Below are 50,848 nucleotides of genomic sequence, written 5' to 3' on the forward strand. Positions count from 1 at the left end.
TGTACCCAGTTCTTACCCACTGGCCTCTGGCTTAGAGGACCATCAAGGATACACTTGACCTCTCCAGGGGAGCTCTGTCAAATATTCTGCAGCCGTCTTTAATCTCCCATGAAGACATGCTGCCCAAAGCAAACTAACGTGCTTGCTTCCCTGGAAAGCCTAAAACCAGGACTTCGGGGTGTCTGGCTGGGCTCAGGATTTCAAACAAGGTCCTCGACTGTCCCTCTCCACCTCTAGACTCTGCAGGCCTCTGCTTGGCTTCAGCTTCAGACACCTTCTCTCCATGAGGCAGCAAGAAGAGGTGTGTGCAGAAGCCCCCACCCACACAGCCCTCACTGTGCACATAGACAGCGGGAGCACTCCTCCGCCAGCATCCTTCCTCACTTCCTGGCACGCGGATGCCGGCTGGCCCTGTGGCACGCGGATGCCGGCTGGCCCTGTGCATCATGTGCCGGCGCCTGAGCTAATGAGCACATCTAATGCCATGAGACGTTCTTATTGGCCATCGTGTGTCATCTGACCCCTGTGGTGGAGGGGGGTCCTTCTAATATGACCCCCACAGAATCACAGAACATTGTGAGAAGGAGCCTTTTTCCTAAAACAGGGCACCATGAAGTTAAAACTGTGCAATGCCATATAAGGGGCAACACAGCCAGCATTTGGGTGACAAAGAGAAACGTGCCTCTGGAATTCCTAGCACCCCACTTTCAGCCCGTGCCCACAGGTGCCCAGATTTCACTCCACCCCTCTGTTGGCTCTCCGTCCTCCCAGACCTCCCAGGCCATCTGCCTTCCCGGGCCTCTCTTGCCTCCTCCTCCAGAAGACCAGACACTTCCTCTGGCACCTGGAACCTGTCTCTGCGCGCCCTCTGAAGCCTGTGTGCCCTGCTCTGCCTGCAGACGGACTCATCACCCAGCCCTCCCCCAACTCTCACCCCTCCCTTGAGTTCTGAGAGGACGAGCAAACATCAGGAGGGCTGGGTCCTCCCCCGCCTTCTAGGGAAAGACAAGGGGACACAGCTGGCTCAGGTCAGGAGCCGCACGGATTCCCTGACACCCCGTGGGCCTATTATAGGAGCATGGGAAGCTTCGGGTGAGAGGCACAACAGGGACCAGAGCTCTTTTCTTCCCTGCCTCGCAGGGGTGTGGAGAGGCAACGACCGAGATGCCACCTCTGTAAGAGGATTCCTCAGGTTCGGAAGGCCACGCGGACCAGACCCTGGCCTAGCACCAGGAAGCACGGCAGGGCGCAGTGAGAGGGAGGCAGCCTCCGCCCTGTGCTGTGGCAGAAAGGAACCACCCCTTCATGTAAGGTGAAGTCCAGCCTCTTCAGTCTGGGTGACACATGCCCTACTTTGCTGAGGACAGTCCTGCATTATGTCTTTTTTCTTGGTATAACTATTAGTAAAATCCTGTAGTGGGTTGAATTAAACTCCCCCAAAAGGTGTATTCACATCCTCACCCCTGTAACCTGTAACAGAATAAAGTTGGAATCTACCTCACACCATATACCAAAGTCAACTCAAAATGGATCCCAGATCTAAATGTAAGTGCTAAAACTATAAAACTTTTAGAAGAAAACTTAAAGGTAAATCTTTATGACCTCAGATTCAGTGGTGGATTCTTAGATATGACACCAAAAGTGTGAGCAACAGAAGAACAAAATGAGTAAATGGACTTCATCAAAATTAAAAAACTTTGAGGAATCAAAGGATATTATCAAGAAAGTAAAAAGACAACCTATAGAATGGAAGAAAATATTTTCAAATCATGTATATGGCAGAGGTTTAACACCAGAACATATAAAGGATCCTAAAGCGCAACAATAAAAAAGAGAAACAATCAGTCTTTTAAATGAGCAAGGAACTTGAATAAATATGTCTTCAAAGAGATGATATACAAATGATGCTAATAAGGTGTGAAAAGATGCTCAATGTCTTTGATCATTGGGGAAATGCAAATCAAAACCACAGTGAGATATCACTTCAAACTTATTAGGATGGTATAATTGTTTTTAAATGGATAATAACAAGTGTTGACAAAAATGTGAAGAAATTGGAACCCTTGTACACTGCTAGTGGGCATGTTAAATGATACAGCTGTGGCAGAAAACACTTTAGCAGTTCTTCAAGAATTTAAACATAGAATGTTCACCCCTAGATATATACCCAAAAGAATTGAAAACAGATGCTTGCATGCCAGTGTTCACTGAAGAATAGCCAAATGTGGCAACAACCTGTGTCCATGAACAGATGGATGAGTAAATAAAATGTGTTCTATATATACAATGGAATATTATGCAGCCATAAAAAAGAATGAAGCTTTAATACATGCTACAACACGAATGAACCTTGAAAACATTATGTTAAGTGAAGTAAGCCACATACAAAAGGATAAGTGTTGTATGGTTGCACCTATATGAAATATCTAAAAATCAGCAAATTCATAGAGATAAAAAGAAGATTAAAGGTTAACAGAGGCTGGTTGAGGGGAGAGAGAAATAAGGGACTAGTGTTTAATGATTACAGAGTTTCTGCTTGGGATGATGAAAAAATGGGGAACAGATGGTGATGGTTTTACAACAACATGAGTGTACTTAATGCGACTGAATTATACACTTAAGAAATGGTTAAAATGGTGAACTTTATGTTATATGGTCATCCCTCAGTATCTGCAGGGATTGGTTCCAGGAATCCTCCACGGATACCAATGTTCAAGTCCCTTATATAAAATGGTGTGGTATTTTCATACAACTTACACACATCCTCCCATATACTTTAAATCATGTCTAGTTCAATTACAATACATAAAACAATGTAAATGCTATGTAAGTAGTTGCCCGGTGTGGCAAAGTTTTGCTTTTTGGAACTTTCTGGAATTTTTTCAAATATTTATAATCTGAGGATGGTTGAATCCACAGATGAGGAATTTGTGGAAACAGAGGATCAACTTTTTTTTAATGTGTGTGAGGGGAGAAGTCATGTGGTCCTCAGGCACCTACCAGTATTTGATGGTAAGTTGGGGTCTTGGGGCCTAACCATCTCTTATCCTCAGAGACCCAACTGACAGGCACGTTGACCCAACCTTGGCTGACAGCCCTGAAATTCCTGTCCTCTGGAAAAGGAAAAGAAGTTTGTATTGCAATTAGAGCACAAAGAGACTCATGAATATTCATAAGCTGATGTTGATGGCCCACTCACTGAAAGCAGCTCCTCTGAGCACCAGCAGACCATAAAACATATAAAATCCATGAATCTGCAGTGAAGGCACATCCACAGCCTGGGGCACCGGGTTCCACATCCACAGCATGTCCCCCTGCTGAGACCCAGGAGGAATGGAGTTCAGTTTAGAAAGTTGGAAAAGTAAAAATATTTCCCACATCCTTTCTTTTGGGGAGACCATACCTGTATCTAGGCTGTGCAGATGAGTTAAAGTATAGGACATACATACATGGTGCCCGGGCTTGTAATGCCCGAGCAGGTGTGGGTACCAGCTGCAGGAGGCAGCATCAGGTGGGAACACAGAAAGCCAGGGAAGGATACAGGGCAGTGTTTAATTAAGCCCTACCTTACAGGTAAAACAAAACTGATGCTCAAGTTGGTTCTGGAAGAACCACAAAGGACTTAGCAAGCAGAGGGACGATGGACGCAGTGGGGTAGGAGAGGATTCTCTCACCTGAAGTAAATCACAGTTGAGGATAAGGTGTTTCCCATTCCCTCTGTATAAGTCAGGGTTCTCCAGAGAAACAGAAACAAGAGGAGGGAGAGAGAAAGAGAGAGAATTATTTTAAGGAAATGGCTCATGTCATTCTAGAGGCTAGGGCGTCCAAAGTCTACAGGGTGAACCAGCAGGCTGGAGGCCCTGGAGAGCTGATGGAGTGGTGCAAGTCTGAAGGCTGTCTGCTGGCAGAATTCTTTCTTGCTCAGGCGAGGTCAGCCTTTGTTCTATTCAGGCCTCCAACTGTTTAGATGTGATCCACTTACATTATGCCTTACTCACTGATTTAAATGTTAACCCATCCAAAAACACCCTCACAGAAACATCCAGAATAATGTTTGACCAAATATCTGGGCACCGTGGCCCAGCCAAGCTGACACATAAAATTAACCATCACATCCCCCCTTCATCAATCAACTTTACTGAGATATAACTTACATATTTGAAAATATGTAAAATAAAAATCCAGACTTAGGAAGGATGGCCTTTATTCAGAAAGGATCATGGCCAGGTTGGGGAGGGGAGGGGGCTGTCGCACTAGGGAGGACACTATTGACTGTGAGATTTACAAGCATCTCAAGAGTTGGGCAAAAGGGGATTTTTCTTTACAGAGGGGGGTGCACAAAGTTAGCAAGAGCCAGGTGGAGAAAGTGGGATGGATGAAAGGGTGGCATTACGGGACAGCCAGAGAATGTTTCACCCTGAGTCCAGTCTATTCTCAGGACAATTGTTTGCTGGCTGAGGGTGGGCTCAAGTTCAGGGTCCTGGTGGATGGAGAGGCGCCTAACCACAGTTCTACTCGCGAGCGTTTTCTCCTGCTCACTCAGTGTGGACAAGCAGTTCAGATAATTTTTTTTACGAGATGAAGAAAAAGAATTTTGAGGTTCTCTGTCTGGCCTTGTCACTAAATGAGGAGGGCGTCGTGGAGTCAGTCGTGTGGGGAAGGCGGGGTTCTTTGCAGTGGCCAGCTCCTGGAACACAGAAGGTGAGGGGATTTCTTAGCTTTCACTGCCTTCCAGAATCAGAGGGCTTAGGTCACACTTGACATTGATGCTATCCGTAGGCTACTCAGTAGTAGTAGCAGAAGTGATAGTAAGAGTAGTAGAAATAGAAGAAGCAATAGTAACAGTAGAATACACATATAAAATAAAGCTTCACACAGAAATAGAGCCCTCAAAACCACATAGGGAGGAAGAGGAAAATAAAGCCTAAATAGTTGAGAACGAGGCTTCCTGGCAACTATACAAAAATGAAAACACCATGATTCTCATTGATAAAAAGCCAACAACAATAAAAAAACCTCCTTCTGGTGCTAAATTCAAAGCCATTTGTCCTATCCAGGCAAAGTGTCACAAGGACACAGAATGAACAATGTAATGAACAATATCTTCAACCAGAGTTTTTCAAAAGATGCAGAATTCTTCTGATAACTTCTTGTGATAGTCCTTGACAAAAATTTATATCAAAACATTAAAGCATTGGGGTTTTTTCTTTTTTTCACATTTTCCCATGTAGAGCACAGTTTTTCAGTTATACATGAACATACATATATTCATTGTCACATTTTTTGTTCACTGTGAGCTACCACAGGATCTTGTATATATTTCCCTATACAGTATAATCTTGTTTATCTATTCTACATTTTGAAATCCCAGTCTGTCCCTTCCCACCCCCTACCCCCTTGTCAACCACAAGTTTGTATTCTATGTCTATGAATTTGTTTCTGTTTTATATTTATGTTCTTTTTCTTTTTTTTTCTTTCTAGATTCTACATATGAGCGATCCCATATGGTATTTTCCTTTCTCTTTCTGGCTTACTTCACTTAGAACAACATTCTCCAGGAGCATCCATGTTGCTGCAAATGGCATTATATTGTCAGTTTTTATGGCTGAGTAGTATTCCATTGTATAAATATACCACATCTTCTTTATCCAGTCATCTGTTGATGGACATTTAGGCTGTTTCCATGTCTTGGCTATTGTAAATAGTGCTGCTATGAACACTGGGGTGCAGGTGTCTTTTTGAAGTAGGGTTCCTTCTGGATATATGCCCAGGAGCAGGATTACTGGGTCATATTAAAGCATTGTTTAATGAAAGCATTTCTCTGAAATCTAGACATATAGTCTTCTCGTGATAAAAATCATAATTTCTTTTATCATACTTTTATCAGAATACTAGGCTGACTGGTTTCTAATCCTCACAACAGCCCTTAAGTTTAGATGTTATTACCCTCTTTTTACAAATGAGAAAACAGAAAGGGTGAGTGATTTGACCAAGGCAACACAGCCCGAAGTGGTAGAATCACCATAAGGCTCAGTTCCTTTCCGTGAAACCAGACCACCTGAAGCTTGATACCTGGATTAGCTTAATGATGTGATTGACCAGTATGCCCTTTGGCTGATCCTCTTCAAACACCTATGATCTCAGGCAGGCTTGGGGAAAGGAACGAGACAGTAGTTCAATGTTCAGTTCCCATGTGAGTATCCAAGCCTTAGACACTTTCCTCTAATTGAAGGGAGACCCTACAGATTCTTTGCAGCTTTATCTCATTCAACTTTTTCCCCCCAGCATTTGATAATATGGAACATCCTTTCTGTTACAGCAATAAAGCAAAATAAATTGTATTCGATAAAATTATGCACTTAGCAAATCCTAGTTTTGTGTTTCCTGAGCAATATTTTTCATGGGGAGCAATTGGGATTTTCAAGCACAGCCACTCTATACTGATCGCTGATTTTCAATCTGAGGCTGTGAAGAAATCTGTCAAAAGCCAAAATCAGGTTGTCTGAGGTTTCCGGAAGCTTCTAATCCGCCTTGACTCGGTGGACAGAAAACAGAACATAAGAACAGGAGAGATCCCTGGTTGTCAATGTTCGTACAAATCCCGTATTGGATGCCCCCATGAGAATCAAAGCCCTTGGGAATCAGAGCAAATAACAATTTAGAACATTCTAAACCACAACACCATCCTGATTTCTTTCTTTCTTTTTTTTTTTTTTTACTCTTTTGTCCTACCTCATCTTTTAATCTTCAAATATAAAAAAATGTATACTCTGATAGTCTGCTCTAGGATTGTCTATGGATGGATATCCTTGCTTTAAGAGTAGAAGGGGAAGGAGTCCTCTAAATGGAGGTGTGCTAGGCCTTTCTGTTTGCAGTGACCTAGGAAGAGGCAAACAGAGAGGACCAGGGTCCTGGGAGCTCACCATGCTGAGTGCCTTCCCTTGTTCTAAACAGAATTCCTACCTGGGGCAGGTATCATCCTCCAAAACTGAATTGGCTCTCCTAGGATAATCCTACAGGTCAGATGAATCAACCTGGCAAATTTTCAACAGTACATTTACAATTCATTTTCTTTGTAGAGGGAAGAGGGCATTGCTCCAAGCTAGATCTTCCAAGGGAGCATTTTTGAGATTTTTCTATGACTGAGCATGGTAGTTGATGGCAACATTGCCCTCTGGACATTGTCAAGATCCAAGTAATGTTCATCATCATTTATGGCCAGGCGTTTCAAATGGAATTCATGTATCCAGAGGGAAATATGCGACATGCCACCAGGGTATAAAAAAAACACAGGACTCATTTTCCGAGAGCATCCTTTTCCTTAAAGACTTTTGGTGAGAAGTGTGAATAATTTAACAGATAAGTAACTTATCGGAAGTATACTACAGAGCATAAAGTATGAAATTTTATGAAATTTTAAGATAAAATGTGAAACTTTAAAGGGATTTCATGCTATGGACAGGCTGCCTGTCTCAGGCTCCTCGGGCTACATAGAAATTTCTCATTATTGGAGGGAAATTGATTCTGGAAAATGGTCATTTAAAGTGAATTCATTTAGAATGAGGACCAAATATTTCATAGTAAAGAGTAGGGGGGAAAGGGGAAGATCAAAATTTTAACAATAAGTTTATACTGTATAGCACAGAGAACTATATTCAATATCTTATAGTAACTTGCGGTGAAAAAGAATATGAAAACAAATATATGTATGTTCCTATATGACTGAAGTATTATGTTATACACCAGAAATTGACACAACATTGTAAACTGACTTACTTAATAAAAGAAAATAGAATTTTGTATTTAAATTTATACAAACAATATGAAAAATAAGTTCATATCCAATGTTTAACAAAATGTAAGTTATCATGGCAACCACACATTATTTCTTTAAAAACAAATGGTGATTTAAGCTTTCGGAAGATTATTGGCAGGATACAATATGGCGTGAGATATCGCCTCCCTTCCCCTTTTGACTTTCACAGCACAATCATAAAGAAGGTTATGTTTGCAAAATGTTCTAAAGGCCCATCAATGTTCTCAAGGAAGTTAAATCCTTGTTACTCAAACATTCTCTTTCAGAGCACCTATCAAGTTAACAATTTTGTCAATTTTCTCTGTAATTGTCAGTGATCTGTCATTTTTTAATGGCTTTGCATGAGTTTCAGCAGTTATCTGACACCATTTTCATTGACTTCATGAAATCCTGCATTTTGTGCAGGACTTGCCAGCTTCTTTGAATTTCCCGGTCAGATACTCACCGCATCTACCACTCAGACCACCAGGCAGACTTAGGAACAATGACGCTGATGCAATGGGGGAAGGGAGGCATATAGAGATGAATGCTGGGTTGGGGGGAGGCTAATTATATTAGTGGTCCATTCATTAGAGAACATTTTCATATTATAACAACATTTTATTTTCCCTACACAGCTTCGGAAATTGCAGGCACTCACACAGAAACACTTACATAATGAGGAACCCAGTGCATATGTCTTTGCCATGAAGGATGCTTTGGTGAGAAAGGTAAGATGTTTTCTATGGCATAGAACTTTGGGAAATTAATTGACCACCTGTTCATGGACTATAACAAAATAAGATGGGTTTTGGAGGAAAAATCGTGTCTTTACTCGTGGGTGTTCCTCCAGCCTTCCTCTGCACTGAGGTAGAATAAGCCTCCACACAGGCGAGGGTCCTGGTGAGACACCTTAAAAACAGTATCAATGTTGTTATCTGCTCAACTGGTTTCCATGCATGGATCTGATCTCATTCATCCACAAAGACTGCCAGCATTTCAGGGTCTCTTTTTGGGACGTAATATTGAACGACCTGCCATCCAGTACCTTTCAAAGGTGACATTTATGGAAGATTATCTGAGGAATACTGAATTTACCCATTTCTTCAAAGTTTAAAATTTCTATCTTTTTCAAGCAGGGATCCCAGTTCTGGTCTAAGCGGTATCTACCATTGCAATTTGAGGCAAGTCTAAGCAAATTTAGCATATGGTGAGCCAAGCCCTCTAGAAGTCTATTCTCATGAAGGACTAAGGCACCTCCCAGGAAATAAATCCCAAGGAAAAAGCTAGGGAGGCAGGTTTGATCTCATCACAAACCTTGGTGTCTAGTGGGGGAAGAGAGAGAATTTCTGAATACAACTTGTTGGGGGGTGGGGTGGGGTATAATCTTGTGTACAGTGTTCTTTAGGTTTGTCCCCTGCCTTGTCTGGGCTTCAGGGGGAAAAAAAGGGGTAGCTTCACGGAAAAATCAAAATTGCTTTCATTAAAATCTGAGTTGATATCATAACACAAGACTGCATTACTTTGGTGACTCTTTAACAGAATATAATGTAAGGGAGAGGAAGGCATTCTTTTCCTTTCCAGCTGAGAACACTACGTGGTGTTCTGAGGGCCTTCTGGGAGCTCCATCTCACCCTGGAAGAGCATCAAAGTCCAGCACGGTCCATGATGCTGGGCGGGCCTGGTGCTCCCTGCGTGTTGCTGGGCCTCGAAAGAAAAGGCAGCTGACCTGAGACTTAATATAAGCCATTCTCTGCAGAGGTGGCAGTGCCCAGTGGATGCCCAGCTGACTGGACTGGTTTGTGTGTACATGAGAGACACCCCCTGGGTTCTCCGAGGATTAATTATGGGGAGACTGTGCAGAGAACCAGAAGCCCTGCGTCAGCAGGTCTGAGCAAGAGCCAGGAGAATGTAGACTGTTTTCCTGGGGTGTCACCATGTGCCCCCCAGGCTGATGTGACCAGAGCAGGATGGTGTGGCAGATGCTGTCGGCAGTCTCCCACCCCTCCTTGGCCTGTACCATTTCAGGGCACGCTGGACCACACTCCCCTGCCAGCACCTGCATCTCTGCCTGAGGGCTTTCTCTGCCTGCCAGGCCTGCTCTGTCCACACTGGCTGTAAGTGCCTGGGAATTAATGCTCCTGGGAGCATCCTTCAACCAATGACTGATGGGAATTGGTACATAAATGCCCCACTCCCTCCCCACCCAGGTAGGATGACTTTGAGGCTGTTCAACACTCCCAGAATTTCCAGTGGGGTAGGATCTAATTCCCCTTTGCAGCAACCAGCTTGACAACACACCTTTTTTGGCGGGGGCAGGGGGGCTTCTTTTCCTTCCTTATCTCCTTTGCCCGTCCCCTACCATTGTTTACTGGGATCATATCTCAAATAAATGACTTGCATTTGAATCCTTTTCTTAAGGTACGCTCTGCCAAACTAAGACAGATGGGTTACACTTGGAGCAAAATTAAGCAACACAAGACCATCCTTCTGGGTTATTTCATCTTGAATATTCATCAGCCTGTCTTTACAGAGTTGCATTTTAATGTCGATGCCTTTAGTTTTTATTGACTAAGCCCAGTATCAGCCATAGGAGGCCGATGCCTTCAGTATCAGCTAAAGACATTGTCAGTTGTTACACAGCACTTCCTACATGATGTTCATTGTGAGAAGGTTCTTCTAATATTTTAAGATGGAAAAAATGTTTGGTTAACCTAATATAGTTCCTCGATTCTAATAAAGAGAATTAAATACCAGACCCACCACACTCCCTCATCTCTCTCTTTCTCTTTCTCTCTCTCTCCCTCTTCCTCTCTTTCTCTCTCTCTCCCTCTCTGCCTTATAGGAAACTCCGAATCACTTTGCAGCCCATGAAAAGTACATACATAGAACTTTATCACCTGCATACGTGTACTTGTCCTCTCCAGTCTGAATTTCAGTTCATGTATGTTTTCTCTGGTCCTGGTAGGTAATTCCCATTTATATCCACCTCCATTTTTTTAAATATGCATCTCTTTGTAAGCTGCTTGGATCTTCTGTGGAACTAGTGGGCATATAAACAAGGTGTTTAATAAGCATTTATTTAATGAATTACATTTGGGTGCCAACTCTGCAGATATATTGTCCTGAAAATAGAGATGCAAGAATCTCCCTTCCAGAGCATCTTACTACTTGGAGCAGTGCTTTTCAGGCTTTCTAGGTGTGATGATTTCTTCAGCTGAAATCTTACAGGGAAGATATAGCAAGTGAATGGAAGCAGACATCCGGTTGAGAGGTGAGGGCCAGAGGAGAGGACCCCTCACTGGGCTTGGACCATCCCCTTCCTCATCTCCCACTGCCCCTGTGAATCACCTCCTAAGCCTTAGGTCCTGGCGGGGACCAGGTTGACAAACACCTTTGGAGAACACCTAGCAGGGTGAGGGGTCTCAGACCCCAGAACTGGGGCCGAGCCACCCAGGAGAGAGGGACCCCTCCCCACCGTGGGCCTGTCTGCAGGCAGTGTCTGAGGGCTGCCCTCCCCCAGTTTACCTTACCTCAGGCATTGACCCACACGTCAAGGACTCGCCTGAGGGCAGGCCCCTCCCCCAGCCACCTGTCTGTCACTTCATATCTGTCTGGACCAACTTCTGGCCCACTTGACACTGATTTGAGTTCCCCTCAAGCTGTGGTGAAGGTGGCAGGAGTGGGACTGAGACTGGAAGCGAAGGGCTCGGGGCTCAGCGGCACTGGGTGTGGAAGGATCCTGCCCCCCAAGCCCCTGGCTCTGCCTCTCTCCTGGAAGCTCCCGGCTCCCAGCTGAGACTCACCCCCGCACCCCGCACCCCGCACCCCGCACCCCGCACCCCGCACCCCGCACCCCGCACCCCGCACCGTTTGTCTCATGAGGAAACCTTTTTGACCCAGCCAGTTAAAAGTCCTGGCCCTTCGCCTCATTACTACCAAGCCCAGAACTAAAGAGGTGAAAGCTGGCATCCTTGGGCTGCCTTCAACTTGACAACTGCCCCTCCGGGTCTGTGTCTTGGAGTCCCAGCCTCTCAGTAGGGCTGTGTTTTCAGTCCTGGTTAAACTACGGTGGGAAGCCCCATTAAAAAAGACCAGCAGGACCCCCAGGCAGGGCCACTACTCTCCTGCCAGCACCATCCGGTTCCCTGGCCCAGCGGCTCTATTTCACTTTTTGCCTCTGAAATGGCTTACTTCTAGGAAAGTGGAACTTACCCCTAAAATTCTATTGGTTCCCTAAACTAACTCCTGATTGGTCCATTTGTAGTACTTCATTTGCATATAGCTCACTCCTGATTGGTTATTTCTTTAACTCCTGATTGGTCCATTTCTACAAAGCCTGTTCCTAATTAGTGAACTTTTGTTATACCTTATTTGTATATGATGTTGCAAAGTATAAACTGGCAGCCTATAAAAGCCTGTGTAAAGCTACAGATGCGTTCCAGACCTTGGAGTATTAACTGTTCTGGTCCTGCTGGCATAATAAACCTGAGTTATCCAACTCTGAATGCTGGTTGGTCCCTCGCCCGGATCCAGGTTGCTGTCACAACTGCACTGTAACACATTTTTCTGCAACAAAACAAGCAGTTGCCAGCAGTTGCCTTCCAGGGCCTGAGGTCCCCATTATTATCTTTCTGGGGAACTAAGGGCATGCTTTCTTGTTTGGGTGTCACTCTCCCTTTGAACCTCTGTAGGTTCATCTCGTTTCAGGCTCAGCTTCCTCCCAGGAAGTGGATTTACCTCTGATTTGTTGTTACTCTCTCCACAGGATGATGCCAAGGGGGAGCGAGTCCCTTTTCTCCCCCGGGACCCCCACTTCATGCGTTCCCTCCCGTCCTCCATTTCTCTCCAACCTGAGCCCCCAAAGGAGTTCCCAGCTACCTCCTCCTCCCCCTGAACTCTCCTGCCACACAGGCAAAGGGGGAACTCTGCAGGTAGGGGGCCCAGGACTGCTTACTCTGGGGACACAAAGGTGAGCAAGATGGAGATGGTTAAGGCTGGATGTGTGCTCGCCAGGCTACGGTGGGAGAGAGTCAGTTGAGTGGGAGGCAGGGTTGGGTCCCCCTCTGGAGCTGGAGCCTGGGAGCTGGTTTCACGCTCCTCTTGAGAGCCCCAGAATATGGGTGAAATGGGTGTTTCTGCCCTAGATGCTCTGGAAGCTAGGTCTCTTGAGTGCAAAACTAGGGCTATTTCTGTCTTCCACTTTTTAAACTATGTACTTTTACCTTTATTTGCAACAGACAGAATCTTACAGCTTCTTGCCTTGAGGGGGAGGAGTGTGGTGTGTATGTGGGTGTGCGCACACACGCACGCATGCAGGTATGTGAAGTAGGAAGAGGGCTGAAGGTCAATTGATTTTAGTAATCAACATCCAGACAAAAGAAAGAAGATATTTTTTCTGGAGGGAAGGCTATTGTCTTTATTCTAGAAAAGATCCTCTAAAAAACATCGAGAGAAATATCAAAGTAGAGTTAAGCTGACATTACTTACAGCATATAGGAAGTGGCTGTCCATCTGTTTTGACATAGAAAATAAACTTATGGTTACCAGCGGGGGAACGGGAGGGTAGAGGAATAAATTGGGAGTTCAGGATTTGCAGATATTAACTACTATATAGAAAACAGATAGACAGCAAGGTCCTACTGTACAGCACAGGGAACTATATTCAATACCTTGTAATAGCCTATAATGAAAAAGAATAGGAAAAGGAATATATATATATTTATATTTATATTTATATTTATATTTATATTTATATTTATAATGGAATCACTATGTTGTACACCAGAAACTAACACAATATTGTAAACCAACTATCCTTCAACTGAAAAAAAAAAAAAATCTTTTGCTTTATTAATAATCAGGGAAGGGCGAGCTTTGGCAGAAAGAATCCATATTGGCCCGTATTTCTGGAAGTCCTACTCAGCGGCCTGGGTAGCTCCCTAGATCTCATGGAAGAAAAGCTAAAGAAAGGTATTGACTGATCTACTCTGGGGCGGAGCCAGGTGGATCAGGACAGGTGTTTTGCCTGTCCCCCAGCCCCACACAACCTGTTAGAGGCGAAAACGGCCCCCCAAAGCGGGGAGTGAGGGATCTGCTGTGCCCTGAGATGAAAATAGATTCAGGTGTGGGGTCGGGGCTAGGAGAGGAGAGCTGGGTTGGGGTGATTGATAGAAAGTAGCTTAGGTGAGGAGGAGGAGGAGGAGGATGTCCGGCAGCTAAAGGTTAAGGGTGAAAGAGCTGGAAAAGGAAGCAGCGCTCGAGTGGATAAGCAAGGCCAAGAGGAAGGCAGGGTCCAGCCCTCCCTTGCGTGCAGGTCGTGGTTGCAGAGGGTGCTGGCCCCGGCCCCATCTGCCACTCTCCTCACAAAGCTTGGGTTGTGATCTTGGCAGGGCTGGGCCTCCCGTCCCCAAGGCCGTGGCTGGGGCCGCCTGCTCTGGGAGCATCCCTCTGAGGCCAGAGGCCCCAGACTTGTCCCAGTGCCTGGACCTAATGAGACACTCTTTGGAGTCCATGGAGGTACCGGGCAGCAAGGAGACATGCAAATTAAAGTGACTGCTGCTCTTTAATTAAGCAATCATCCCCCCAAAGAGGGCATTAGCATGCAAATAAAGCCCTCTGGGTGAGGTAAGGGCTTTGGGCAACAGCTGAGTTCTGTTAATAAGGCCCACGAGAGATGGAGGTCAGGGATCCCGGGTGCCCCATGGACGGGGTGGCCGAGCCCGGGAAGTGATCATGCCTCACCACGCGCCTTTGTCTCTCCCGGTCGCGGTCGCGGAGCTGTGGGAGGCAGGGACCCCGCACCCCTGTAGCTCCTTCCCCTCCTCTCCTCCCCTCGCCTTCTCTCCGGGAGTGGCTTTCAGAGCTGTGTGGGGCACACAGGTTTGTAGGACAGTGTCCAGTTTGGTCCTTTGTACAGTGGATGCCCCAGTTATCAGAGCATTGGGACAGGGGGTTGGAATGAGATGGGAGCGGGGGCACCTCTGTGTTCATAAACATGAAAGATACAAGAGGGTGAGCTGTGACCCAGCCGCTGTGATCCAACAGAAGAGACCGAATTTCACCATCACCCAGCTGACTGGGGCCAGCTGCTTTCCCTCTCCAAGACCCAGTTTCTCAGATTTTGAATAGGGGGCTCCTAACTGCTTGGCATGGTTATCACGTGGGTGTAAATGGTGAACACACTGGGCACAGGGCCCAGCATCTAACCTGGTGACCTGCCCCTAGAATAAAGATGCCAGATAAAATATATCTTCATATTTTTATTTGCTAAATCGGACAACTGGACTGCTGGGGTTATTGGCAAATCTTAGAGATATTTTGGTGGTCACAACTGGACGACGGGTGCTGCTGGCATCCAGTGGGTGGAGATCAGGGATGTGGCTCAGCCTCCCACAGGACGGCCCCACATCCCAGGGTTATCTGCTCCAGAATCTCCCCAGTGCTCAGGCAGAGAAACTCTGATGCCAACAGTGCCCAAGAAACCCGAGTTGGATTAAAAAGTCACAAGGAGATGGCACATTTTCTGGAGCCGGACCACAGGGGTGTGGTTGTCAATCATCTTCAAGACAAGCTCTTCAGGTGTTTCTCCCTTCTTGAAAGAAAGAGTATGGACAATAATTGTGTTTGATCAGTAACTGCGTAGCTAATGGCGTAGTAATGGCATAGCTAACACTTAAAGAAAGTGAGGATTGAACCCGGACCTCGTGCATGCTGAGCATGCGCTCTACCGCTGAGCTCTACCTTCCCCCAGTAGCTAACAGTTATATGGCATTTGCTGTTCTCATTCTCACTGCAGCCTGGGGAGAGGCCGTATTATTACCTCCATTTTGCAGATACGGAAATTAGGTAATTTGCCCAGGGCCCCATCCTAGTAAGAGCCTGGATCTCAGCAGAGGCGGTGTCTGAAGCTGGTCCAACCAAGGAACTAGTCTGCTCTCACAGATCTCGAGGCATCCCCGACGCACGGGAGTTAGGCCCTGGGCTAAATGCCCCTGTCTCTGCTGTGTAGGTCCCGAGGTATGTTTGCATCTAGGGCTTTGGGTCCCCAGACAGACAGAGGGCCCAGCTGGGAGGGGCAAGGAGTCACCAAGCCAGGTTTTGCCCATCAGAGCCCATCTCTTTCACCAAACATAGGCTCAATTTCCCCAGCTTCCCCAGGCCGAGGTTGGGGGTGGTGCGCTGCTGCCGGGGAGACAAAAGGCAGAAAGTCAACAAACCAGGCAGGCCAGCTAGGGGAAGATCAAGCCCGGTGCTCCCAGAAATCTTGGACCCCTTTCAATTTGGTGTCCACTCGCTGCAAATAAATGTTTGTGTTACAAGGAGATGCAGATACTATCTCATCAGCCTTACTAGTTTAGCACTGCCTCTGCCAACCTCTCACTCCATGTTTGGCAGGAGAAGGAGCGTGGAGAAGAACAGAACCAGGTTCTGTTTGCAAAGCATTTTCATCAGTCAAAAAACTGCCAGGGCTGTGAATATTAAATCAAGCCTGCCTCACGGAGACATACACCGTGCCGTGCTCTGCTGATCGGCTGGGTTGCAGAGCTACGTTACTCTGGAAGTGACAGCTCTAACACTCTGCAGACTTCTCAGAACTACTCTGGCTTTTTCTGAACAAAGAACAATCCACAAAAATGCCCATGGTTTTGCCATGCATAGGAGTCTTGTTTACAGAACCACAGACTCGGGCCCTCTCCTGGGTCCAAAGGGACCCAGTGAGATCACCCATTCAGTCACCTGCAGGGTGGCCTGCAGGTCTTCTGCCAGTGGATTGAGTGAGAATGTGGCCCAAGTGTCAGGCCCTGACAGCGACTTCCCTACGGGCAGGCCCAGATTTTCCCCATTGTAGAATTTATAAGTGGGTTTGAAATGAGAGCAGAGTGTTGCTTTGCCAGGAAAAAAGGTTTTCACTGTGTTTCAGTCACTAATCTAAGACACCATAACACAAGCCAGGCGCCCCAGTCCCCAGCTCTAGCCAGTCCTGAAGCAAAAGTTCATCCAAGAGCAATAGCAGTAATAGTAGGGCCGAAACTCACACTTTCTACCTGCAAGGTGCTGTTCGAATCCTCACAAAACCAGGAGGGAGGTACTGTTAGTCCTGCCACCTTGCAGAGAGGAGCCTTCCTGTTTTCCTTTTTCTTAAGTCGGGAGAGGCTCCCATCCGGTTCCTGAGCTCTTCGGCAGCTTGTCAGCCTCGTTCTGCATGTAAACGATGTCTCCTGTTAGTCTTGAAACAGGCCAACCTGGCTCTTTCTGTGGTTCTCTCCTCAAGACCCATTTTTCTCTTGCTTTTTAAACCCATAACCCCAGCCTACACCGAAACCACGGAGTGTTTGTTCATGTAGTGCTTTGCCTGGCTTTCTCATTACTGTGGAGACACATTTAAAAGGCTTCATAGCATCGGGGTTAAGTGTGTGGATTCTGACATCTAGCTGCTTGGTTTGAATCCAGCCCTGTCCTCCCTAGCTGCGTCAACTTGGGCAAGTTACTCAACCTCTCTGATCCCTGGTTTCCTCATCTACAAAGCAGGAATAATAGGCCTTCCTGACCCCTTCCTTCCCTCCTTCCTTCCAAGAGAGACCCCACAGTCCTCCTCCAGCATTTGGGAAGAGCGTCAAGCACAGATCTCCTTAGGTACAGTCCTTTATTCAAGGTGGAAGCCCTTTGTGAAGGGCCCAGAGAAGCTGGGCTGAGGCGAGGCTAACTGGCTCCATGTTGAGCTTCTGACAAATCATGAAATGAGTAGAAGAGGAGTGGGGAAAGGGGCGTCCCGAATGCAAGTGAGGCTGAGAAGGCCTGTGAATGGGTTTTTCCAAAGGCTTTTCTGTGCCCCCTCCCAGTCTGGGACCAGGTCAGGGTGCTAATTTCAGTCCCCAAGGCCCTGCTTGTCACCAGGGAGATTATTGGCCGTGGGGCAAGCAGAGAATAGGCTTTGGGCCTTAAGTGTAGGCAGCTCAGAGCCAAACCCGTGCTGTGACCTAGAAGGGGGACGAGACAGGTCCCGCAAAGCCGAAGTATCTCCCTGATGAGTCTGCTATAATACCTGAAAGTCGGCTCCTGGAGCGCGATCACCTGAGATCCTGGGAGCACCAATCATAAAGCTGGTATCAGCTACTGACACCTTAGATTGGATTAGTCCACCCAAGCCTTTTCAGCCTGAAAACTTGCTGAGAAGCCCACGGCCAGTTTACATCAGCAACTCGGAAGAATCTGGAGGAACTCTGTCTGTCTCTTCATCCCGCTCCCCTTGTTACCTGAGGCAGCCCCTAGTGCAGGGAGGCAACGGACAGTGAGTAAGAACACAGTGTAAATTGTTCTCCATTCCCCTTGTGAACATCTCTCACTCGGGAATCTAGCTACCGGGGGCGCTCTCCCTCCTTGCTTCCCTCCTTTTCTGGCATAAATGTGAATGTCAAGGCTGAATCCAAAACACAAGCCTCTGGCTTCTCCAGTCTCTTACTTCTGCCCCAAGACAGCAGGCTTTCTTCTCCTGGTGTCCTCTCCCTACCCAGCTCCTGGACCCTGGTCTCTCTAGCGCCCAGGGATGCAGTAAGACTGAGACAGTGATGCAGAGTCAGAAAGGAGTTTCCATTTCTCCTGGGAAGTGTGGTACCCAGAACCCCCAGGACTGGACAGACAGTAACTCGGGAGCAGGCAGGTGGTAAATGAGCTGGTCAAGGATGTGGTCAAGGGAGAGGATGGGGCACGGAAGAGGGAAAGTGGGGAAGCTCAGTGGCGGGCGCAGGGCGTGGGGTTGGGGAGACACTTAGGGCAGGCCGGCGTGCCCCGGAGGGAGTGGGGGTCCAGGCTGTGAGCGGGCTCTGGGAAGGGCAGCTGATGGATGCGCAGCGCGGAGCCTGAGGTCCCACGTCTTTGGGGACTCTGAGGCATCTCGTGGGAGGAGGCAGGGTGAGGTGTCAGTGACACGATTAAATCTCTTTGACAATGAGCCGCCGGGGCAGGTGAGATGCAGCATAGCAGGGAGCAAGGGGCGCCAGCACGTTTTCCCAAGGAAGCGGGGTCCCTCGCATCTCTCAACCTCCTTCCCCACAGAGCGCCCGCGAGACACAGTGATTTATATGTAAGGAGAATCAAGAGAAATTTCCCGCACAATGTATCTTTCTCTGCCTTCACAGACTCAGTTTCTTCCCAGCCCCAGGGAGCTTATTTTCCCTTCGCCTCTGTAAAGCTCTCTGCGGACTGCATTATCATTTGCTAAATACATTACAGTTCGCCATTTATTTCACTCTGCAGACTTTTGTTGCTTTCTCTCCACATCTAGGAATTTCAGTAATAAATCACGGAGTGGGTTAGAGAGGCTCTCTCGCCCTTCCTTTCTTTGTTCTCCCTAACTCCACCAAATCAGGTGGAAGGCTCTCCAAAAGGAGCTTTCTCTAGAATGCCTGCCTTTCCCAGGCCGGACTCCAGAGGGTGGCAGGTGCGTTTAAGAGGCAGGCTGTTTTTTAGCTGAGATCTAGAATTTAGGGAATCTCATTAAACAGAACCTCTGTGTCTTAAATCAGACACTTAAATGAGAAACGGAAGATTGGATTAAAAGGTAACATGAGATTTATTTTCAAGCCAATGGCCAGGAAAGATGGAAGAGGCCAATTCTGACTCTGTGCCTCACTGATGCCACAGCCCTCAGACTCCCCAGCTGACACTTGGCATACCTAGTGGGCAGTGCTTGCTAGGAGAGGGTGGGGAGGGGCCTGGAGAATGAAATGGGTTTATTCTCAGTACAACTTCAAACGTTCTATTACATTTTATAGCTCATTTGGGGGTGTAGTCTCTTTTAGCTGAAAATGTGGGGTAGTTCAACTTTTAACAGAAGACAGAAGAAAACTCCAGAAAATTTCTGAAAATTTAATTTAGTGCTTAACTAGAAAGCATTCTTAGGAACCCAGAGAGGCACCAAATACTGTGGTTTCTGTTATGCACATGTTGAAACTAACTACCTCATACTGTAAGTTACATGAGAAGGATGGAGAAAACCTGTTTCATTTTGTAAAGACGTGCCCTGGGTGTGTGTTTGGCAGTGTATAGAGCAGAAACATTTATATTTCTATTTAAAAAAAAAACGCACAAGTGTATATTGTTTAACTTGCATGCAAAAACTTGGATATAGTATTTGGGAACTCTGTCTTTGAATAGTTTAGTCAACCAAGAAAATCAGTTACTAGAGGTACTGTGCTATTGTTTGTGTAGTGACTCACTTGGGATGCTTTGATTGATTGCCGTGGTTCTCATCAGCCTCCTCTTCTGTGGAAAGTACTTAAACAGCTCTGATTCTCAGGCGGGGAAGTACAAAGAGCCCCTAGCACTTGGCGCAGATCCCTCTAGCTTGTGTAGGTTGGCTTCTAAAGCAATCTTTCTCCTTGCCTTCTTTGCAGGTGGTCTGACTTTGCATGGAAGGAATTAAGTTCACTTTAAGATAGGACCCCATCTCCCCCGCCACCCCCGCCCCATCTGTAAGGTACATATAAAGATGAAGACTTAGTGTTGGGTAGGAACTTCTTCATAGGGCTGTGCTCTAAAGAGATCAGGTAAAATTTGTTGACTGGTTCTTCTGCTTTCTTCTCATTTTTCCACTTTTTGCCCTTAGGCGTTCATGACTTTCTAGATGATTTCATTTATGGCTTTGTCAAAATAGAAGTTGAAGTAAAATTCTTCTTCTCTAGAAATGTTTCTTATGCAGGCAATTAGACTAAACTCAGTGTTGTTTCTTAGTAAGATCCTGGAGAAGTGATTTCAGTAAACAAACATTATCTTAGTGAAATCAGGCTGGAGATAGGAAAATTGAAAATAACTGAGTGAAAAATTGGTTATTTTTAACACATCTTTATGTTAGCCATTGCCTTGTTACTAGCAATTGTACTGTGAAGGGGTGTAAATAAGGCAAAACATCAGAAGAGAAGCTGAGTTTTCTGCCAGGTAGTCCTTAGATAGATGATCTTGCTACTTCATATAAACTAATTAGATTAGAAAGGGAATTTGGAGCCTGGGTGCTATACAGATTGCTCTGAAGGACTTGGTTTGACAGTGGCTTTCGATTGGTGCTTTTTTCAGGAAATTTTGTTAACTTGAATTAGAGAAGGTTTTATTGTTTTTATTTAAATTTGTATATTGTATGCAAACATTTCATTGATTTATAAACATTCTGTTTATGAATTTTTATTGTGTATATGGTACTAATTCACTTTCAAGACAGAGGGGAGGAAGGCTTTGCTTGATTCTTTTCAATTACAGTTAAGAGATGGTATATGGAGTATACTTAATGTCACTTTAAAAATACAGGATTATAATTAAATGAAAACTGGTTCGTTGGGGTTTTTTTTTTCTTTTTTTAATCCTTCAAGTTTTCCCTCATTGTGCTCTTTTCCCCATTGTCAGGGCTTAAAACGTACAGTATCATTGTCATCTGTCCCCTGAACAATGGTCCTGAGGTGATATTGTTAAGGAGGCTTTTTAAAATCAAACTAATTATACTTGCCTAAAAGAGCCGCATGTGTGTGATTCTAGCTGCCTGGTGCCTTTTGAGAGCCCTGGAGACAAGCTAGTGAATAGAGCTGAAAATTCATTCTGTATTTGATTAAATGGAACAGACTTGCTACCCCTTACCCCAGCAGGGGCAATGAGATCTCTTGATCCCCGAAGCGGCTCCAAGACCCTGGGAATTCCACTAGCGAGCACCTGAGGAATTCCTGCCCTGCAGTGCCTTTTTTTGCATGTGGGTATGTGTGTGTGTGCAGAGGGAGCTGAGCAGAGTGGAGATGGGTGGGTGGCAGGTGGGAGCCGGAGAGAGGCTACATTAGAAGACTCCATATGTTAGCAGATCTAAAATCAAGGCATGACTTAACAGCTTATCTTGTAAGAGAAAAGCCCAACCCAAACGCAGATTGCTAGTCAGGACTTAATTTCAAGCACGGCTGGGGTGATGTGTCTTTCCCCCCCGAAGTGAACACCACTGTTAAGTACCAAAAAGTCACTTTTCTGCTTTCCCTCCAAAGCATAAGCTAATACACGTTGCAGACTGGGTAAGTTTTCTCTGAATGATCTTTGATAAATACGTAAAATTGTGTTACAGTTTGGTCTTGCCTGCAAGGGTTGCTTGATGGTTTTAATAACTTTTTTCAAACCAAGAGCAAAATCAGACTTTTCTGTGAAGCAGATTATTTTGCACAGATGTAATACTTGCTGGAGTAGGTGTATTTGAATTTGCTTTTTTGCTTTTTATGATTTTTTAATTGTGTTTTTGTAACATTTTTGTAACATTATTGTTACAGAATTTAAATTCATTTAGGGTATGTCTCTCACTCCTGCTGTCTTTTTAAGGATTTTTTTCTATCGCTGCTATTTTTTAAGGCATCACTTTGCAGACTTGCCAGCAGCCACAGTAAATGAAAATATATCTACCAAAAATATTCTGTAAAATCTTCGGAGCAGAAGTTTTGAGAAACATCAGTGTGTCCTCCTCCTCCTGCCCCTCCTCCCCTACCCCCAAATAATTTTTGGATACGGACATTTTTCAGACTATTAGCCCAGTTTGTTTCTTGTGTACTTTTTCAAGGAGGAGCAGTTCTGAATCTTGGATAGTATAGTTAATCAATTCGCATCTTCCAAGAATAGTTAAAAATGAATGTGAATTCCAGTGCTTGTTGTTTTTAACTAGTGCAGAGTGCAGTAGCCTGTCTGATGGTTAATTTGATATATTTTGTTCTCGATTAAAAGCATGTTGTGTGTCACAGTTCTTTCCATCCTATTTCCGTGTAGCCATCTACCAAATTCTCCTCACAATACTTAGTGTTTAGAAAATAAAGAAGCCTGTTAGAGAATATGTTTGATTTCTTTTCCCCACCTTCATCCTGGGCTTGCCTTCTACTAGTATGGCCAAATGGAAAGGACTCTGGAATGAATGGGTGTAAACACTAAGGTGAGCGTTGGGCCTGTCTTGGTTCACAGTTGTTCAGGCACTTTGCTGTGTGATGTATTTTGATGGCCAGAGATAATAAAAAACTACCCCAAAGCACACTTTGTTCTGCTGCATATCAGTTGGAATGTGCGTTAGGACTTCAGTTCTTGAGAACCAGTGATGAGCCTTTTAATCGCAGAATTAAGGGATTATGAAGTTCCTCATATCTTACTTGAGAGGGGATAAATACACAGGTTATGCTACTGAAGTTAGATATATTCTGTTTACATCGTGTTGTCATATTTTTATATTGCTTAATATAAACAGAGAATTAAGAAGCTGACATATAGCTGCTTTTCAGTGATTCTTGTCATAGACTAGCTGATCGCTTTTTATTTTTGTGAGCTGGGGCAGTGATCTTGACCTAAGCCTCGGTTTCCTCATCCATGAAATGGGGATAATAACAATCATATGAGTTACTGCTGTTGTGGGGATTACAGGAGATAATGAAAGTAAAACACTTGGCATCTAGTCAAACCTTTATGAATATTAGCTGCCGTTATTTTAAGTAACTCCTCCTGAACATGTTAGTCTGTTAACTTTGATCCAGAAGTGATTTCTTTTGAAGATGAAGTAATGAGGAATTCTCAGAAGTTAGTAGTAGTGTAATGGCTGTAGTTTCAAGTGCACTACAGTTTCCTTCCCTCTGCAACTGAAACTTAAAAGACACTGGGAAAAAATGTGTTGAATTTTTTTTTCCAATTGAAGTATATAATATAAAAATGTACACAAGTGTCCAGTTAACGTGTACTCAGCAAACAGCCAGATGAGCTTTTATACGTGCATGTATGTGTGGTAACCCAGATCAAGATGCGTAACATTTCCATCCTTTCGGAAGGCTCTCTGGTGCCCCTTCCCAGACCCCATCACCCCCAGCAGAAAACAATTCTGACCAGTCTTACCATACGTGAATTTTGCCTCTTCCTGAACTTTATAAAAATGGACTTGCATGCTAAGTTCTCTTTTATATCTGGTTTCTTGCACTGGTCACTTGCACATGTTTGAGATCCAGCTCTGTTACTGTGCATGGGGGTAAGTCATGTTTTTAAAATTGTTTTAGCACCTTTTGCATGTTTTCAAATTCATAGGGGTTCGTTTTATTGGCCCTTTGGGTGTGTAGTCATTGGGAAAACAAGGAAATAGCAACACTTCTTCCTAAATCGTTAGCAAATCAGATCCCAGTCACTATCTTAGAAAAAAAGCCACGACCTTATTTTTATACACAAAGTTGGGTTGAAGGTAACATAATCACCTTCAGTCACAATTCCATAAAGCAAATCTTTCGATAACCACATCTGTTTTGTGTGCATTTAGAAAGGGAGGGAGGAGGGAGCCTCAAAACAGAGAAGAAGAACCATCTAAGGAGCTTATATCCTCTGTCCTTAGGATTGAATGCCATAAGCAATACTTAGAATTGTACTGAAGTAACCATTAGCCCAGCATTAGTGTCATATTCTAGAAGAACACCAAACAATACAATGCTGCCTTGAAAAAAAAATCCACCAATAACAGAAGAAAATGGAGCAAGGATGTTATTATACTATAGGAAAATTTTGAAGATCGGGACCTCACACTTATATCAGGAAGAAGAATTTTGGGGACTAACCTTCTTAACAGTTGCTGTCAGGCTACGCCTATATGTTTGAAATTTCTGTTTGTATTGTTGGGATTCCCTAATATACGAAATAAAACTTACTTCACCAAACAGACAAGAATACAAGATGATCTCAATGAACCAGAAGTGTTGTTTGTTTTTTAAAAATTTTATTTTGAAGGGGGCTGTGGTTGAGGTTAATAGCTCTTTACTTCTTTTTTTTTTTTAATGAGTTTTTGGGTCTAGGTTTTTTTTCCCTTTATTAATTTTTGGGGGGGGTAATTAGGTTTTATTTGTTTATTTTTAATGGAGGTACTGGGGATTGAACCTTGTGCATGCTAAGCATGCACTCTACCACTGAGCTATACCCTTCTCCCAACCATTTCTGGTTCTTGGAAATGTTGATCAAGGATTTTCTGGACATTCTGCTTGGACACAGCCCACTTCTCTCTCCGCAGGCATTGTCTTTTTCAGCATTTGTAAATTTATTAAATTTCATTATTCATAGCTCCTGGACATAAGGTCATTCTTCACATAAGTCATGTGCAGGGATGGGCTCCTCTGGACTCCAGAGGGGCAGGTCACCCCCTTTTCTCTTAAATCGGAGTACCAATGGCCAAGATTTCAATAAGGGTAGAGAGTGTTGAAATAGTGATATACCATTCATCTTTTGTCCCATAGGGGCATTCAAAAGATGCAGATTTTATTTCAAAAGAAGGAAGAATTGTTGACAAATAAAGCTGCCTCATGAAAAACTCTCTGTTGGAGGGGTATGAGCTCCTTATGCCTTGACGTGTTCTAGTGGCCTTTGCAGAAGAGAGTGTGGAGTCTCTGCCTTGGGTGAGAGGCGGGACTACATGACCTCCAGGGACCTATGCAGTAGGACCCAAGACGCAGGGTGTGCTGGGGAGCTGTGCTCCTTCAGCACCACCCACCTCAGGTTTCAACTCACTGCAGTTTCATTTACCCAGGGTCAGCCACAGTCCAAAAATATTGAACGGAAAACCCCAGGAAGAAATAATTCATAATTTTTAAGTTGTGTGTCATTCCAAGTAGTGTGATGAAATCGCAGGCCATCCACCCTGAGATCCCCAAACCCTCAACGTGGTTCTGCTCCCAATGTCCAGCCGTCCACGTCGTCATGGCTCCACGATCCAGGATCACCCCCAGCAGGTAGTCCTCCCTCTGACTCATCGTCAGAAGGTCAATACTAGCCTAACGCTACGTCGCAATGCCTGCATCCTTCACCTCACTTCATCTCATCAGGTGGGCATTTTATCACTGCACATCATCATCATCATTGTAAGGATGATTACAGTACAGGAAGGTATTTTGAGACAGAGGGAGACCACATTCACACAACTTTAATTACAGCATATTAAAATTGTTGTTTTATTGTTAGTTATGATTAATCTCTTTCTGTGCCTAATTTATAAATTAAACTTCCTTGAATACACCTTGTTTTGTCTCTTGCAGACGTGTCGTCATTGTGTACACGCCTGTCTCATCCTTTTCTCACTCCCTAAGGACAATGTGATTTCCCCCTTCATGCAGCCATCCCTCTCACCCCTCTCCTTGCACTGCCTTGCAAATATGACACCCAGATGTCCCGAATGTATCCGAGTGCTAAAGCAGTGCCTCTCAAACTGTAATATGCATTCGAATTTCTTGGCGGGGAGGGATGTTAAAATGCAGATTCTGATTTGGTAAGGTCTAGGGCGAATCCCAAGATTCTCCCTTTCGAACAAGATTCCGAATAACGTTTATGATGCTGGGTGGGCCACACTGAATAGCAACTTGCTGAGCTGTCACTTCTAGGCCCATGGATGATTTCAACACACAATTTTGCTCCAAAATCCAGTGAGATCAGTGACTCTGCAAGTTCAGATAGACCACAGCTTCAAGTGATGAAGATTAAAGTAAGCTTTAGATAAAGAAAATGTAATAAATGTTGAAGATACTGGGACATCCGCTGTCATTGTTACTGGAATGCTTGCCAAACATTTTACATATTTAAAATGTGCATTTTAGTTCGGTGCAACATTCCTTTGTGCCCAGAGAGCTGATGCCATGTTTTGTCTATTTTTTAAATACGCCGTATTACAGAAGTTTTCCTGGATGTATAGGTCCTAAAAAGTACATTCTGCCTTCTATCTCTTGCCAGGGAAACTTCTGATAGTTATTGGCTTTTTAGGTATCAGAGTAAAAGTCATTAGCATTTTCTATTTTACTACAATCTGATGTCTGTTCAGTGAGTGCGCACACTACCTGGGGGTGAAGCTGGCAAGGAGGATGAATGTCTAGCAGACAAAATGCTACTTTTCTCAGGCCATGAAATTACTGTAGTGGTATCAGAATTTGGCAGCCTCTTTTATCCCAATCAAAAGAAAAACAGCATCATAAGCTAGGGATAAGATTTTTCCTGCCCATTTATTTTGGCTTGTTTTCATGGTTTTAGCCCCAGGGCATGTGTGTACAACAAAACAACACAGTGCATAAGAGGCAGTAAGAATTAGGGTGTGAACATGGTTTCAGCTGGAACAGACCTACTGTTTATCACTCACCACTATTTCAGTAGTTTCAACTTCCTCTCAGATTGGTGACTGTGAGAGTGGGTACGAGGAGTCCTCCTCTTTGGAGTGAAGTTAGACTTCATTATTCGGCTTGATGTTACACAGCTTGCAACATATTCAGAAAGTTTGACAATTGGCTATTAAAATGGTCTTGTGAGAGTGAATGCCTGATTGTGATTATGGATGTGATTGTACAGTTTTGTAAGAAAGGTGCTATTTATTCCTCTTTCTAAACACCAGGAAAGTGACGTCATTTGATTAAATCTAGTGTTCCCTCCTGCCCAGTTTACCCTGTTCACTCTTATGAAATTAATGACAACTCATACACCAGAGTTTCGGTTTGGCTTCTCTGCATCTGAGCAGTAATTCCAATAGATCTTGGGGCTGCTAAACCCCAAGAAGATATTTTTATAGTCCTTAGTAGGTTATTAAAACTCCTATGTAGACTGACACTAGATTTACCATTATGTTCTGCCCATAATTTACCTCGTGGGCTCATGTTTCTTACTGTGATCACTTTTTAAAACAATGTCATTTTATTGTTTCTTCCATAACACACTAGATGTTCTTTCAAAATGAAATTACAGGTTTTGTTCTCCAATGAGGAGGATTATAGTACTGATGAGTTAAATATATTTCAGACCTAATTTTAAACATATACTTCTACTTAAGAATGTATTTTCAAGTCATGTTACAATCTGATTACAATGGTTCTAATCTCTAAGTTGGTTCTTTTGGTTTCTATTTGTTGACTATTAGGCACTCTTTGTTATGGTTGAGTTTTTTTTGAGATGAAAACAAAAACAGCCATCAGACTTCTACCCTGAGTTCCTAAATCTAAGCTCTAGTCATTAAGTTATTCATGTTTTGACTGTAGACCTGTGTAAGCTCTTCCATATAATTTTCATCATACATTTTAGAGCTGAAGTTTTTTTTTAATCCCATGGCTAACTAAAGCCAATTTTGAGTCATTCTAAGATAAGTTGTTAACTGCAGTCTCCTATTAGGTTAGCAAACAAAATTGTCATTATTGGTTATTTCTTTTGTATTTAAGGATGCATTTTAAAAGAGCTATTGTCACAGTGGTTAGGTCTTAAAATAATTTCACATTTGTCTCTGTGACAGCAGCCACGGTGGGGTTTTTAATCATACAATACAGCTTGTGCAGAGATTTGATACTCGTTTTTTGCAGCATCAAATAAATTTTAGCTCAGGGATTTGACTAGATACAGGTTACTAATGTTAATAAGAGTCTTGTAGCTCACTCCCCAAATGGGTTTCTAAATGTGAGCTTTGTAAGTCCAGGCTGTATCCTGTCCCACAGGAAAGTAATAGAAATTGTCATAAAGAGAAATTGTCCACGTTTTACTTCTTTTGGGATTTCTCTTCCAGATAGGTAGATTGTTAGGGAAAAGATAAGGAAATGAATGGCCCTGGGGAACAAGGATTTTATCACTTGATCAGATCCATGCTTTCTCTCTGCTACTTATTTTATTTTTTTAATTTAATTTTATTTTATAGTCAGTTTATAGTGTTGTGTCAAATTCCAGTTTCTCTGCTACCTACTATACAAATCAGTTGTCATTATGGATGTCAGCTGGTCATGGACCAGGCACCACGGATTGAACTCCTGAGGCCACCAATGACCAAGAATGAGAAACTGAGTTTTGATGAGTTTTGAGTTTTTCATTCATGACATTAAGAATTTTTCCCCCTTCATGTTGAAATGCTAGTTTTCCGGGGGAAAAAAAAAAAAAAACTTCTCACTTGACGTCTTGTAGAAAGACAGAGAGTCTCCATTTGCTTGTAAAATTTTCTTCCTAATACCGTCACCCGTCTTTGAATCAACTCTCTTTTGGTGAACTTGGTTCAGTACTCTTCAGTACCATAACCAAAGGTTTCTCACAGTCATCTATCAATACTGTGTCTTCAGTTTCCAGCAAAATGACTCCATTTCTTGCTCCATAAATTATTTGTAATCAAGTTTTGCATTCCCTGTCTTATTTGAAATATCAGTTGAATTCATCATTTTATATGTCTTTTAAAATATTAAGCCGTTTTTACTTCTAGGGGGCTGGATTTTTTTTTTCTAGTGGGCAGTACTCTCCCCATTGGGAAAAGTGATAACATAAAAATGAAGTAGAAAGCTTATCTTGAAATGCTGGAGAGGGTGTGGAGAAAGGGGAACCCTTCTACACTGTTAGTGGGAATGTAATTTGGTGCAGCCATTATGAAAACATTATGGAGATTCCTTAAAAAACTAAAAAGAAGATTTACCATATGATCCAGCAATCTCACTCCTGAGCATATATCCAGAGGGAACCCTAATTCAAAAAGATACATGCACCCCAATATTCATAGCAGCACTATTTACAATAGCCAAGACATGGAAACAACCTAAATGTCCATCAACAGATGACTGGATAAAGAAGTTGTGGTATATATATACACATACACACACACACACACACACACACACACACACACATACATATATACACACACACATAATGGAATGCTACTCGGTCATAAAAAAGAATAAAATAATACCATTTGCGGTATCATAGATGGATCTGGAGATCTTCATACTAAGTGAAGTAAGCCAGAAAGAGAAAGATAAATACCATATGGTATCACTTATTTGTGGAATCTAAAAAGTTAAATACATACATATATACATGCATACATACATGAGGATACAAATGAACTTATTTATAAAACAGAGACAGACTCACAGACATAGGAAACAAACTAGTGGTTACCAGGGGAAAGGGGGTGGGGAAGGATAAACTGGGAACTTGGGATTTGTAGATACTAACTACTTTACAGAAAATAGATAAACAACAAAGTCCTACTGTACAGCACAGGGAACTACATTCAGTACCTTATAATGGCCTCTAATGAAAAAGAATATGAAAGGAATACATACATGTAATGTATATATGAATCACTATGCTGCACACCAGAAATTAACACAATGCTGTAAACTGACTGTACTTCAACTAAGAAAAGAACAAGAAAGAAAGCTTATCTTGAGCTTGGAAACTAAGACACTGAGTGCCCCCCTGTCAGCAGAGATGAAGGCGTATCTCCTGGCTTGGCAGCGCAGCCATCGGCCTCTCAGGCAGAGAACCCTGCTGCCGGACTCACAGAGTCTAAGGCAGCAACTGGCCTCCCCTCCCACCCAGCACTCCACTCTGGCCAGCTGATTGCCAGGCCTCTCTCTGTTGTCCTGGAGGAAAGGTTAGTAAACTCAGTCTGTGAGCCAAACCTGGCCTACTGCCCTCTTGCAAATAAAGTGTTATTGTACCACAGCCACACCCAGTATTTGCCATATTGCCTGTAAGTGCTTTCATGCCATAGTGGCAAAGCTGGGTAATTATAGCCAAGACCATATGAACCACAAAGCCAAAAAGATTTCCTATCTGGCCCTTTATAGAAAAGTTTGCCAAGCCCTGTCCTACAACACTGGGGCTGTGAGGGAATTTTGGTGTTTTCCTCTTTCTAGGTTATTCCAGAGGCCTAACATGACATCAAAGTGTGATTATTGCCCTCAGAACTCTTGGCTCCTCCATCCTGGCGGATTCTCATTTCCTACTTGCTAACAAAGCTTAGCATCTTAATTTGAGTAACCCCAGAAGCAGATTCTGACATAAGGATATAAATGAAAGTAATCTATTTGGGAAAGATATCCTAGAAACTTCATTAAGGGTGGGGGAAAGTAGAATAGGAAAGGAAGTCAACATATTATGTTATTAAGCAAGTTACCATTCCGAGCAACTGGAGGTCAGTCTGTCATGGAACTCTGGAAGCCACTGTAGAACACCGGGCTCAGTGTTATGCCCACTGAGGAGTGAGTGAGCTGGGGTATTTATACACCAGCTCCGGCCTGTGATTAAGTAGAGGGCTGCTACAAGGAAGGATGAGCTCTGTCACTTCTGGGTTTTTCCTGAAGGTAGGATGGGCTCCAGAGAATGTTCTCAGGCAACTGGATGCAGGTGCTGGCCTTCAGAAGTCAGGCCAACACACAATGGAATGATAACACTAAGCGGGTACAGGTAGGGTACTGAGAATCTGCTATGGAAAAATACAAGATACCAAGATAACTACCTGGAGGTCCTCAGGACGGAGGGTCTGGCTCCCAGAAGAAGAAAAACAAAAAGTTCCTTGTGAAACATGTAGTTGAAGAGAGGTGACCACATACCTCTGTCTGTGTGATCCTGGCCAAGCTCCCTACACTCCTGGGGTTAAGGTGCCCATCAGGACATAAGACTGAGGTGAAATGACAGGCCTTGTCCCTGGCCCAGAGAGGGGTAGTGTTCTGTTTCATTTTATTTTGGCAAAATTAATGCTCAGGGACTGAGTCTGTCTTTGCCAGCAAAGTACTTAACACACATTCACTGCGCGAATTTCACAAGCCAAAAGCACACAGGATAATATCTCTTAAAAAGCCAATAAAGAAATAACATACCTCAAACCAATGAGAGATTAATCACACCATTGTTCCAGGCAAGGGGAGGTGAAAGGAATAAAGTCCAAATTTAGTCTGAGGTGTCCCTTTGTACAAGCTGGGAGAGCACAGATGCCTGAGCCAAACGCTAGCTGACGCCCAGCTGCCAGCACAAAAGAACAAGTCTCCAGTTGCTAGAGCTCATTGCTAGAGGGAACGAGGGCGCTGCTGTTAATGGGCAAGATGATCTCTTTGGGGAAACCGCTGAGTGGCTTTCCCCACTGCCAGTAAAACAGTCACCCTTTCCACGCAAGAGCTAATGCCCCAGACTTCGGAGAGCTGTTTAGATCAGCAAAGGGTCACCTGCCCAGATGAACACTCTCAGCCCCACAAATGCTCAGCACTGACAGGCACGCCTCGTTTTACTGTGCTTCCCTTCATTGCACTTGGCAAATATTGTGGTTTTTACCAATTGAAGGTTTGAGGCAATCTTTCTTTGTCAGATGATGAGTAGCATTTTTTTAAGCAATAATGTATTTCTAAATTAAGGTATGGACATTTTATAGATATAATGCTATTGCACACTTAATAGACTGCAGTACAGTGTAAAGATAACTTTCACTTGCACTGGGAAACCGAAAAGTTTGTGTGCCTTGCTTTATTGTGGTGGTCTAGAACTCAGCCTGTAACATCTCCGAGGCGCGCCCGCATTGCTTCCTCACGTGCTCTCATCACTGAGCCCCCAGCAGGGCCGTCAGCAGCTGGGCTACTGGGTGCTCATCGGTGACAACAGTCCAGGTGACGACATCCTGACACAACTGACTTCATTCTTACATCAAAACCATTTTACCTCTAAAAACCACTTTTTTGGTCTCTGCCACAAACAAGTGGATTAAAACAACTTCACTTAAGTCATAAACAAGTGGATTTAAAATCACATCAAACCAATACACAGCTAACTCATAAAAACCAAAAGATACAGGGATTAAAGTGTTGGAATATTTATTTTCTCCACAAATGGAAATCCTATTATTTTTACTGATTGTAACATTAAAAAATATTATAAAAGGTTTTTTTAATCCAGAAGAGTAGAAAATAGGAAATTTAAAGTCCTTCCCAAAGCTAGCCACATGTAGAAGTGTACTGTGCTATGTAACTTCCCAGACCTTCTATGCACATACAGATTTCTGTTTTTACATAGATGAACTCACAGGGAACATACTGGTTTTTAATCTGCTTTCTTTACTTGACAATACGTTGCGGGTAGGCTGGCAGACATTAAGAGGCTTGAATCTACCGTATGCTTCTTAACAGTTACACGGTGTTCCATTGTGTGGTTATACCAGTGTGTAACCAATCCAGTCTTCATGGACTTTCATGCTTTCTCCAATATGCCTATATAATAAATAGTGCTGCCAGGAAATCCTTGCACATCTGTCTCTGCTGAGTTGGACAGATGTTTCCAAGGATAATTTTCTAGAAGTGGAATTGCTTGATCAAAGAGTATACACATTCAACAATTTTGAAACTATTCTCAATTAAAAGATTGTATGAAATTACATGCCCAGTCATAGAAGGTGGAGGCCAGTTTCATCTAACACAGGGCATCTTTAACCTTTTGTGAGTTATATTTTTCATGTCTTTTGCCCATTTTTCAACTGGGATTCTCATTTCTTATTTGATTTATATGAGCTCCTTATGTATTAAGGATAACACACCACCAAGATATTGATGCTATCAACAGTAAGCTCTGACTGATGGCATGACCAGGCACATCACTTGCTTAAATTTACGTATCTCAAATTTACAAAAGGAACTCAGTGGTATCAGGATACCCCATAAAGAGATTAGATACCCATAAAGAGACTAGAAGCATTCTGCAGGGCAGATGAGGGATAGATAAATTCCCAGGTTTCTCAAAATCCTCTCCTGGAACGCACAGTTGCAGAAGATAAATCTGTGCCTTGGGCTGCATAATGTCTTCTGGAAACTCAATTACCCCCGCTCCAAGGCCAGCTTCTGTGCAAAAAGCTGAAGGACTTCTGCACCTAGTCTGGTCTGAGCTGAAAGCTCCTTAACAACTGGGGGACAAAATTACATACAGTCTGACTGTGGCACCCCCAAAGCCTGGCCAAGTGCATTTCTTGACCTTATTGCTGCACGACCCTTTTATCTCTAACATTAAAAAGGAATTGTTTAGGAGCAAAGAGGGACAGGGGCAGGGGAGAGGGGAGGACCAGAGGGCTTTATCTCCCTTATTCCCCATCAGCTCCCCTCAGGCCTTCCTCCTCATCCTCCTTCATCATATTCAAATAGCTGATTACATACATTTTCCGTTGTGTTGCAGTGAAACGTGTAAATAAAAGCAACTTTGGAAAATTGTGATTTGCATTGGTCTGTAATATACTATTTAAAGGAAAAGGTTGTGCAGTGCTATGCACATGTAGCTTGCAACAAAGTCCCTTGTGCCTCTTCTGGAGTCTCTAAAAGAGACATGGGCTCCCCATCTGGGGTGGACAAGTCTGCTCTGGGGCTGGAAACTGGCAGAGAGGAGTGGGAGGAGGAGCCCCCTCCCTGGCAAACCCTGGGCACCTCCAAGTGCCCGTATCACCTCTCACCAGAATTATTTGTAAATGACAAAAGGATCTGCTTGAAATGATACACCGGGTCCTGGCCTGCTGCCCGGGCAACCCCATCCCGCCAGTGCCTGTGGGAGGGAGGATTGCGAGCAAAAACAGGCGTCCCCATCCAGCGATGGGTGCTGGCAGTAAGCGCCCGCCCACCTCCAAGCCGACCACTTGGGCTGCCCTGGACTGAAGTCTCCAGTTACCAACCTCAGTCGGTCCGTCTTCGCATGTGTTTTGTTTAAGTCGATTTTCAGCCGTTTGAATGTGGGTTTCAACAACATGATGGGTTAATTTCTGAATAGAAAATTTGAAAACAGAGAGTCTTTGTTTCATCCTTAAAAATAGAATGAAAATATATCTACCAGATATACTGTTTTCCTTGCTGCAAAACTCGGCCTATCAAATTTTACAGACTCTGTGGAGATGAATTGTTCTCCAAGGACAAAGATAGATCCTGGCTTTCCAAGGGCCCTGCCCAGAACTAAAGCAGCCGAGGGAGGGAGTCGGCTGCCCCCAGCTGCCTCATCTCCCAAAGAAGACCGGGGTGCGCCTTCAGGTCAACAGGAAGCAACAGGGGCTGTTCTGGGGCTATTTGACTTACTATCCCCACCCTGTGGCTTCTGACTAACATTTTTCATTTTCAACATAGTTATGCATACGAAAGACCCCTTTTACAGATGCAATCACTGAGCCCCAAGACCTATGGCGTCTGGGTCCCAAGTTCCGCAGCAAGGTGGCCCCACATCTGGGACCGGAGACCGAGCACCAGGAGGGCTAGGAACTAAGAGGACAGGAGGTCCGTAGTATTTCATCCCTGCCTGGGGCTTCCACCATTTGCCAGTGGTCCTAACACCAGGGGCCTCTCTTCTATGTCCCTGACCTACGCGCTTACCAAGATGAAGAGCACCGGGGAGGCAGCACATGGGGGGCGGGGGGCGGGGACGGCCCTGAAGCTCCAGCGCACAGAGGCCCAGGCCTGCAGCCCCAGCCGCCTACCCGCCGACCCCCTGGGGCCTCTGCACACCCCTGTCCACACCACACCCCGCCACCCCACGTGGGAGCCGGCACCCTCACAGCCATCCGGTCCGAGAACGGCCTATGGACGAATCCTACATCGGGGCTCAAATGCCGCCCCCCGCCTTGGGCCTTTCAGTGGGAACCAGTTGTCAGAGCAGTTAATTAGTTAACCATGTGTCTATGGGACCCGCCGTGGGCTCCTGGAAGGCAGGAACTATTTCTTGTACCTCTTGTAACCCCAGTGCCCAGCACCCAAGGGCCCAGCTGTGCTCCCACTCCTCGCGGCCAGTATCGCTGTGGGCGCCATTTCCTTTCTTGAGGAGCCGCAGCGCCCCCCGGTGGCGGGCTGGCTGTACTAAGGCTGCTCGCCGAGGGCGCTTCCGCCTCACCCCCTGCTGGTGGAGACCGGTTACTGCAGGAGTTGAAAGTGATCAACGGGTCACCTTCCGGGCAGGGCCCTCCAGCACTCCACAGCCAAGGTTAAAACGGGGGCGGAGCGTCAGAGAAGCAGGCTCAGTGCCTGTGGGATCTTTGGGCATAGAGACTGGGCTCTGTGTTGCTGTATCTGCGTGAGGCTCCTATTCTTCCTTTCCTGCAGTCCTTTTTCCCTTCCCGTGCTACCAAAATGCTCTTCCAGGCTCAGCTCAGGCACCACCCTCCTATGCTTGCAACTGCAGATATCTAGCTTAATCAGCCTAGATTCAAATCCCAGCTCTGCTCGTTATCTGTTGTGAGACTATAAGCAAGTTACTCAACTTCACTGGCCTCAGTTTGTTTGTCTATAAAATGGGGCATAATAATAATAATACCTGCCCTGCTGGGTTATAAGGATCAAATGCGTCCATACAAGTAAAGTGTGTGCAAGTGTACTGTTCCTTGGTCAGTTTCACCGCCTGGGGGCAAAGACCAGGACTGATCCATTGTGTCCTCATATGGTAGGAAATCAAAAGATCCCGCACCTGCCAAATGCAGGGAGACAGTCAGACTCTGACTTGAGTTGCAGTGAAAAGAGGGGACAGGAGAAGACCCTCGTCCTAGTCTGGGCTATGACGCTTTCTCATTGGGTGGCCTTGGACATGCCCCACCCCTCCCTGGGCCTCAGTTTCCTCATGAGTAAGCGGAGGAGGGGTTTAGGCTGTATTGTTACGCCATTCAGACTAGGGGCCCCAGGACTCCTGATCTCAGAAGAGGAGACAATTTAGGAAAACAGCTTACAACAATAAAACACCCTTACCCAAATGACGAAGGTAACACTCAAGGATACCCCGTTGCTGACCAAAGACAAGGCTAGACACTAACCCTACAAATTTCCATTCTTTGCCTAACAAATGATTAGCTGAACTGTTTCACTCCCACTGATCAATTGGACAAAATGCATGTTAACCAAACTTTGGTTAAGCTTCTCTCCTTCCTCCAGGCCTGTGAACTGTGGCCCATTCTCTGCCTGGGGCAGCATACAGCCTCTCCTGACAATTGACTGGGCTCAGGGTGAAAAATTTCCTAGCCCTGTCACTCCTCTCTATAATAGAAAACCACTTTTTGCCTAACTCTTTACACACATGCATGCTCCCTATGGCAGCAGTCCCTTTCCCCCTTGCAATAATCCTTTCAAATAAAATCTCTCCTTACTACAAACAAAAAGAAGAAGAGGATAAAATTTACCCTCAAGCCTTTTTCTTGGCTTGGCTAGACTTTTAGCTACAGCATAAGGCTCCCCTGCTCAGGGAAATAGATAAGAGGTGTATTCCAGAGAAGAAGGAGTGAAGTTGGCCTTGAGAGAGCAGGGAGCAGCTATGGGATGAGGGGGAGAGATGGAGGACCTTCTGCTTCCCCAGGAAGGATGTATCTTTACAGGGTGAAACCAGGGAGCAGAGACACCTCCTGCCTGGGTCCAGGTGGAGACTGGAAAGGAAACCTTGGCTGTGCAAAAACAGAATGGGGCTACCCTGGTGCACTAGAGGAGAGTGGAGGTGGGGGGTGACAGGAACAGGAACGCAGAATCAGCTTTAGGCTTTTGCATCCTGTGTCCAGCCAGCAACACTGCAGCACTGCTCCTGACAGCTAGGGGACTGGCTACAAAGTCAAGTAGATGGAGTGATTCTTCACGGGGGGAGTGTGAGGTCCTGCTTTCTGGGAAGAATGCCAGAATATGACATGTGGAGGAAACTTCAAAGGTTAAAAACATATTTAATAAACCTAGGATTTGAATCAAATAAACAACAAAAGGCAAAGCTCAACCAGTTCTCTTAGAGATGCAGAAAAGCTGGAGGGAGAAAGTGTACGGTAGAGACCTTGGTTCAAATCCTGAGAAGGGTTGCTCTAAAAAGTTTGGCCATGTTATTGGAACTGTTGACAGCAGGCAGGCCATGCATGCAAGTCAGCCGGTCACATACTAGGGTCCAAACTCCCACCACTCTGAGAAATTGATTAACCCCTGATACTGTTGAAGAAAAGTGTGTGACAGCTCAGTGTTATAGCTCAGTGTTACAGCTCGGTGTTACAGCTCAGATGTGACAGCAACCTGGATCCGAGTAAGAGATCAAGCAGCACTCAGAGTTGGAGAACTCAAGTTTATTACACCAGCAGGCCCAGAGGAGTTAACACTCCAAGCTCTGGACCCCGTCAGTAGGTTTACACAGGCTTTTATAGGCTACCAGTCTAGACTTTGCAACATTTTGTAACATCATATGCAAATAAGGCATAACAAAGGTGACTAATTAGGAATAAGCTTTGTAGAAATGGACCAATCAGGAGTGAGGGAAATGGACCAATCAGGAGTGAGAGAAATAACCAATCAGGAATGAGCTCCATGCAAATAAAGCACTACAAATGAACCAATCAGGAGTTAGCTCAGGGAACCAATAGAATTTTAGGGGTAAGTTCCACTTTCCTAGAAGTAAGCTCTTTCAGGGGCAAAATGTGAGATAAAGCTGCTGGGCCAGGGAACCAGATGGTGCTGGCAGGAGAGTAGTGGCCCTGCCTGGGGGGTCCTGCTGGTCTTTTTTATAAGACTTCCCACCTCAATACCAATGACCCTTTACAATTATACTTGTACTTTGTCTTAAAAATTCTGCTTCTAAGAAGCTCTCCAAAAGAAATAACAGTACATGTGCACAAAGATTTCTTTTTAAGGAGATTTATTACAACATTCTTAGCAACAGTCAACAGCCGGAAGTAATCAAAGAAGTCAACAACGGGATAGAAACAGATCCATGAAATGGTATGTCGGGCAGCCTTTACAATGGAGATGTTGGAGAATGGCATGGGAGTTTGCAATATGGTCAGGTACAGTGATTGTGATTTTTATTGGCTTATTTCTACTTTACTGCCTTCCCACGTTTAATGCATAAAGATGTATAACTTTGTTATTGAAGTATAGTCAGTTACAATGTGTCAGTTTCTGGTGTACAGCATAATATTTCAGTCATACACATACATACATATGTTTATTTTCATTTTTTTTATTATTGGTTACTACAAGATATTGAATATAGTTCCCTGTGCTCTATAGTATAAATTTTTTTTTAGTGTGTGTGTGTGTGTGTGCACGTAGGTAATTAGGTTTACTTATTTATTTTGGAGGGAGGTGCTGGGGGTTGAATCCAGGACCTCGTGAATGCTAAGCATGCACTCTACCACTTGAGTTATACCCTCCCCTAGTTGTTTATCTATTTTATATATAATAGTATTTGCAAATCTTGAACTCCCAATTTATCCCTTCCCATTTCTCTCCCCCACCTCCAACCTGGTAACCATAAGTTTGTTTACTATTCCTGTGAGTCTGTTCCTGTTTTGTAGATAAGTTCATTTGTGTCTTTTTTTCCTTTTTCTTTAGATTCCACATATGAGTGATGTCATATAGTGTTTTTCTTTCTCTTAAGATGTATTTTTTTTTGATCAAGCAAATAATTATTAAAAGCAAAACTTACTGTGGCTGAGGTCAACCACAGCTAAAACCACAACTGGAATCTAGTACAGCTGAACTGAAAAGCTCATCAGTAAGTCATCCACAATCCAGATATAACTAATACCTGCTGAACATCATCAATGCCAGCTTGTTTTCCACCTACCTGCTCCTTTCATCCTCACAATACTCCTGGGAGGTGGGTATCATCAGCCCACTTTCCCCATGAGGACTCAGACAGAGTGAGTGAGTGATTGGACCAAGGTGCCAAGATTTTGACCTGAAATCTGGAGCAGCAGAGATGTTTGTCTAAAGAGCTTAAAATGCATCTTTTGGTCCCAGGAGGAAAAAAGAACTCGCTCCGTGTGGGACAGTTATGCAGCTGAGTGTCCCAGGCAGCTTTGCTGTGGCACCAGGTGAGGCACTGATTGCTGCCCATCAGGGTATGTTATGCTTGCATATTTGAACATCCTGAAATGATTTGCCTAGCTCAAAAGCAACAGAACTGTCACCACCTGTCCTCTTTTCTCCTTGCCCTTTCCCCATCATAGGCTACACTTATAAATCCAAAGGAGGGGAGGATCAGCTTGATACCAAGAAATGTAAATGTTGGAAATTTCTGTTCATGTCCTGGGAAGTTGAAGATGGAGGAGCTTGACTTGGACACAGTGAAAGGAAAGGCAGATGACTCTGCAACTAAAGAACAGAGTGGCCACCCCTTGGGAACCCTCCTAAGCCCAGGGCCTGTCTTCTGAATGTGCTGACCGTTCAGCACAAGTGCCTCTTCCCAATAGGAACATCCCTGGGAGCCGTGTGTGTGGTGGGGCGCGGGGGTGGGCACAGCAGGTCTGTGTCAGCCTCTGAGCAGCTGGAGAGCAGTGTTGGCTAAATCCTTTCTGTAATTACTCTTCCAGGAGTCACCCTGGGCTCCCCGCCTACCTCGTCTCCGACAGAGAACCGCCGTGCACATCCGTGGACTAACGGCCCTGTGACATCCCACAGCAGAGATCTGTTTAGCTTTTGTTTGCAGAGCTCTCCTGAGGTCTGTTTAGCCAAAGAACTCTTCTTCCTGGAAATAACTCCTCCCTCCTGTTCCAGGGACCATAGTGAGCTGGGACGATGCTGCCGTCCGGGTGGTCTTGCCGAACAGCCTGCTCTCTGCCAAGCCTTGTGCTGGCAGAGGGGCTGACCTTACCTTGGGGCCTACACGCCTGCTGGGGAGACTGGCATAAACACACAAATATAAAATCATGAGTAAGGCAGTTATTGGGTGTACTTGATACAAATAAGGGACGGAGCTGCAGAGTCCCCTGGGAGTGGAATGGGTGGCAGGTCAGGAAGGCCTCCCTGAGGAGGAGGCATAAGGCCTGGGTTTGAAGGATGAGCAGAAGTCTTCACTCCTGTGGTGGGTAAGGGCAACTCCTTCTCAGAAGCTCCCAGTAACCATCTGACCAGCACTGAGACCTGGACCCTACCTCCAGCTAGGATGCTGGAAATACCTGAAGCGGGAAGGGCAGACCGAGCTAACGTCTGCTCACGCTCTGCCTTTGTCACCTGCAGCCCCCTCCTTGCTAGGAGCCTGGAGGTCCAGGAGAGAGGGCACTGGTTGTGCTTCAGCCAGACTGGCTATTCACTGGGACCTGGCTTTGTCCTTTGAGTTCTGTAACCTGCCCAGGGAGGAGCCCCATGGGTGTGGCCACTGGCTTGCTCAGGTGATGGGGAAAGGAGGCTGCGACAGGGCTCCAGACTGGGCCTGGCAGGGCCACAGTTTGCTTCTAAAGACCCCAGGCTGTGGAGGAGGTGCAGGGAGGCACTGAAGTTCGTGCGACCCTGACCCTGGACCAATCTTCCCCTTGGACAGGTGACCTTCTCTCTCTCTGCCCTGGATTTCCCCTTCTGCCTGTGACCTGAAACTCCTTCAGATCTTCTTCCTGTTTTTTAACTGCCCCTAGCAAGCACCCACTCCATCCCCACTGATTTTTCAGCTCTTAACCCTTCTCAGGCAGGTTTTCCATGACGCAGCCCCCTTCACATCACTCGCAAGCTCAAGGTGACACCACACAAATCGGAAGGATGGTACTGATGCAGCGAAGTCACAGAAGCCCCACAGCAGAGAATGAAAGATGAGCAGGAAGAGAGGAAGGGAGATGGGGAAGGGCCACGGATCCTAGAGGACCCCACTTCCCTTTGCAGTGGTCTGTTGAAAGGAAAAAAGTCAACCAAATTCACCAAATGCAGCCACTTCTGAGGGCAGCAGTTGAGTGGAAATGGTGACGGGGGGAATGTCACTGGTGGACCAGTTCACTGAAGGATGGACAGGATCAGAGATGGCTGAGGCTGGAGGTGCGGGGTGCGGTGGGTCTGGCCTCCTCATCTTTGCTGTCAGCTCTGGCCTCTATGTACACACCTCATATAAATGAAATCACACAATATTTGACTTTCTGTGTGTGACTTATTTCACTAAGCATGTTTTCACAGTCTACCGTGTTGTAGCATGTATCAACATTTCATTCCTTTTTATGGCTGAATAATATTCCATCGTGTTTAAATACCACATTTTATTTATCAGTTCTGCTGTTGATGGACACTTGGGTGGGTTCTACATTTTGTCTCTTGTGAATAGTGCTGCTACGCACATTGGTGCACAGATATCTGTTAGAGTCCTTGGAATACGTTATACTTAAAAATAGAATGGGGGGAGGGTATAGCTCAGGGGTAGAGTGGGTGCCTAGCAAACACGAGATCTTGGGTCCAATCCCCAGTACCTGCATTAAAAATAAATAAGTAAACAGATACATCTAATCATCTCTGCCTTATAGAAAAGAAGACTTTAAAAAAATCTTTTTTCTTAAAGTACGATTTAAAAAACAAAAAAGTTGAGAGAAGAGTGTAATCATCTCCCAAATAGCTGTAATAGAGGAGAATGAATCTGACTCTATGTTGAATCTGTTCCTTTAGTTGTAACCACTGCGCCCTGATTTCTAGACTCAGTCTTGCTGGCTCTGCACCTTCTGTGAAACAGTGTTGCCTTTAGCCTGAAACACACAGGAGAGCCTATTCTCCGGGCTCTGACCCTTAAGGATGTTAGCACTTCTGCACCTAGGGGGAGATGGCCAGTTGCAAAATAGAGAATAGCCTTTGTTTTGTTGGAAGGTTACAGGGACACTATGACCTGGCCCACGTGGATGGCTGCAAGAACAAAGAATTCCTGCAGCAAGAAGTTTGCAACAATGAACCACACTCCCTCCTCTATTTTTTTGTATTAAAGGAGCCTATATTCTGACTGGAGCAGGATGGTTCTCCAAGACATTAGTCTACCATCCCCTCGGTTGGCAGTCTTTCTGAATAAAGTCACTATTTCTTGCCCCAACAACTCACCTCCCAATTTACTGGAATGTCGTGTGGTGGGCAGAGAAAGTCTGGACTCGGCAACAACCCCTGCTGCCCTCCCACCCACCCCAGCAGCTGGACTATTTGAACCCCCTGAACACCCCTGTGCACTTGCTATTTTCTTCACCCAGAATGCTCTTCTCACAGACAGATAATTCCATCAGAGCAGTTGGAGCAGAGTCTAGACAAGCCTCTGACAGTGTTATCTTTAAAGGGAAGGAGAGATGGGGTAGCAGCTGGAGGGAGGGGGCAGGGGTCCAGGTCCAACAGAGATGTGAACATACTGATGGTCACTCTCCCCACGCTGAGCTGTAAGCTCCGAGCCGGCAGGCTCTTTGTAGGTTTCATTCCCCGCAGTATTCCCAGTGCCTGGGATAGTCCCAGGCATGTTGAAGAAAAAAAACAAGGTGACTTGCAGCAGCCACATAGTAAAACAAAAGAAGTGAGGATTTGCCCCCAGGTGACTCTGAGCACTGAGCCCTGAAAGACCAACCAAGGAAATTGAAAAAGGAGAGGGGCTTGTGATGGGCGGGTCAGCATCTGAAAGCCCCGCCCACCGCTCTGGCTTTCCCTCTTGAATTCCCCTTGAAAAACTAGCAAGGAGCAGGGGCTTTGAAGGTCTGCAAGGCTTCTTCTACCAGGTTGACAAGGGGTGACAGAGCCCTCTGGGGTCACCTGCAAGGTAGTGGCAGGAGGAGTCACAGGGCTAGGCACCGGGAGGTTTCCCAGGATCCCAGGCTCCTTCAACTTCCCCAGGCAAACCCTGGGGCCCAGGACACTGCAAAGAAGACTCCCAGGATGATGGAAAAAGCCATGGGGGAGAAACTGAGGGCCAGGGCAGAGCAACTTGCAGCATTTGAGATAAACCTGAAGAAGTCATCCAGGTAATGAGCTCAATGGGCTCCCAGCCTGGGGCTTTTGAAGGTGGGGCAGGGGGTGGTCCTTGGAAGAACAGACAGAGGCCAGAGTGGCTGGACTGAGGGCAGCAAGGCCAGGTGGGCTGCTGGCAGGAGGAGGGGCTTCACGTCTGGCTGAGGACTGGGGCTTTTCCCCAAAGTGCCTCTGAGAGATTTCCTGGGTGTTAGCAGAGTGACAAGAACAGATCTGTCTTTTAAACATCCCTCCCTTGGGTCAGAGAGAGTGAGAAAGGGAAGCAAAGAGCATGAATCCAGGACAGTGTCAGTGGTGGCCTGGACAGGAGGGGGAGGGAGATGCAGAAAGGTGACGAATGCATTTGGAGTTGGGGCCCAGGGACGGGGAGGAGCTGACTGCATGTGGGGTGAGGAGGAAAGAGGGAGCAGACAGAGCCCCAGGTTCCGGCTTGAGCAGGTGGGGAGATGGAGATGCTGCAAGGATGGCGGAGGGGTGGGAGGAGAGTTCCAGAAGGCAGCTTGGGGCCAACTGAACCTTAGGCACTTATGAGATTAGATCAAATCTGATACACGTTCCTCATGAAATCACTGGGAGGAACTGATTACCGAGGAATTCCCACTGAGGCTGAGGATCCTCTTCCTCCAGCGCAAACAAATCCTGTTGTTCCTGGGGAAGGTGACTGTTACACTGGGGCTGGAACTTGGGGGGAGGGATGTGAGGACAGGAACATAGAGGCAGCACCAGGTGAGACTGTCAGATCTCTCTGGTGACAGCAACCCTTCTATTGCCCATCTGTCCCTGGATCAGTGTGTGTCCAGCCAGAGAAGATGACCCTGCCAGGCTGTGTGCCCGGGAAGGGGACAGCCTCCCTGCCCCCAGCACTGTGGTTCTGAGTGTGGACAGTGGAACCAGACTGTGTGGGTCTGTGATCCCAGCTCCAGCCGCTGCCACCTGCATGGCCTGGAGTCACAGTGCTCTGACCTGCTGGCCAAGGCTTGAACCTCTCTCATCAGGTTTGCTTTGGAAATTAGAAACCCTCAGACCTCAGGAAGCTCTTGCACAACCATCCCACGCGGGGCCAGTTTTCTGCAGGCGACACAGAGAGTGAGCACTGGCTTATACGTGTGCAAGAGCACACGCACACACACACACAAACATATAGACACACGGGCACAGTGACATTAAGTAAGGACTATGGGCCAGGATCAGGAGAGAAATTGATGTTAGGGTGGTAATAAGACAAAAAAAAATGGGGTTGGAGGCATCCCCTACCAGTGACATCACTCCCACACTTGTCAGGTCTTATCCCACATGCGCCTGAGGACGTCCCTAGAAGAACGAGCTAGAACCAGCCCCGCTGTGCAGATAGGGAGCCCGTCTAGAGAAACACCAGGGTAAATCCAGGATGGAGAGCAGGTAAGAATGAGGAGTGGAGTCTGGAAGCCGGGGCGGCTCCTCACAGCCGCAGGCAGAGCCGCCCCGGGAGCTGTGGGGCGGGCGGGGCGCTGTAACTGCGGGAGCAGTGGGGCTGCGCGGGGAAGGGGGTGCGCAGGCAGCAGCCCGGAGGGCTGTGTGTGGAGGTGCTGTCTGAGGAGGGGGTCCAAGGAAGTGGACCCCAGGAAGTGAGGTCACTTCCTTGACCACAGACCCCAACAGAAATGGAACCTGGTTACCAGGTACCCACATTCTAGTGACAGCCCCAGAGCCAGCTCACTTGGCTGGAGACAGTTAAAGAAGAAACATGTTCTGCTCCTGTTTCACAAACTCCCGGGGCTTCTCTGCCAGGAAACCCTGGACTGAGAGGTTGTTCAGTGCCTTTAGGCGTTGGTTGAATCTTCAACCTCAACGCCTCTGGTCTTTTAGGAGGAGGGCACCTAAGGTAACACGGGGTGGCCTGGAGCAGGCCAGTCCTGGCCCAGCCTCCGCTCGAGGCTGTCCTTGTGCAGGCCCACTTTCCCTCATCTCCATGTCGGGGAAGGGGGACCTGAGGGGAGGTGTCCCCTCTGGGTGGGAACAGGTTGTTGAACACTTGGTAACCTGGTGGTCCTGTCATGGCCACACCCAAGGACAGGGCTGATAAGGGGAAAAGAGGACTCCTGAGGGGCATCTTGTCTGTGCCAGTGGGAATCCAAGGCCCTCAGGTTGACAGGTTTTTTTGTCCCTGATGGAGCTCTGTGCAGAGTGGTGTGTGTGTGTTGGGACAGGAGATGTCTTATGGGTCTGAGAACTAGTCAAGACAACCAGACAGGGCTCTGAGGTTCCTGCCTGGCCGCTGGGCACTGTGTTTGCAGGACTCCACACAGGGGATGGGACAGGACCTGGTCCATGGAGATCCCCGCTCCACCTCCCTGCAGGAGGCGCAGGTGCCCCACGACAGCAGCAGAGCCCAGGACGCGCTCAGGGTGAGTGCGAGCGAGGAGACTCCATACCCAGGAAGCCCTGGGTCCCACAGCTGCCCTGCTCCTCCCCTGGGCTCCATCTTAGAGACCTGCTGGCAAAGGGATCTGATCCCCGTCTCCCCCACCTGCCCTCACAGCCCAGGCCCTGCCTTGGCCAGATGCAAAGTCAGTGCCCACATATGAGTCAGAATTTCAGAAAGAGACTTTGACAGAAGTTCAGTTTATATAAGTCAAGAGTGTTTCTGCATTTTTCTATGGATTGTCCTGTTTTGTCTCGATTCCCTACGTGTCCACATTGGCCTAACAATCCTGAGCCCTCCCACCCCGGGATCAGCCTCTGTGTTCTCATCTCTAGAATGGGATGCTGTGACAGCAGTCACAGGGATGATGCAGTGCATGCAGGAAGGGGCCGGCACTGCAGTGCTGACACAGGGATCCGAGACACTGATGCATTTCATCATCGCCCTTCGCCCCTGGTACTGGTGATGCCGAGAACCTTGAATCTGCTCAGGGTTCCCCTGTTCCACCTCAGGCACAAGACTTTGAGGCTTGAGGATTCGGTCTAATCTCCAGCCCCAAGTGCCTGGGGGTCCCCGGTGCTGCCTCTGACTCATGTCTCTCCTCTTTCCAACCCAGTGGGGAGCTGGACCATCAGGGAGCAGGGATGAGACCCACAGGGTGTGGAGCCTCCAGCGACACAGGCTGGAGAAGCTGGTGGCAAACCTGGTGCCTGCCATGCTGAGCGGCCACCCCTCCTACTTGCGCACATTCCTGGGCAGCTATAGATCTTTCGCCACCGCCCAGCAGGTGCTGGACCTTCTGTTCCAAAGGTGAGCACTCTGTCCGCATGGGACATTGGTGACTCCACCATCTACTAGCAGTGACATGTGGGATTGGCACTCAACCTCTCTGAGCCTGTTTGCCCCTCTGCACACTGGGGTCAAGAGAGCATCGGGCCCTGGGAGGGTAGGAACAGAGGGGGTCTTTAATGGAAAGTGCTTTCTGGGGACCTGGCCCCTGGAAAGGGCAGCTGGAGGGGCTGTGGGTGTGCTAAGTGGTCACTGTCCTCCTGCCCATGAGGAAGCCCCTGCCTCCTGTGTCACTGGGACTTTGGCCTTAGGTGGAACTGTTTTCCCATGTCATAGGGGATCGGTGATGCCATTAGCTGTCCCTGTCCTGGGAGAGTGAGAGCAGGGATCCCTGGGGGGGGGGGTCCCAGGTCCACTCAGATGTGTGCTATGGGATTGGTTGGGCTCATTCATTCCTCAAATATATAGGAAGGGCCCCGAGGGACAGGGGCTTTTCTAGGAATAACCATCATTTAATGCATCGAGCAGACAACAGCCCTGCCCTCCACGGCTTCCATTCTCCTGGGATCACACTGTCACACTAGACAGCACATCCAGGTAGTGTCCTCAGGACAGTCCATGTGACGCCTTCCTGGTCTCCTCTAGATACGGATGCATCCTCCCTTCTAGCGATGAGGACGATGGACCCCTGCACCAGCTGAAACAGTGAGTTTCTTTGATTGAAGCGGGAGGGACTCCTTCCCCCAAATACTGTGGGAAGCTGTGGGCTGTGTGGATGGGCAGGAGTGGGCGGAACCCTGAATCCCACACATCCTCTGATTCTGGCTTGAGAGCAGAAGTCTTAGGGCTTCTCCTGGCAAAGAGGAAAGGAGACCCAGAGAGCTGCGGATGGGGCTGTGGTGCTGTGAGGGGCATCTGGGAGGTCAGAGGACTGAGTCAGCCCCTAAAAGAACCCACAGCCATCCCCTCTTCATCCCAGCCCTGCCCCCACCCTTTTCTGGGACCCAGAACGCAAAGGGTGGACAGCATCCTGCTCACCATCATCTAGTGGATCCTCAATGGTGGGGACTCAGCTGGCGCTCAGGGGACCCAGTGAGCCTCAGGGGACAGCTGAGCCCACCCTGTGGAAGCTGAGTGGCAGGGGCAGGAGGAGACCAAGGCAAGGTCCCTGGAGGGTTAGGCAGCAGGCAGGTGCAGGAGCTAATGTCTGAGGAGTGAGGAGGCCCGGGGGAAGCCTGGGCGGCAGACACAGCCTGTCTGTTCCCTCCTGGGTCAGACACTCATAGAGCAGCTCCCGTGTTCCCAAGAGGGCAGTGACCAGAGCAGACAGCCTTCCTGTCCTCACAAAGGTACCATCCAGTGGGGAGGGGCAGGGAGAGGGACAGAGCAGAGTGACATGTGTCCCTGAAGAGGTAGAGAGGTGCCCATACTGCTGACAAAGGGCTGTCCCTTCAGAAGGCTTGTAGCAGCCCCTCCTCTGTGTCCAGGCCCGCCTCTGCCCAGACGGCCAGGTGACATGGGATGTGGAGCAGAGCCAGCCTCTGGATGGAGAGGAGCCAAAGGCAAAGGGGCCCAGGTCCCTGCAGGGCTGCTCTGGGAGCCCAGTGTGCTGGACAAGGCCTGGTCACTGACTCTGCTGTCCCCCTCACTACCCCCAGGGCCATGACCTCCATCCTGGGCACCTGGTTGCACCAGTACCCAGAGGATTTCCACCAGCCTCCAGAATTTCCCTGCCTGAAGACCGTGCTCGCCTACATAGAGCTGAGCATGCCTGGCTCTGACCTGAAGCACTGGGTCCACTTTCTCCTGTCAGAGCTGGAGCACCTGGAGCTTCCGGACACAGAGGGTGATGGTGAGGAAGATGCTGGGTGGGTGATGGGGTGAGTGGGGCGGGGAAGGCACTGAACCACACAGATTAGAGTCTCCCAAGGCTGGAACTGGCTCAGGAGCAATGAGGAGGCTCAGAACACTCATCCCCTGGACTGCAGTCTGGGAAGACTTCCTGGGGGTGGAATCATGGACTGGGAGTTTATTGATTGGCAGTGAGGGCTCCCCTGGCTTTGGGAGACACGTGGGAAAGCAGTCCTATTGATGAGAGTTTCCCTTCCTGGAGCTACAGCACCAGCTCCAGAACCCGCTGGGGAAACCCCTCTGGATGGAGCGCCAGCTCCAGCTCTCCTGCCTGCGACAGCACCAGAGCCAGAGCAGAGGGACACGCGGTAAGTCTCAGTCAGGCTCTGCTGCCTCCCCTCCCCTTCAGGGCCGGGACACCCACTGTTCCTGATGTGTCTGTGAATTCACAATTCCTGATTATTCTTATAGGTGATAACATATTCCTTGCGGCCTGTTGTGTCTGTGTTTTATCGTTAATATAAACATCAAAGTGCCCTACATGTCTTTGTTCAGGTAGACTCACTTCTCTGCACCAGACACACAGGGCGGGGACGTGGACAAGTGACCCCAGCACGTTCCCACCCTCTCCTTGCAGGTCCCGCGAGGCAGCGACCTCCTCTCCCTTGTCTGCTGTGGACCCAGGGCCCAGCTCAGGGCCTCCATCAGCACTCCCTGAGACCCTGCCCTTGGGAAGTGCCCGGTCACCTCAAGATGAAGGGAAGGACTTCAAATAGAAGGCAACCCCAAACCTTTGATCTTAGAGAATTTGTTTTGTTCTAGCAGTGAGACTGATGTGTGTGTGTGCGAATGTTGCCTGTTTGACATCCATGGAGCCAGCAGCATGCATGCCATTCCTCATACGGCCACCAGAGGGAGGTGTGTAACTGCTTATGACAAACACTCTGCTCCATTCAAATACGGTCCTTTCCAATTGAGCCTTCATCAGAATATTTTGTAAACTGAGGATTTCTTTAAGCTATAGTGATTTGCTTTTCTTCTTCAATCTCATTTGGAAGCTAATATAAATACACTATAAGTCACAAATATAAGGTGAAGCACTGAGTGGACGTTGTCCCTTGTGACACATAAACATGTATATAATTCTGTGTCCAGCCCCCATCTGTGTCCACCTCTGTCCCTTCCTCTCTCCCTCCAACCGCCTCCATTTGTAAATATCTACTTAAATAAAAGACTTTGACAATCAGTGCAATGTAGAAGAGATATTGTAATTCATGTTGCCTTGTGTGTGTGTGATGTAGACTTGGGTAGAAAGCGGTCTGCTCACAGGACACTGGGGTTGTCCCTGAATCCCTAGGAGACAGTTGAAGCGGGGCAGTAGGTCTCAGTGGGAGTCACTCACCAGGGAAGTTCTCCTGCTCAGCACAGCCAAGGTGGATCCTCATCGACCTCTATCCCCAGAGCACTGAATCTGCTTTCCCCTGGGGAGCTTTGCTACAATCCCGTGTATCCTGAAGTGTCAGAAGAAAGAACAGTGATTATAGGAACTGTGGGAGAGGGACAGGTTATGATTTTAATGCCCTGGTCCTCTACCTACAACAGCTTTCCCTGGATTGTATTATAACGAACGCTCAGCCACCTGGAAGCAGAGTCTACGCCTTGGTTTTGAGTATATTACAGGTCTCTAGCCCAGCACTTGGCTGAGAAGACGTGCTTGTATTGCTGACTGAATACACTTGGGAGGCAAGATGTGACAGGTTTGGGAATGTATTTGAAATGGGGACTCTCCTGGAGCTGTCCCGACAGGAGGTCATCATACATAAGCACCTTCCTCCCCTGCCAGGCCCTTAACACCTGATGACCCTCCCACAGCGCCCCTCAGCCAGGACCCACCTGATCCCAGGGCTCTCCCACGTCACATCGCACCATCTGCTGTCACTTCGGTTCTCACGTCGGCCCCCTTGATTGTCCTACTGTGTGGCTCTGCACTCTAGGTCTCAGGGGACAGCTCTCAGGAGATCCCTCAGGGATCCAATGTCAGAATGGTAGATCCTATTGACCTAAAGTTTCATGATGGGACTAAATTTATGAATCAATCACCACATGGAGAAACACAGCTCTGCATGACTGTCATAATGGTTGGTGTTCCTTGAGCAATGAATGTTTAACTCGGTATCATAAAACAAATATATTTTTCTTTGCAATGAGCATCCCTACCAAATTTTGTCCTTTCTCCGATGAGGCTCTAAAAGACCTGACACACAGCAAGAGGAACAGAAGGAAGTGATACTGTGCTATAGTGCAATATATAATGGTGTGATACTTCTAAAAATTTCTATTAGCCAGTTGTGCTAGAGTTACATTAAAAAAAATTGTGTGAGTATTACCCTTTCAATTTCTCATGTTTATATGAAATTCAGAAGATGGTGGTGAATTTCTTCAATTGCTTTCTCACTGTTAATTGAGATGCTCCTGTTTTTTCTCCTCACACTGTTAGTGTAGTGTATTACACTCATGCATTTTCCTGGGCTGAAGCCTTCTTGCATTCCAGGAATCACTCACACTTGTTCATGGTGTGCAATTCTTCTTACA

The 50,848-nt window shown here is 46.4% G+C and overlaps 1 protein-coding gene and 1 long non-coding RNA gene across 5 annotated transcripts; one reads left to right on the forward strand and one right to left on the reverse strand.

Moving 5' to 3' along the window:
- Positions 1-15,042: 15,042 nt before the first annotated feature.
- Positions 15,043-35,359, reverse strand: LOC140699773 (uncharacterized). 2 transcript variants are annotated; one of them, XR_012078009.1, is made up of 4 exons: positions 35,222-35,359; positions 34,221-34,307; positions 16,843-16,996; positions 15,043-15,389 (listed from the first exon to the last, which is right to left on the reverse strand). It is a non-coding gene; the product is annotated as an uncharacterized lncRNA (long non-coding RNA). The 2 variants fall into 2 exon arrangements; XR_012078008.1 differs by having other exon boundaries at positions 16,834-16,996.
- A 7,703-nt stretch (positions 35,360-43,062) lies between these two features.
- Positions 43,063-49,502, forward strand: LOC140699774 (ral guanine nucleotide dissociation stimulator-like). 3 transcript variants are annotated; one of them, XM_072972309.1, is made up of 8 exons: positions 43,063-43,208; positions 44,497-44,613; positions 45,489-45,599; positions 46,233-46,426; positions 47,051-47,110; positions 48,064-48,257; positions 48,525-48,624; positions 48,894-49,502. In XM_072972309.1, exons 3-8 carry the CDS (start codon positions 45,504-45,506, stop codon positions 49,030-49,032), a joined length of 783 nt encoding a protein of 260 aa, XP_072828410.1. In that variant the 5' UTR covers positions 43,063-43,208; positions 44,497-44,613; positions 45,489-45,503; the 3' UTR covers positions 49,033-49,502. The 3 variants fall into 3 exon arrangements, with proteins under 3 accessions (XP_072828410.1, XP_072828411.1, XP_072828412.1); XM_072972310.1 differs by lacking the exons at positions 43,063-43,208; positions 44,497-44,613 and adding an exon at positions 44,948-45,076; XM_072972311.1 differs by lacking the exons at positions 43,063-43,208; positions 44,497-44,613 and having other exon boundaries at positions 45,241-45,599.
- The last annotated feature ends 1,346 nt before the right edge of the window (positions 49,503-50,848 follow it).

Source organism: Vicugna pacos, chromosome 11, assembly GCF_048564905.1.
Source record: "Vicugna pacos chromosome 11, VicPac4, whole genome shotgun sequence".
Classification (NCBI taxonomy): domain Eukaryota; kingdom Metazoa; phylum Chordata; class Mammalia; order Artiodactyla; family Camelidae; genus Vicugna; species Vicugna pacos.

Excerpts from the sequence above, each read along its gene's own strand:
- LOC140699774 (XM_072972309.1), top strand. The coding sequence starts at position 45,504 with ATGGGACAGGACCTGGTCCATGGAGATCCCCGCTCCACCTCCCTGCAG. Across the intron at positions 47,111-48,063 it reads CCCCTGCACCAGCTGAAACA|GGCCATGACCTCCATCCTGG; the intron begins GTGAGTTTCTTT and ends CACTACCCCCAG. Across the intron at positions 48,258-48,524 it reads TCCGGACACAGAGGGTGATG|CACCAGCTCCAGAACCCGCT; the intron begins GTGAGGAAGATG and ends CTGGAGCTACAG.